This window comes from Oncorhynchus mykiss, chromosome 8 (genome assembly GCF_057628025.1).
Source record: "Oncorhynchus mykiss isolate SJ-2025 chromosome 8, ASM5762802v1, whole genome shotgun sequence".
NCBI lineage: Eukaryota > Metazoa > Chordata > Actinopteri > Salmoniformes > Salmonidae > Oncorhynchus > Oncorhynchus mykiss.
Window position 1 is genome coordinate 6,750,839 of NC_143029.1, and position 72,089 is coordinate 6,822,927.

Consider the following 72,089-nt stretch of genomic DNA (forward strand, 5'->3'; position numbering starts at 1 on the left):
TGGCTTTCAGGCCAAAGAGTTCAATCTTTGTTTCATCAGACCAGCAATTCTTGTTTCTCATGGTCTGAGAGTCCTTTAGGTGCCTTTTGGCAAACTCCAAACAGGCTGTCATGTGCATTCTACTGAGGAGTATCTTCTGTCTGGCCACTCTAACATAGGATGCTCTAAAGCCTAGTTGGTGAAGTGCAGCAGAGATGGTTGTCCTTCTGGAAGGTTCTCCCATCTCCACAGAGGAACTCCGGAGCTCTGTCAGAGTGACCATCGGGTTCTTGTTCACCTCCCTGACCAAGGCCCTTCTCCCCTGATTGCACAGTTTGTCTGGGCGGGCCAGCTCTAGGAAGAGTCTTGATGGTTCCACACTTCTTCCATTTAATAATTATGGAGGCTAATGTGTTCTTGAGGACCTTCAATGTGGTTTGGGGCAAAAGCTTTGCTGGATGGTTTGCCTCAAAGCTGCAGACATTTTTTGGTACCCTTCCCCAGAACTGTGCCATGACACAATCTTGTCTCTGAGCTCTACAGACAATTCCTTCAATCTCATAGTTTATTATTTGCTCTGACATGCACTGTCAACTGTGGGACCTTATATAGACAGGTAGTGCCTTTCCAAATCATGTCCAATCAAGTTGTGGAAACATCTCAAGGATGATCGAAGTGAACAGGATGCACCCGAGCTCAATTTTCGAGTCACATAGCAAAGGTTCTGAATACTTATGTAAATAAGGTTTTTCTGTCATTTTATTTGTAATACATTTGCAAAAAAAAAATCTGTTTTTGTTTTGACATTATTGGGTATTATGTGTATATGAATGAGAAAAACAAATTAATTAATACATTTTAGAATAAGGCAAATTGTGGAAAAAGGGAAGGGGTCTACTGATGTTTTATACTGATGTTTAGGCTAAACAGTAACGTAACATCCCAAACGCATTGTCATGACGTGGCCTTTTCTGGGTATAGATTATGGCTACCCCCTCTCTCCTACACCCAGGTTCTGTTATCTCACGTCGTACATTCCTGGCCGAGACTTTCTCCTACACCCAGGTTCTATTATCTCAGGTCGTACATTCCTGGCCGAGACTTTCTCCTACACCCAGGTTCTGTTATCTCAGGTCGTACATTCCTGGAGGAGACTCTCTTCTACACCCAGGTTCTGTTATCTCAGGTCGTACATTCCTGTCCGAGACTCTCTCCTACACCCAGGTTCTGTTATCTCAGGTCGTACATTCCTGTCCGAGACTCTCTCTTACACCCAGGTTCTGTTATCTCAGGTCGTACATTCCTGTCCGAGACTCTCTCCTACACCCAGGTTCTGTTATCTCAGGTCGTACATTCCTGGCCGAGACTCTCTCCTACACCCAGGTTCTGTTATCTCAGGTCGTACATTCCTGGCCGAGACTTTCTCCTACACCCAGGTTCTGTTATCTCAGGTCGTACATTCCTGGCCGAGACTTTCTCCTACACCCAGGTTCTGTTATCTCAGGTCGTACATTCCTGGAGGAGACTCTCTTCTACACCCAGGTTCTGTTATCTCAGGTCGTACATTCCTGTCCGAGACTCTCTCCTACACCCAGGTTCTGTTATCTCAGGTCGTACATTCCTGGCCGAGACTCTCTCCCCCTGGCCATGCAGAGAGAGAGAGAGAGACAGAGAGAACGAAGGATTTCACTTGGCGAACTCCTAAATCCACAAAATGGGAATATGAAATGAAATGTCCACTTGTGAGAAGGTGGGAGTGGTCCGCGGAAGCTTAAGGGACGGGTATGACGAGTGTGTTTCATTTGGTGACCTCAGAGAGGACAGGAATCACACATAACTATATCTCTGAATGTGTACATTTCTCAATTATGAGGTTTGCATTTTATATTCGTGAAATTATGTAATGTGATGTTAAACCTTTAATGTGAGAGCATTGCAGTTCCTTTATAGTTTAACTAAGTCATTGGCCACGCACCCGTGAGCACAGACATATTCAGGCGTCACAGACCCACCTTTTCTACTTTTACGAATAAAACCCCCTCCTGAGGAAATCCTCTTCAGACCCCACGCATACCTCTGTGTCAGCTGAGGTGGCACAGGTTTGAGTACCAAGACTGAGCAAACCCACAGCGTGAGCTGTGATTGCGAATAGTTATTGAATTCCTGACCATACCACATGGAGAATTGGCTACACGGCTGGAAAAGGTTCAACTCTGATATTATCGATCCCTACAGAATAAGAGCAAATCTTAGATACTAATTACTAGTCTGCAGCTAGAAATTATGTGAACCTCAGATGCTATTACTGACAACCACCGAAACATCTATACTATGAGAGCATTGCTGAATGGTACTCTGAAGTATTCATTCTAACCACAGAAAGACTGATTTTCAGGGAAGCAGAGAGAGAGATAATGATGAACTGGCTCTCTAACAGAAGTACTGACGACTCCAACAGAGATCACGACACACTGGGCGTGAATATATATATTGATTGCAATTATTCCCGAATGAGTGAGTGTTCATGTGCAAAGGATTAGCATTTCAATTAATATAATTATAGTAGTACTGTGTGTAGAGATCCCTCTGGTCTTTCCCGCTCAGTCCACACCCCCTTCCCAGTCCACACCCCCTTCCCAGTCCACACCCCCTTCCCAGTCCACACCCACTTCCCAGTCCACACCCACTTCCCAGTCCACACCCACTTCCCAGTCCACACCCCCTTTCCAGTCCACACCCCCTTCCCAGTCCACACCCCCTTCCCAGTCCACACCCCCTTCCCAGTCCACACTCCTTTCGCAGTCCACACCGCCTTCCCAGTCCACACCCCTTTCCCAGTCCACACCCACTTCCCAGTCCACACCCCCTTCCCAGTCCACACCCCTTTCGCAGTCCACACCCCTTTCGCAGTCCACACCCCCTTCCCAATCCACACCCCCTTCCCAGTCCACACCCCCTTCCCAGTCCACACCCACTTCCCTTTGTCCACCAAGCCGTCATATCGGTTTAGCCCACTAGGGAATCTTCCCTATCATTTGTTAGATACAGATCTACAGTTGTTTGTTTATGCGTTTCTGTGATTTATTAATTAGTTAGTTAGTAAATAAATGACTAAGCCAATTGACGTATGGATGATTCATAGTGAAGACTGGGTTTGTGCACATAACCAACGTTTGGAATGAGACTGACGTGAGGTAAATAATAATTCATTAATTAGAAGACTAATTGATCAGATATTAAACTATCTGAAGAGTTATATAAGGAAAATTATAACTTTGTAATCTGAATATTTTCCTTGGTGCTCCTGACTTCCTAGTTAATTACATTTACATGATTAGTTTAATCACGTAATAATAATAATTACAGAGAATTGATTTGATAAAATAACAGTCTTCACTTTTAACTACGCCAAAGACACGACAGCAGCGGAATGCGCCGTTCACGTTTGGAGAAAAGTGAAAAAACGTCTAATTCTACAGTGAGACTGAGACCTTCTTTCAGGCAGAGCTCCAGACACCCAAGGTAACCTTTCGCCATGTTGTTTCTGATAAAGGTGTTGTGATTACAACCAATAACTGTGCTTTCTGACACATCCGGGCTACATCTAAACCACAAATGGAACCCTATTTGCTGTATAGTGCGCTACATTTGACCAGGGCGCAGAGGGCTCTACCTAGAGGGCTCTACCCAGAGGGCTCTACCCAGAGGGCTCTACCCAGAGGGCTCTACCCAGAGGGCTCTGTCCAGAGGGCTCTACCCAAGGGCCTCTACCCAGAGGGCTCTGTCCAGAGGGCTCTGTCCAGAGGGCTCTGTCCAGAGGGCTCTACCCAGAAGACTCTACCCAGAGGGCTCTACCCAGAGGGCTCTACCCAGAGGGTTCTGTCCAGAGGGCTCTACCCAGGGGGCTCTATCCAGAGGGCTCTACCCAGAGGGCTCTACCCAAGGGCCTCTACCCAGAGGGCTCTACCCAGAGGGTTCTGTCCAGAGGGCTCTACCCAGGGGGCTCTATCCAGAGGGTTCTGTCCAGAGGGCTCTATCCAGGGGGCTCTATCCAGAGGGCTGTGGTCAAAAGATGTGCACTATGTAAGGAATAGGGTATAGCAGGGTCAAACACATTCACACCCTGTTCACTCCCCTAGCTGCTCCCTGCAAATATCTTCTCTGCACAACTCTCTCTCTCTCTCTCACTCCATATTCCAGAAGGAACAACCAACAGGTGTGTGTGTGTGTGTGTGTGTGTGTGTGTGTGTGTGTGTGTGTGTGTGTGTGTGTGTGTGTGTGTGTGTTTACAGTACATTTGTCAGCGTGGACGAGAGTGTTTTGTCAGACACAAGAGAACAGCAATGAATAGGCAGGTAATTGATTTACACACAGCTAGCACAAAACAACCTTCCCTAATGTAATGGCCTTATTACCTATAAAGAGAGAGTGTGAGAGAGAGAGAGAGAGAGATAGAGAGAGAGAGAGAGAGAGAACAATTATGAATGACTTTGTAACAGCTCCAAACAGTTGTACACAACAAGGAACACTGGTACCCTAATTTATAGAAAGACTCACTGGTACCCTAGTTTATAGAAAGACCCACTAGTATCCTACTTTACAGAAAGACTCACTGGTACACTAATTTATAGAAAGATCCACTGTTACACTAATTTATAGAAAGATCCACTGGTACACTAATTTATAGAAAGACCCACTGGTATCCTAGTTTATAGAAAGACCCACTGGTACCCTAGATTATAGAAAGACCCACTGGTAGCCTAGGAAGTGGGCTTGTTGATATAGCGGAGCCACAATAAATCAGACCACAGGAAGGGAAAGCATTGTTTGATTGGCCTCATCTGTTTAGAGTCTAGACTGTAGAGACAAGAAGGGGTTGATTGTCCTCATCTGTTCAGAGTCTCGACTGTAGAGGAAACAAGAGGTTGATTGCATTGGTTTCCTTTATGGGGAAAGACACATGGGGAAACTTTTTTTAAATCAATACCATAGCCCACAATATCTTGGACAATAGCCTACAATATCTTGGACAATAGCCTACAATATCTTGGACAATAGCCTACAATATCTTGGACAATAGCCCACAATATCTTGGACAATAGTCTACAATATCTTGGACATTGGCCTCGCTCATCCGTACAGAAAGCTATGTGCCTTTACGCATCATTTTCAGCACTTTATTGATAGCTTGAATATGCTTGAAGATTCACCAAATATAATATCGTAGATTAAACTGCCTTCTGAGTGGCGCAGCGGTCCAAGTCACTGAATCGCAGTGCTTGAGGCGTCACTACAGACCCGGGATTGATCCTAGGCTGTGTCGAAGTCGGCCGTGACTGTGAGACCCATGAGGTGACGCACAATTAGCCCATCGTCGTCCGGGTTAGTGGAGGGTTTGGTCGGCCGGGATTTCCTTGTCCCATCGCACTCTAGCGACTCCTTGTGGCGGGCCGAGCACCTGCAAGCTGGTGGTGGTCGTCAGATGTATGGTGTTTCCTCTGACGCAGTGCGGCTTGGCAGTGTCGTGTTTCAGAGGACGCATGGCTCTCAACCTTCACCTCTCCAGAGTCCTAGACCTGGATATTACGAAAGACAGGTAAAAAGTACAACAAAAAAATATATATATTTTTAAAAAATCGAAAACGATTTAATAGCAACATATTTTCATATCTTGATATAGTAAAATAGACTATTCACCACCTGCCGACTGTTCATTGGGCCATGTACTGTTCATTGTAAAGTAGTATGTGGACACCTGCTCGTCGATCATCTCATTCCAAATTCACGGTTATTAATATGGAGTTGGTCCCCCCCTTTGCTGCTATAACAGCCTCCACTCTTCTGGGAAGGCTTTTTGCTAGATGTTGGAACATTGCTGCTATAACAGCCTCCACAAATCTCCGTCCCAGTCTCAGGTCTTTTGCAGACTACATCAGGTTTTCTTCCAGAATGGTCCTGTATTTGGCTCCATCCATCTTCCCATCAATTTTAACCATATTCCCTGTCCCTGCTGAAGAAAAGCAGGCCCAAACCATGATGCTGCCACCACCATGTTTGACAGTGGGGATGGTGTGTTCAGCTGTGTTGCTTTTACGCCAAACATAACGTTTTGCATTGTTGCTAAAAAGTTCAATTTTGGTTTCATCTGACCAGAGCACCTTCTTCCAAATGTTTGTTGTGTCTCCCAGGTGTCTTGTGGTAAACTTTAAACAACACTTTTTATGGATATCTTTAAGAAATGGCTTTCTTCTTGCCACTCTTCCATAAAAGCCAGATTTGTGCAATATACGACTGATTGTTGTCCTATGGGCAAGGGCAAGTCCAGGCAAATTTCAGACGAAAAGTCATACTACAGTTTGTAGAAACATGTCAAACGAAGTATAGAATCAATCTTTAGGATGTTTTTATCATAAATCTTCAATAATGTTTCAACCGGAGAATTCCTTTGTCTGTAGAAATGCAATGGAACGCAGCTAACTCTCACGTGAACGCGCGTGATCAGCTCATGGCACTCTGCCAGACCCCTGACTCATTCAGCTCTCGTTCCCCCCTCGTTCACACTAGAAGCCTCAAACAACGTTCTAAAGACTGTTGACATCTAGTGGAAGCCTTAGGATGTGCAATATGACCCCATAGACACTGTATATTCGATAGGCAATGACTTGAAAAACTACAAACCTCAGATTTCCAACTTCCTGGTTGGATTTTCTCTCAGGGTTTTTGCCTGCCATATGAGTTCTGTTATACTCACAGACATCATTCAAACAGTTTTAGAAACTTCAGTGTGTTTTCTATCCAAATCTAGTAATATGTATATATTAGCAACTGGCCCGAGTAGCAGGTAGTTTACTCTGGACACCTTATTCATCCAAGCTACTCAATACTGCCCCAGCCATAAGAAGTTTAAAGAAAACCCTCTGAGTTCATTTAGATAGATAGCTCTGAAGCCACGAGGTCGAAAAGCTATTACACATATGTTTTCTCAATAACAGGTCAATAATATCAACGGCAGCACTGAAATATGACTGTACAGCTCCCACAATCTTCTTATTATCAATTTCTTTCAACCAATTACCAGTAATTTTTGTCAGTATTGAGTGACAGTACATGTTGAGTGCCCTTCTCTATAAGTATGCTGAACGTCTATTGTTAATTTGTTTACAGAGAAATAGCATTGTATTTGGTCGAAAAGTTTGTTGAGAGCTGGCAGTTCTTAGAGCCAGTAAAGGCCGTTTTACCATTTTTCTTGGGTACCGGAATTACTTTCGCTTCCCTCCAGGCCTGAGGACAAAGACTTTCCTCTAGGCTCAGATTAAAGACATGACAGACAGGAGTGGCTATAGGAGTCTGCTACCATCCTCTGTAGCTCTCCATCTAAGTTGTCAGTGCCAGGATGTTTATCATTATTGATCGATAACTTTTCAAAATTCTAACTTTCAATGCTTTTCTTTCATTATTTGTTTTTAATGCATGAGTACGATGGCTCACTGTTTGTTGTTGGCATTTCCTGCCTAAATTTGCCCACTTTGTCAGATTTGTTCATCCTTGGGAGCAATTTCCAAACGCCTGAAGGTTCATCTGCACAAACAATAAATACGCAGCCATCATACCGTTCAGGAAGGAGACGCGTTCTGTCTCCTACAGTCCTAGAGATTAACGTACATTGGTGCGTTAAGTGTAAATCAATCCCAGAACAACAGCAAAGGAAATTGTGAAGATGATAGAGGAAACAGGTACAAAATGATCTATATCCACAGTAAAACGAGTCCTATATTGACAACCTGAAAGACCGCTCAGCAAGGACGAAGTCACTGCTCCAAAACCTCCGTAAAAAAGACAGACTAAGGTTTGCAACTGCACATGGGGACAAAGATGGTACTTTTTGGAGAAATTTCCTCTGGTCTGATGAAAAAAAAAAAAACTGTTTGTCCATAATGACCTTTGTTGTGTTTGCAGGAAAAAGGGGGAGGCTTGCAAGCCGAAGAACACCATCCCAACCGTGAAGCACGGGGGTGGCAGCATCATGTTGTGTGGGTGCTTTGCTGCAGGAGGGACTGGTGCACTTCACAGAGGATATGACATCATTAGGATAGAAAATTATGTGGATATATTGAAGCAACATCTCAAGACATCAGTCAGGAAGTTAAAAGCTTGGCCGCAAATGGGTCTTCGAAATGGACAATGACCCCAAGCATACTTCCGAAGTTGTGGCAAAATGGCTTAAGGACAACAAAGTCAAGGTATTGGAGTGGCCATCACAAAGCCGTGACCTCAATCCTATAGAACATTTGTGGGCAGAACTGAAAAAGTGTGCGCGAGCACGGAGGCCTTTAATTAAACCTGACTCAGTTACACCAGCTCTGTCTGGAAGTATGGACCAAAATTCACCCAACTTATTGTGGGAGGCTACCCGAAACGTTTGACCCAAGTTAAACAATTTCAAGGCAATGCTACCAAATACTAATTGAGGGTATGTAAACGTCTGACCCACTGGGAATGTGATGAAAGCTGAAATAAATAAACCACCTCCTCTTGCGTCATTGTAGTATTTTCAATATCCCAAAATTTAGAACAAATTCAAGAAAGTGTATAGTATTATATAGACCCATTATTGCATGGAAATTCCTTCCATCTCATATTGATAAAATAAACAGCAAACCTGGTTTCAAAAAACAGATAAAGCAACACCTCACGGCACAACGCCTCTCCCCTATTTGACCTAGCAACAGCTAATGAGGATCCTAACAAAATACAACAAACATGGCTTCTGTTTTTCTGTGTAGCTGGACTGCTTTAACACAGAGCTTCAGGGGCAGCCTCAGGGGTTGGTGTGTGTGTGTGTGTGTGTGTGTGTGTGTGCGTGCGTGCGTGTACATGTGTGTGCGTGCACATATTGTGTGAGCGTGCATTTTCCTCAGCTTAGCAGGGAGAGTGATGGCAGTAATAGATGTGTAAATTGGGGTGATGTGGGGGTCAGGGCCACCATGTTAATGAAGGTTGGTGTGACTGTAGGCGAACAAGGTTTCCTTGCGAACTGCAGTTATCATGAATGTGATCTCCACTAAAATCAGGGAAATTGCCATTTTAAGGGACATTGTCGACAGTCCAGTGCCCTTGTCGACAACATGCCTTCGATTGAACCCCAACTGCATTGTAAGTGGGAGAAAATAAGACAACATGCCTTCGATTGAATCCCAACTGCATTGTAAGTGGGAGGAAATAAGACAACATGCCTTCGATTGAATCCCAACTGCATTGTAAGTGGGAGAAAATAAGACAACATTTAGAATAAAAGAGAACTGAGAAAACGGTTGCAAAATCTAGAAGCAAAACAATAGGACATCCTTTAAACCCCAAGGTTTGACTTTACATGACATGTGCTTTGACTGGAGAACATTAACATTGGGCTTCCTAGAACTCACGCCACTTCCTGGAAAAACACAAACATTGGAATTAGAATGGTTTAAAGACAGTGAGCATGTTGTTTGCAATTCCACAACCCATTTCCACCAACCTGCACATTACAGGTGACCTGGTGACTTCACTACAGCTATCTGTTATGTTCAACAGCTATCTGGCTATGACCTGTCCTGTTCTACAGCTATCTGGCTATGATCTGTCCTGTTCTACAGCTATCTGGCTATGATCTGACCTGTTCTACAGCTATCTGGCTATGATCTGTTATGTTCTACAGCTATCTGGCTAGGATCTGTTATGTTCTACAGCTATCTGGCTATGATATGTTATGTTCTACAGCTATCTGGCTAGGATCTGTTATGTTCTACAGCTATCTGGCTATGATCTGTTATGTTCTACAGCTACACTACATGGCCAAAAGCATGTGGACACCGGGTTATCGAACATCTCATTCCAAAATCATGGCCATTAATGTGGAGTAGGTCCCCCCTTTGCTGCTATAACAGCCTCCACTCTTCTGGGAAGGTTTTCCACTAAATGTTGGAACATTGCTGCAGGGACTTGCTGTCATTCAGCCACAAGAGCATTAGTGAGGTCGGACACTGATGTTGGCCTGGCTCGATTAGGCCTGGCTCGCAGTTGGCGTTCCAATTCATCCCAAAGGTGTTTGATGGGGTGAGGGCTCTCTGCAGGCCAGTCAAGTTATTCCACACCGATCTCGACCAAAAATGTCTGTATTGACCTTACTTTGTCCATGTGGGCATTGTCATACTTAAACAGGAAACGGCCTTCCCCAAACAGTTGCCACAAAGTTAGAAGCACAGAATCATCTAGAATGTCATTGTATGCTGTAGCATTAAGATTTCCCTTCACTGGAACTGAGGGACCTAACCCGAACCCTGAAAAACAACCACACACATTTATTCCTCCTCCACCAAACAATACAGTTGGCACTATACATTGGGGCAGGTAGCGTTCTCTTGGCATTTGCCAAACCCAGATTTATTGGGTTTTATTTATTCATCACACCAGAGAATGCGTTTCCACTGCTCCAGAGTCTAAAGCCAGCAAGCTTCACGCCACTCCAGTCGATGCTTGGCATTGAGCTGAGGCTTGTGTATGGCTGCTTCCTTTCACGAACAGTTCTTGTGCTGACGTTGCTTGCAGAGGCAGTTTGGAACTCGGTAGTGAGTGTTGCAACAGGGGACAAATTATTTTTACATGTTACTCGCTTCAGCACTTGGCACTGTGTGGCCTACGACTTTGTGGCTGAGCCGTTGTTGCTCCTATACAATTCCACTTCACAACAACAGCATTTACAGTAGACCAGTACAGTTCTAACAGGGCAGACATTTTACACAATTACTTTTTGGAAAGGTGGCATCCTATGACAGTGGCACGTTGAAAGTCACTGAGCTCTTCAGCAAGGCCATTCTACTGCCAACGTTTGTCTGTGGAGATTGCATGGCTGTGTGCTCAATTTCATTGGCCTGTCAGCAACAGGTTTGCCTGAAATAGCCGAATCCACGAATTTGAAGGGGTGTACACAGACTTTTGTATAGATATTGTATCTGGCTATGTTCTGATCTATTGTGCTCTACAGCTGTCTGGCTATGTTTTAAAATATACTTGAATTAAAAGTATAAAAATCCTTATACTAACCTTTCTATCGCAGGCGTTCCGCTAGCGGAACCCCTCACCAACAATCAGCTGAAAAGGCAGCGCGCAAAATTTAAAAAATATTTTTTAGAAATATGTAACTATCTCACATTAACAAGTCCATTACAGCAAAAAAAATATATAAACTTCTTGTTAATCTACCCATTGTGTCCGATTTCAAAAATGCTTTACAGCGAAAGCACAACATATGATTATGTTAGATCACTGCCAAGTCAAAAAAACACAGCCATTTTTTCAGCCAAAGAGAGGAGTCACAAAAAGCAGAAATAGAGATAAAATGAATCACTAACCTTTGATGATCTTCATCAGATGACACCCATAGGACATCATGTTACACAATACATGTATGTTTTGTTTCGATAATGTGCATATTTATATCCAAAAATCTCAGTTTACATTGATGCGTTAAGTGCAGTAATGTTTTGATTCCAAAACATCCAGTGATTTTGCAGAAATACTCATAATAAACATTGATAAATGATACAAGTGTTATTCACAGAATTAAAGTTAGACTTCTCCTTAATGCACCCGCTGTGTCAGATTTTTTAAAAACTTTACGGAAAAAGCATATTCTGAGATCGGCGCTCAGAGGCCAATCCAGCCAGAGAAATATCCGCCATTTTGGAGTCAACAGAAGTTAGAAATAACGCAATAAATATTCACTTACCTTTGATGCTCTTCATCAAAAGGCACTCCCAGGAATCCCAGTTTGACAATAAATACCTGATTTGTTCCATAAAGTCCATCATTTATGTCCAAATAGCCACTTGTTGTTAGCGTGTTCAGCCCAGTAATCCATCTTCATGAGCCGCGAGAACTTCGTCCAGACAAAAACTCAAAAAGTTCCGTTACAGGTCGTAGAAACAAGTCAAACGATGTATGGAATCAACCTTTAGGATGTTTTCAACATAAAACATCAATGTTCAACCGGATAATTTCATTGTCTGAAGAAAAGCACTGGAACGAGAGCATACTCTGTCGGGAGCGCGCGTCATGAGACCGAGGCTCTCTGCCAGACCACTCACTAAAATAATTCTTATGAGCACCTCCTTTATAGTAGATTCCTAAAACCAGTATCTAAAGACGGTGACATCTAGTGGAAGCCCTAGGAAGTGCAAGCACGTCCACATCTAACAGGGATTTCAATGGGCACTGTTTTGAAAATCGATTTCTCACTTCCGGTTTGGATTTCTTCTCAGGTTTTTGTCTGCCATATGAGTTCTGTTGTACTCACAGACATCATTCAAACAGTTTTAGAAACGTCAGAGTGTTTTCTATCCAATACTAATATTAACATGCATATATTAGCATCTGGGACAGAGTTCAGTTTGGGCACGCTATTCATCCAAAAGTGAAAATGCTGCCCTCTATCCCAAAAAAGTTAACAGGGACTGATTTAGACCTGGGACACCAATGAAGTATCATGTAGAGCAGAAAATAATCAGTATCCGGACTTAATGGGTTAGAGTTGAGAATCCCTGCTATATACATTATATATACAATATATATATTTATAGGGAATGTGGTGCGTTTTGAGACAGCCAATATGTATGATAATACCAGTGTACAGGTATACCCCAGCACTACACCAAGACAACATGGAGAGAAAATTGTGTTTCCCAAATGACACCGTATTCCCTACTTTTGACTAGAACCCATAGAGGATAAACGCGGACTGTACAAAACATTAGGAACACCTGGTCTTTCTGACTGTACAAAACATTAGGAACAGTGCCAGGCACACAAGTTTGAGTGTTTCAAGAACTGAAACACCGCTGGATTTTTCACGCTCAACATTTTCCAGCCAACTTGACACAACTATGGGCCGTCGTCCCTATGGAACTTTTGTAATCAATATTACAAAGGTGTTCTTAATATTCTGTACACTCAGTATATAGGGAATTGGGTGCCATTAAGGAGAAGTGTATCTGAAGTTCCATGTATAACACTTGTATTTTCATCAACATTTATGATGAGTATTTCTGTAAATTGTAAACTACTGAACATAACGCGTCAATGTATACGGAGATTTCTGGATATAAATATGAACTTTATCGAACAAAACATACATGTATTGTGTAACATGAAGTCCTATGAGTGTCATCTGATGAAGATCATCAAAGGTTAGTGATTAATTGTATCTCTATTTCTGATTTTTGTGACTCCTCTCTTTAGCTGGAAAAATAGCTGTGTTTTTTTTTGACTTGGCTCTGACCTAACATACTCATTTGTGGTGCTTTCGCCGTGAAGCCTATTTGAAATCTGACACTGTGGTGGGATTAACAAGAAGTGTATCTTTAAAATGGTGTGAAATACTTGTATGTTTGAGGAATTTAATTATGACATTTCTGTTGTTTGAATTTGGCGCCCTGCACTTTCACTGGCTGTTGTCATATCGATCCCATTAGCGGGGTCTCAGCCCAAAGAGGTTATTAATGCAACAGCTGTGTCAGATTTTTTTTTTTTATTACGGAAAAAGCAAACCATGCAATAATCTGAGTAAAGCGCTCAGAGACCAAAACAACCCAAACAGATATCCGCCATGTTGGAGTCAACAGAAGTCAGAAAAAAATATTCACTTAACTTTGATGATCTTCATCAGAATGCACTCCCAGGAATCCCACTTTCACAATAAATGTTTGATTGGAAGTATAGATTAGCCAAATTATTTCACCCGAGCATAACCTCAAAATGAAAGACTTACTAGCCAGTCCTACTCTATTGTTTATGAATTTGTTGTCATGGAGGACTGATTGGGCTCATTGATTTGAGTTGAAAAATATAAGCTGCGGTCATGGAATGGCCTGCTTTGAGCACTACTGAAAAGTGCGATTTACATGTGAAAAATAAATACCATAAAAAATAAATAAATGCTGAATTTGCTATAGGCCTATTGTCTATCTATCTATTACCTTTTTGTTGGTTACACTTTGATATCTTGATAATATGCAACTGATTAAAGAGCAAATCCACAGATGAAACAATAACAAAACCCTCACCCCGCCTCTGTTTTGGTAAAAAGCTGAGGAATGGGCCTAAGGAAATGTAACCACTCTCAGATTAATAGACAGAGCTATGGATGCAAGTACTGACCATCCATAATACAACAACGTTGTTTACGTTTACAATGTTTAGAAACATTGGAGAAAAACAAGCTTATACTTTTGGTTCTGATGGAGTGTGACAGTTGAACTAAACTCATGAGGCATTTACAAGTTATTTTCTTCAAGAATCAATGGATATATATATATATATATAATTTATAAGTCCAAAAATGGATGTAGCAGCTACAGATTGCAACTTTAAGTCTATCAGAAGTGTGACATTTTGAGCATGTGTCCATTAGGTTTATGGATTCTGCTTTTTTATCAGCATGAATTAGATTTAGCAAGAAAAGCCTCACTTTAATTCCATAGGCTGGGATCCACACTATGCAGCTGTTGCAAGAGCACATTTTTCTCCACTGGTTTCAAAAATAATGATTGATAGGCAGCTTAAAACTTCTTGAATTCAACCATTACTGCGTTCAAATACACATTTAGATTTGTGAACAGCATTCCACAACAACCAGAATACTTATGTCGCAAAAAACTAAATGAGAGAGCAGCAGTGAAATTCACATCAATGAGCTATGTAGATATCACTGTAGACTACACCACTGCTGTCATCCTTACCTCCAAGTGTTTATTAAAGTTGGATAATCTATGGATGCCGACATGGCTTGGACTGTGGCCTACAAAAACCTATTCCTGCTCTTTTCCCACGATCCATCAAACCCATTTGGTGTGTCATCATAGTGGTCTCTGATTGGTGGTCATCATTTCATGTGTCATCATAGTGGTCTCTGATTGGTGGTCATCATTTGGTGTGTCATCATAGTGGTCTCTGATTGGTGGTAATCATTTGGTGTGTCGTCATAGTGATCTCTGATTAGTGGTCATCATTTGGTGTGTCATCATAGTGGTCTCTGATTGGTGGTAATCATTTGGTGTGTCGTCATAGTGGTCTCTGATTGGTGGTCATCATTTGGTGTGTCATCATAGTGGTCTCTGATTGGTGGTCATCATTTGGTGTGTCATCATAGTGGTCTCTAACTTGTGGTCAGACTCGCTCAGGTGGAACAAACTTAAACTTTCAAATTTTTTCAAATATTTTTTTTAAAGCAAAACCTCCTTTCTGAATTTAAAAGTAATCCTTGAAGTAATCATCTAGTTTTTCAGAAGTATTTGTAATTATCGTTTTTTTGTATATATATATATATATATATATATATATATATATATATACCCTGCCGGTACACAGATACACAACTACACAACAGCACTACATTACAACAAGACAACATGGAGAACCAATATCTCCCGCTCAATTCTGCTGTCTGGTACACTAGTTAAAAGGTCCAACACGGAGAGTCAATGAATGTATCCTAGATAGTACCCTACAGTGTTCCCTACAAAGTGCACTAGTTTTCAGAATGAGGTCCGGGTCGAACCGTATAACCGCAGAGAAGAGAACATGAAGAACTCTGTGCCCTGATGTTGAGACTGTAGGATTCAAACACAATATATTGCAGCTCGAGGATTTCTGAATATCAAACTGTAGAAAAAAAAACAGAACAGACAATGAGTAAGTGTAAAAAACAACAACATTTTGCGATAGAAAGACAGAATCTGAAAAATAAATTGAACAAATGTCAAGTTCTTACAGATTCCCAAGGGGGTCCTACTGTTTTGTCTACTTTCTGTTGAGGCAAACACACATCTCCACGAAACAGAGCGTTATTGATTTCCTTAGAAGGTCTCTCCTTCATAAAGCCGTCTCTCTGTTTCTCTGTTCATTACTGCACTGTACTCTACAGTGTTTCAGTCGAAATGAAACAGGGAAATTGAGAGCTGGGGTGGAGAGATTGGGGCCTGGAGAGGGGTAGCCTGCTGGTTCCTGACATATTCAATATGATGCCATGTTTTTTTTGTGTATGTGTGTGAGTGTGTGAGTGTGTGTGAGTGTGTGTGAGAGAGAGAGAGAAAGAGAGAGAGCCTGCTGGTTCCTGACGTGTTAAATATTCTGCCAAGGGAGAGCAGTATGTTCATGGACAAATTAAGAGCAGGTTGTTTTGGTCCCCAAAGACGAGATGGTCCTGGCTGGCTGTGACTCACACTGCAGATATCCCAGGCTACAGACTGCATCCGACACTGCAGACATCCCACACTGCAGACATCCCAGAATGCAGACTAAATCCCAGACAACAGACTACATCCCAGACTACATCACAGACTACATCCCAGACTACAGACTACATCCGAGGCTACATCCCAGACTACAGACTGCATCCCAGACTGCAGACTACATCCCAGACTACAGGCTACATCCCAGACTACAGACTGCATCCCAGACTGCAGACTACATCCCAGACCACAGACTACATCCCGGGCTACATCCCAGACTACAGACTGCGTCCCAGACTACATTCCAGACTACAGACTGCATCCCAGACTGCAGACTACATCCCAGACTACAGACTACATCCCAGACTACAGACTGCATCCCAGACTGCAGACTACATCCCAGACTACAGACTACATCCCAGACTACATTCCAGACTACAAACTGCATCCCAGACTGCAGACTACATCCCAGACTACAGACTACATCCCAGACTACATTCCAGACTACAGACTGCATCCCAGACTACAGGCTACATCCCAGACTACAGACTACATCCCAGACTACAGACTGCATCCCAGACTGCAGACTACATCCCAGACCACAGACTACATCCCAGACTACATCCCAGACTACAGACTGCATCCCAGACTACATCCCAGACTACAGACTACATCCCAGACTACAGACTACATCCCAGACTACAGACTGCATCCCAGACTACATCCCTGACTACAGACTACATCCCAGACTACATACTACATCCCAGACTACATCCCAGACTGCAGACTACATCCCAGAATACAGACTACATCACAGACTACAGACTACATCCCAGACTACAGACTACATCCCAGAATACAGACTACATCACAGACTACAGACTACATCCAAGACTGCAGACTACATCCCAGACTACATCCCAGACTGCAGACTACATCCCAGAATACAGACTACATCACAGACTACAGACTACATCCAAGACTGCAGACTACATCCCAGACTACATCCCAGACTGCAGACTACATCCCAGAATACATCCCAGACTACAGACTACATCCCAGACTACAGACTATATCCCAGACTACATCCCAGACTGCAGACTACATCCCAGAATACAGACTACATCACAGACTACAGACTACATCCCAGACTACATCCCAGACTACATCCCAGACTACAGACTACATCCCAGACTACATCCCAGACTACAGACTGCATCCCAGACTACATCCCAGACTACAGACTACATCCCAGACTACAGACTACATCCCAGACTGCAGACTGCATCCCAGACTACTGTCAAGTTCTTACAGATTGCCAAGGGGGTCCTACTGTTTTGTCTACTTTCTGTCGAGGCCAACACATATCTCCACGAAACAGAGCGTTATTGATTTACTTAGAAGGTCTCTCCTTCATAAAGCCGTCTCTCTGTTTCTCTGTTCATTACTGCACTGTACTCTACAGTGTTTCAGCCGAAATGAAACAGGGACATTGAGAGCTGGGGTGGAGAGATTAGGGCCTGGAGAGGGGTAGCCTGCTGGTTCCTGACATCTACAATATGATGCCATGTTTTTTTGTGTATGTGTGTGTGAGTGTGTGTGAGTGTGTGTGTGTGAGAGAGAGAGAGAGAGAGAGAAAGAGAAAGAGCCCAGACTACACCCCAGACTACAGACTACATTCCAGACTGCATCCCAGACTACATCCCAGACTGCATCCCAGACTACAGACTACATCCCAGACTGCATCCCAGACTACAGACTGCATCCCAGACTACATCCCAGACTACATCCCAGACTACAGACTACATCCCAGACTACATCCCAGACTACAGACTACATCCCAGACTACATCCCAGACAACTGACTACATCCCAGACTGCATCCCAGACTACATCCCAGACTACAGACTACATCCCAGACTACATCCCAGACAACTGACTACATCCCAGACTACATTCCAGACTACATCCCAGACTACATCCCAGACTACATCCCAGACTACAGACTACATCCCAGACTACACCCCAGACTACAGACTACATCCCAGACTGCATCCCAGACTACATCCCAGACTGCATCCCAGACTACAGACTACATCCCAGACTGCATCCCAGACTACAGACTGCATCCAAGACTACATCCCAGACTACATCCCAGACTGCATCCCAGACTACAGACTACATCCCAGACTACATCCCAGGCAACTGACTACATCCCAGACTGCATCCCAGACTACATCCCAGACTACAGACTACATCCCAGACTACATCCCAGACAACTGACTACATCCCAGACTACATCTCAGACTACATCCCAGACTACAGACTACATCCCAGACTACATCCCAGACTACATCCCAGACTGCATCCCAGACTACAGACTACATCCCAGACTGCATCCCAGACTACAGACTGCATCCCAGACTACATCCCAGACTACATCCCAGACTACATACTACATCCCAGACTACATCCCAGACTACAGACTGCACCCAGACTACAGACTACATCCCAGTCTACATTCCAGACTACAGACTACATCCCAGACTACAGACTACATCCCAGACCTCAGACTACATCCCAGACTACATATACTTATTTTCCACCATAATTTGCAAATAAATTAATTAAAAAACCTAGAATGTGATTTTCTGGATTTTTTTTCTCATTTTGTCTGTCATAGTTGAAGTAAACCTATGATGAAAATTACAGGCCTCTCTCATCTTTTTAAGTGGGAGAACTTGCACAATTGGTGGCTTACTAAATTATTTTTTACCCCACTGTATGAACCATATTGATTGCATAATTGGCCTATGAGGATCCGTAGGGCCGTGATCATTGACAATTCACATTACACAATATGTTTGAAGCCTTTACGCTCCAAGCCGCGCTCCGCGGTAATAACTATAAACAATAACTGATGGCCCATCTCCGGATCGCAACAGATAGTTCGGATGAAAGGTAACAGAGTCGGTGGACTTACGTGGATTCATGGGCGCACAGAACTTCTGGATCAGATGGAGTTAAGGAAGAGAAAGCAGCGAGATCAGGCGATGGCAATTTCCTCCTTTTATGGAGTTGAGATCTGTCCGACATTTCCACCTGACCTAATTAAAGCGCCCCTGGCCCAGCTGAGTAAATGGCCATGAATTAAAGGATTATTCTACCAACTCCATGGGCCTTTTCTACAACTATTGACCAGAGCCCTATTCCTTATATAGTGGTACTACTATAGACCAGAGCCCTATTCCCTATATAGTGGTACTACTATAGACCAGAGCCCTATTCCCTATATAGTGGTACTACTATAGACCAGAGCCCTATTCCATATATAGTGGTACTACTATAGACCAGAGCCCTATTCCCTATATAGTGCACTACTATAGACCAGAGCCCTATTCCCTATATAGTGGTACTACTATAGACCAGAGCCCTATTCCCTATATAGTGCACTACTATAGACCAGAGCCGTATTCCCTATATAGTACACTACTATAGACCAGAGCCCTATTCCCTATATAGTGCACTACTATAGACCAGAGCCCTATTCCCTATATAGTGGTACTACTATAGACCAGAGTCCTATTGCCTATATAGTGCACTACTTTTCAGTCCTATTGGGTCCTGGTCAAAAGTAGTGCACTATATCTGAACTAGGGAACAACTCAGGACACCTGGTCAGACAAACTAACCCCCTGGACATCTCTAGCCCCAGACTGGTCTGACACAGGGGAGAACGACTGCTACCTCTCATTCTGGCCACCGAAGTTCAAGGCCAACCGTGTTACTGCAGGCAAAACGAAATCCCCTTCTATTTTTGTGAATGGAAAAACTGCAATATTCATGTTGAATCTTTGTGTAAATAAATAACATATTTTAAAACAATCAGGGTAATATTTATTGCTTCTAATTAACTAAATACATGTCCTTGTACCTATTCATTTATAAAATCAAGCACAGAAGTTGTCAGGATCATTTAATTTTCTAATGGCAGCCTGCAGTACCCCGGTCGGCCTTTCACTGGATTAACTCAATGAGAGGGGGCAGCACTGAGCTAACCTGCTCCTGGAGTAACTCCAAGTGCCCATGTTATGTCTAAAAGAGACGCTATCTTAAACGACTTAATTTGGTTTCAGTGTGCTATTGAGTTCATATAGGAATCGATGGTGTCAAGTGATCGATGGCTTTGTCCATTCATATATACAATCGTTGGTCTGGGAATAATATTTTTTTAACAAAACTTTGTTGTTTGCTACTCAGAAGAACAGTTTGTGACATCTTTTTTTTACATATTTCAGTTACATTTCCCAACAGTTTTAACTTATTGCTTCCATGTTATCACCATGGCAACAGGCTGCCATAGCGATGTTGACCAAAGGTGTTTAGCAATTCCTCAGCAATACCACTCCTCTCTTGCTCTGTCTCTCTCTGATGTTCTGCTTTCAAATGCTTCTCATGTCGTTTTTCCTCTCCCTCTCTCTGTCTCTGCCTATCTCACTCTCTCTCCTCCCCTCTCTATCTCTTTGTCTATCTGTCTTTCACCCCCCCCCCCTCTCGCTCTCTGCTGCCCCCCCCCAACCCCTCTCTCTCTCCAATAAGTGGTCTTCTCTCACGTACAGATGTTCTATCTCAATGATTTCTCCTTGCTGTCTGATCTTAATTACCTCCAAGTCCAATCAGAAGGCTTCATCTAATCTTCTCTGTGTTCATCATAGCGAGGTAGGAACCCCCCCATGGCTGCCCCCTGCTCTGCCTTACACACACACACACACACACACACACACACACACACACACACACACACACACACACACACACACATGGATGGACAAACGCACACTGAGAGGTAGGATCCCGTATGGTGCTGCATTGGTCCAAAAGACACAGATAAAATCACCTTAGTAAATACAATAATACTACTACTAATAATAACAATAATAATATCATATATGCCATTTAGCAGACGCTTTTATCAAAAGCAACTTCCAGTCATTTTATGTTATAATTCATGACAGGAAACTCATCTTAGATGCTGAGGGTGTTTTAGCATGTTGTTGAGGGTCGTTTTCATGTATTGGGGTGTCTTGGGGTGTCTTGGGGTGTCTTGGGGTGTCTTGGAGTGTCTTGGGGTGTCTTGGAGTGTCTTTGGTTGTCTTGGAGTGTCTTGGGGTGTCTTAGGGTGTCTTGGGGTGTCTTGGTGAGTATCTATCTGTAAGTGGTGAGTGTATCTATCTGTAAGTGGTGAGCGTATCTATCTGTAAGTGGTGAGTGTCTCTATCTGTAAGTGGTGAGTGTATCTAACTGTAAGTGGTGAGTGTCTCTATCTGTAAGTGGTGAGTGTATCTATCTGTAAGTGGTGAGTATCTATCTGTAAGTGGTGAGTGTATCTATCTGTAAGTGGTGAGTGTCTCTATCTGTAAGTGGTGAGTGTATCTAACTGTAAGTGGTGAGTGTATCTAACTGTAAGTGGTGAGTGTATCTATCTGTAAGTGGTGAGTGTATCTATCTGTAAGTGGTGAGCGTATCTATCTGTAAGTGGTGAGAGTATCTATCTGTAAGTGGTGAGCGTATCTATCTGTAAGTGATGAGCGTATCTATCTGTAAGTGGTGAGCGTATCTATCTGTAAGTGGTGAGCGTATCTATCTGTAAGTGGTGAGTGTATCTATCTGTAAGTGGTGAGTGTATCTATCTGTAAGTGGTGAGTGTATCTATATGTAAGTGGTGAGTGTATCTATCTGTAAGTGGTGAGTGTATCTATCTGTAAGTGGTGAGCGTATCTATCTGTAAGTGGTGAGCGTATCTATCTGTAAGTGGTGAGTGTATCTATCTGTAAGTGGTGAGTGTATCTAACTGTAAGTGGTGAGTGTATCTAACTGTAAGTGGTGAGTGTATCTATCTGTAAGTGGTGAGTGTATCTATCTGTAAGTGGTGAGAGTATCTATCTGTAATTGGTGAGTGTATCTATCTGTAAGTGGTGAGCGTATCTATCTGTAAGTGGTGAGCGTATCTATCTGTAAGTGGTGAGTGTATCTATCTGTAAGTGGTGAGTGTATCTAACTCTAAGTGGTGAGTGTATCTATCTGTAAGTGGTGAGTGTATCTATCTGTAAGTGGTGAGTGTATCTAACTGTAAGTGGTGAGTGTATCTATCTGTAAGTGGTGAGTGTATCTAACTGTAAGTGGTGAGTGTATCTATCTGTAAGTGGTGAGCGTATCTATCTGTAAGTGGTGAGCGTATCTATCTGTAAGTGGTGAGTGTATCTATCTGTAAGTGGTGAGTGTATCTAACTCTAAGTGGTGAGTGTATCTATCTGTAAGTGGTGAGTGTATCTATCTGTAAGTGGTGAGTGTATCTAACTGTAAGTGGTGAGTGTATCTATCTGTAAGTGGTGAGCGTATCTATCTGTAAGCGGTCCTGGATGGCTGGGAGCTTATCAGCTGTTGTCAGACTGATGAGTTGTGACATGCGTTGACGAAAAGAGGAGCAGCGTTGTGACCTAGCTTAGCAGCGTGACAAACACGAAGACAGACAAACACACACAGACACACACACAGACACACACATACAGACACACAGATACAGACACACACAGACACACACACACACATACACATAAGGGAGTGCTTAGAGTTGGTGTTAACGGCCTCAGCGCCGTTAGAGAGAGGGTGATCCTGATGGACGCTGAGCAGAGATGGTTTGTTAAAGCCAAGACCTTCTTGGTAGGTGGTAAAATAATTGTATGTGTTTCTTTGAAAGGTTTCTGACCCTGGTTGTTTGTTGTTTGTAAATTGAGTATGGTCAAAAACACACACACTTACCCTCCCCACCACCACCCCACACACACACTAGCCGTGTTCTGTAAGAGCTTTATTTTCCTGTATTCCCTAGAAGCTCTGTGACAGATTAGAAGGGATTTAGAAAATGTCGACTGAAGGATTTGCCACAGCAGGGCTATTATTTCCAAGGAGCTCTCTCTCTCTCCCCCTCTCTCACTCTCTCTCTCGCTCCTACTCTTTCTCTGTCTCCCTCTCTCTCTCTCTCTCTCTCCCCCTCTCTCACTCTCTCTCTCGCTCCTACTCTCTCTCTCTCTCTCTCTCCCCCCTCTCTCACTCTCTCTCTCTCGCGCCCACTCTCTCTCTCTCTCTCTCTCTCTCTCTCTCTCTCTCCCACTCTCTCACTATCTCACTCTCGCTCCCACTCTCTCTCTCTCTCTCTCTCTCTCTCTCTCGCTCCCACTCTCTCTCACTCTCTCTCTCCCCCTCTCTCACTATCTCTCTCTCGCTCCCCCCCTCTCTCTCTCTCTCTCTCTCTCTCTCTGTCTCTCTCTCCCTCTCTCTCCCCCTCTCTCACTCTCTCTCTCTCTCGCTCCCACTCTCACTCTCTCCCTCTCACTCTCTCTCTCTCGCTCCCACTCTCTCTCTCTCCCCCTCTCTCACTCTCTCTCTCGCTCCTACTCTTTCTCTGTCTCCCTCTCTCTCTCTCTCTCTCTCTCTCCCCCTCTCTCACTCTCTCTCTCGCTCCTACTCTCTCTCTCTCTCTCTCCCCCCTCTCTCACTCTCTCTCTCTCGCGCCCACTCTCTCTCTCTCTCTCTCTCTCTCTCTCGCTCCCACTCTCTCTCACTCTCTCTCTCCCCCTCTCTCACTATCTCTCTCTCGCTCCCCCTCTCTCTCTCTCTCTCTCTCTCTCTCTCTCTCTCTGTCTCTCTCTCCCTCTATCACTATCTCTCTCTCGCTCCCCCTCTCTCTCTCTCTCTCTCTCTCTCTCTCTCTGTCTCTCTCTCCCTCTCTCCCCCCTCTCTCACTCTCTCTCTCTCTCTCTCGCTCCCACTCTCACTCTCTCCCTCTCACACTCTCTCTCTCGCTCCCACTCTCTCTCTCTCTCACTCTCTCTCTCTCTCTCTCGCTCCCACTCTCTCTCTCTCTCTCGCTCCCACTCTCTCTCTCTCTCTCTCTCTCTCTCTCTCTCTCTCTCTCTCTGTATCTCTCTCTGACACCCACTCTCTCTCCCTCTCTCTCCCCCTCTCTCACTCTCTCTCTCTCGCTCCCACTCTCACTCTCTCTCTCTCTCGCTCCCACTCTCTCTCTCTCTCTCTCTCTCTCTCGCTCCCACTCTCTCTCTCTCTCTTTCTCTCTCCCCCTCTCTCTCTCTCTCCCACTCGCTTTTTCTTCAAAGCATCTGATTAAGACAAAATGGATGCAAAGTGTCATAAATTATTCAATTATTTTAGCAGTGGTATGAGACAGAGTATTTAGCTACAGAGATTCAGAGATGACCCCTCAGGGGTAGCAGGAACATGTTTAATATATTATAGATACTACAGTTAATATGAATCTTACTGCTATGGTAAATCTGTATCCCTTTTTCTCCTATTGTAACGCTATGTCGTTATATAAAAATACATATATATATATATATAATTTAACTGTTCTGACATCGAAAGACTTCACTCAAAGCGAGCGCGTTACGGCCTTCATCAGAGTGCTATATGATATGGCCCGTGTCACAGCTACATGTAGACGATATCTTAGAGGTGCCGATTGTGAAAAATAAGAAAGACGTTAAAATGAACACCACCGTCTTGTGGAAGCTTTTATGCAGCCATCCTTTCCATGTTTAATCTGTAACAAACAATGAACATCAATAGTCAACAGGAGAAATCAACCACTTCCTGTCGACTGGCAGTGGAACTTTGAGATGTTTTGAAAAGGGGTGAGTATTCTGTATAAGAAGACTCTTCTCTACAAAGTAAAATCTCTCTGCCTGTGTCCCAAATGGCACCCTATTTCCTACGTAGTGAACTACTGTTGAACAGAGCCCTGGTAAAAAAAAAGTAGTGCACTATATAGGAAATATTGTGCCATTTGGGACACAACCCCTCTCTGTTAGAGACTCTCACACTTTAGATTGCTGAGCCTGTCTGCATGACTGAGGGAGAGAGAGAGAGACCCGAGAGAGAGGGGGAGAGAGAGAGAGACCAGAGAGAGGGGGAGAGAGAGAGAGACCAGAGAGAGGGAGAGAGACCAGAGAGAGAGGGAGAGAGAGAGAGAGAGACCAGAGAGAGGGGAGAGAGAGAGACCAGAGAGAGAGGGAGAGAGACCAGAGAGAGGGGGAGAGAGCGAGAGAGACCAGAGAGAGAGGGGGGAGAGAGAGAGACCAGAGAGAGAGAGGGGGAGAGAGAGTCCAGAGAGAGAGGGGGGAGAGAGAGACCAGAGAGAGAGGGGGAGAGAGAGACCAGAGAGCGAGGGAGAGAGACCAGAGACCAGAGAGAGGGGGGAGAGAGAGAGAGGGGGAGAGAGAGAGACCAGAGAGAGAGGGAGAGAGACAAGAGACCAGAGAGAGGGGGAGGGGGAGAGAGAGAGAGAGACCAGAGAGAGAGGGGGAGAGAGAGAGAGACCAGAGAGAGAGGGAGAGAGACAAGAGACCAGAGAGAGGGGGAGAGAGAGAGAGACCAGAGAGAGAAGGGGGAGAGAGAGAGACCAGAGAGAGAGGGGGAGAGAGAGAGACCAGAGACCAGAGAGAGGGGGAGAGAGAGAGAGACCAGAGAGAGAGGGGGAGAGAGAGAGAGACCAGAGAGAGAGGGAGAGAGACAAGAGACCAGAGAGAGGGGGAGAGAGAGAGAGAGACCAGAAATTGGGGGAGAGAGAGAGACCAGAGACTAGGGGAGAGAGTGAGAGACCAGAGACTGGGGGAGAGAGAGAGACCAGAGACTCGGGGAGAGAGAGAGAGACCAGAGACTGGGGGAGAGAGAGAGACCAGAGACTGGGGGAGAGAGAGAGAGACAGAGAGAGAAGGGGGAGAGAGAGAGACCAGAGAGAGAGGGGGAGAGAGAGAGAGACCAGAAACTGGGGGAGAGAGAGAGACCAGAGACTGGGGGAGAGAGAGAGAGAGAGACCAGAGACTGGGGGAGAGAGAGAGACCAGAGACTGGGGGAGAGAGAGAGACCAGAGACTGGGGGAGAGAGAGAGACCAGAGACTGGGGGAGACAGAGAGAGACCAGAGAGAGAGGGGGGAGAGAGAGAGAGACCAGAGAGAGAGAGGGGGAGAGAGAGAGTCCAGAGAGAGAGGGGGAGAGAGAGAGACCAGAGAGAGAGGGGGAGAGAGAGACCAGAGAGCAAGGGAGAGAGACCAGAGATCAGAGAAAGGGGGGGGGGAGACCAGAGAGAGAGGGGGAGAGAGAGAGACCAGAGAGAGAGGGAGAGAGACAGGAGACCAGAGAGAGGGGGAGAGAGAGAGAGAGACCAGAGAGAGAGGGGGGAGAGAGAGAGAGACCAGAGAGAGAGGGGGGAGAGAGAGACCAGAGACCAGAGAGAGGGGAGAGAGAGAGACCAGAGAGAGAGGGGGAGAGAGAGAGAGACCAGAGAGAGAGGGGGAGAGAGAGAGAGACCAGAGACTGGGGGAGAGAGAGAGACCAGAGACTGGGGGAGAGAGAGAGAGACCAGAGACTGGTGGAGAGAGAGAGAGACCAGAGACTGGGGGAGAGACAGAGAGACCAGAGACTGGGGGAGAGAGAGAGACCAGAGACTGGGGGAGAGAGAGAGAGACCAGAGAGAGAGGGGGGAGAGAGAGAGACCAGAGAGAGAGAGGGGGAGAGAGAGAGACCAGAGACTGGGGGAGAGAGAGAGACCAGAGACTGGGGGAGAGAGAGAGAGACCAGAGACTGGGGGAGAGAGAGAGACCAGAGACTGGGGGAGAGAGAGAGAGTGCGAGAGAAAAAGAAAGAGAAAGAAAAAGAACATTAGACAGAGAGAGAGAGAGAGAATTGGGAGGAAAAACGACATGAGAACTATTTGAAAGCAGAACGCCAGAGCTCAGTAAAAAAAAAACAGATGTCAGGTTGAACTTTACAGTTATAAATATATCTCTGAGCTCAGTACAGAGTGGAGAAGCCTCTCTCAGCTCCAATTATGTGAACAGGAGAGTAGGCTACACACACACACACACAGAGATACACACACATACACACGCACACAGACACACACACATATGGAGGCGTCTAGATATTGAGGCTTGGTTCAGACAGACCTTGGCACCTGCTGTGCAGTGTGAATATGTGTGGGTCTGTAGGTCTACAGGTGTAGGATCTTAATTTGATCACTCTGTTGCAAACTTCGTGATTCACAAACATGCAATAAAAACCCGCACCAAACACGTTATATTACAGCCAGGTCAGCCGTGAAAAAAAGTCCATCCATGTCCATCCATGTCTGGGGACGTCGGGAGAGGACATGGAAACCAGCCACTAGGGGCAGCAGTGAGTGCAGTTACCTTGAAGTAGGCTTGGGTTTAGCTAGGATGTTGTGGACTGGGATGGTGGATTGGGGTAAGCTGAGAGCTATGGCTCCGAGGGTTGTGTGTTAATTCCAGTAGTAGTAGACATGTTTTAAATGTTCTTGTTTGCATGTATATCCACCTATTACGCCTACACTAATATCCCCACACACACTCCCACTAACATCCCCACACACACTCCCACTAATATCCCCACACACACACTCACACTAAAACTAACACACCCACACACACCCCCACCCACACTCCCACTAACATCCCCACACACACTCCCACTGTTATTATTATTTTACTGTTATTACTATAAATACTATTATTTGTACGATTATTATTACTATTACTGTTATTACTACTACTTTTAGTATTATTATTATAATTATTACTATTATTATTAGTATTACTATATTTAATACTTTTACTATTATAACTATTAGTATCACTATAAATTTGTACTATTTTTATTACTATTAACATTATAAAAAAATATTATGTTTTGTATTATTACTACTACTAATATTATTATTAATAGTATCATTACCATTATCACTATTATTATTTTTACTATTAATATTATTATTATTGCTACTACTTTCACAGTAGCATCCACAATGGCCAAAACTAAATTCAACTAATGAGCTAAATAAATGTTTAAAAACTAGGAATAAAATCGGATAAAAAAAAAAGTAAGATCCCAAACAAATATCACAACCTAATTTACAGAACTTCTCCTCCTGCTTCTCTCTTTTGATGGTTATTGTGTGGGTGGACACATCAAAGTGTACCTCTTATTGTTAAAGGTGGCAAAGCGGTCAACAACACTACTGTGGCTTAGTGCCCCAAGCACTTCACCCTCAATGGACATGGCTGCAAGACTTGCAAGCCTTTTCTGACCCGCTGTCTTACGCAACCAGGAGTGCAAGCTGGCACAGTGCACTAAAGGACCTTTCACAGGAGCAGCTGCTCACAGGAACTGTGAAGGCAACGTGAATGATTTCCTTCAGAGAAGGAAAAACTTCATCATCCAGGAGGTTATGCACAGCAAGCCATCCAGCCTCTCTTTTCCGGGCAAGAAAGTTTCTGGCCACCAACATCTCTTGTGTTTTAACATCAATACTGTAGTGCTTGGCAAACTCAGTTAATTAAGCATGATGTATCTAGGAAGATGTTTGAGTTGGTTCTGCATGCCTGTCTGCCTTTGAGCAGACCTGCATCTACAGTCGAGAATCGCTGGTTTTACAAACCATCCTGTCCAAGCAGGGGAGCAACAACTCTGTTTTCATTGTTTGGGAACATGACAATTCTGTGTCTCAACCCAAGGAGGTCTCCACTACAAAATCTCCCATTTTCCTTTGTTTGAGCTTTCTTGTGACATCTGCCTCTGGAATATTGTGAATTTCCCAGAGTGCTTTGGTTCTGTCATAAAGTTATGTGGTAAATGCATCTGTGTGTTTGCCTATCAGTGTGTCACATACAGCTTGTTTGCTGAAACAAGCTTCTGCCAGGTCTACAGTCTCTTTCTGGAGGAACTTGTGTCGTCCCTCAGTTACAGAAAGAAGAGACTGAAATATCAGTAGCAAATACAGAGAACTGATGAAGCTTTGCTCTCAGTCAACAATAGCAGTCAACAATAGACAGTCAACAATAGCAGTTAAATGTCCAGGACTGCATTTATGGACCGCAGCTGGCATGCCCAGCGAGTGTTTGAGAGCTGTACAAGTTCAGCTGATGCTATTCCAAGTTTGGACTGAGCTTCTTTGAATTTGTGGTGGTTAACTAGGGATGTACTGAAAAAACAAATGCACATTCTCCAAGAAACTGAAAAACTCAGCAGCCTCCGGAATCGCCCTGCAAGAATGACACAACACCAAATGAAGCTCATGAGCAAAGCAATGTACATCAATTGCTTCCGGATGCAACACTCTGAAATGTGCTTGTACACCTCCTTTGGACCCACTCATGACAGCTGCACCATCATAGGTCTGTGGAACGCACATTAGGCCTGCTACCTCCATCATAGGTCTGTGCACGTTAGGCCTGCAACCTCCATCATAGGTCTGTGCACGTTAGGCCTGCTACCTCCATCATAGGTCTGTGCACATTAGGCCTGCTACCTCCATCATAGGTCTGTGCACGTTAGGCTTGTACCTCCATCATAGTTCAACACACGTTAGGCCTGCTACCTCCATCATAGGTCAACACACATTAGGCCTGCTACCTCCATCATAGGTCTGTGTACGTTAGACCTGCTACCTCCATCATAGGTCTGTGCACGTTAGGCCTGCTACCTCCATCATAGGTCAACACACTTTAGGCCTGCTACCCCCATCATAGGTCTGTGCACGTTAGACCTGCTACCTCCATCATAGGTCTGTGCACGTTAGGCCTGCTACCTCCATCATAGGTCAACACACGTTAGGCCTGCTACCTCCATCATAGGTCAACACACGTTAGGCCTGCTACCTCCATCATAGGTCAACACACGTTAGGCCTGCTACCTCCATCATAGGTCAACACACGTTAGGCCTGCTACCTCCATCATAGGTCTGTTCATGTTAGGCCTGCTACCTCCATCATAGGTCTGTGCACGTTAGACCTGCTACCTCTCTCATAGGTCAACACACTTTAGGCCTGCTACCTCTCTCATAGGTCAACACACTTTAGGCCTGCTACCTCCATCATAGGTCAATAACACGTTAGGCCTGCTACCTCCATCATAGGTCTGTGCACGTTAGGCCTGCAACCTCCATCATAGGTCTGTGCACGTTAGGCCTGCTACCTCCATCATAGGTTTGTGCACGTTAGGCCTGCTACCTCCATCATAGGTCAACACACGTTAGGCCTGCTACCTCCATCATAGGTCAACGCACGTTAGGCCTGCTACCTCCATCATAGGCTTGTGCACGTTAGGCCTGCTACCTCCATCATAGGTTTGTGCACGTTAGGCCTGCTACCTCCATCATAGGTCAACACACGTTAGGCCTGCTACCTCCATCATAGGTCTGTTCATGTTAGGCCTGCTACCTCCATCATAGGTTTGTGCACGTTAGGCCTGCTACCTCCATCATAGGTCAACACACGTTAGGCCTGCTACCTCCATCATAGGTCAACGCACGTTAGGCCTGCTACCCCCATCATAGGTCTGTGCACGTTAGGCCTGGTACCTCCATCATAGGTCAACACACGTTAGGCCTGCTACCTCCATCATAGGTCAACACACGTTAGGCCTGCTACCCCCATCATAGGTATGTGCACGTTAGGCCTGCTACCTCCATCATAGGTCTGCGCACGTTAGGCCTGCTACCTCTCTCATAGGTCAACACACGTTAGGCCTGCTACCTCCATCATAGGTCAACACACGTTAGGCCTGCTACCTCCATCATAGGTCTGAGCACATTAGGCCTGCTACCTCCATCATAGGTCTGTGCACTTTAGGCCTGCTACCTCCATCATAGGTCTGCGCACGTTAGGCCTGCTACCTCCATCATAGGTCTGCGCACGTTAGGCCTGCTACCTCCATCATAGGTCTGTGCACGTTAGGCCTGCTACCTCCATCATAGGTCTGCGCACGTTAGGCCTGCTACCTCCATCATAGGTCTGTGCACGTTAGACCTGCTACCTCCATCATAGGTCTGTTCATGTTAGGCCTGCTACCTCCATCATAGTTCAACACACGTTAGGCCTGCTACCTCCATCATAGGTCTGTGCACATTAGACCTGCTACCTCTCTCATAGGTCAACACACTTTAGGCCTGCTACCTCTCTCATAGGTCAACACACTTTAGGCCTGCTACCTCCATCATAGGTCAACACACGTTAGGCCTGCTACCCCCATCATAGGTCTGTGCACGTTAGGCCTGCCTGCCCTCTCATTTGGAGCTGCTGTTACAACTCATTTGCTATCGATTGGGCATCAAATGACTTGATTTCTGCTAGTGCTAGTAAACGCTCCTTAACTGTTCCCTCTGTCACATATCTAACACACAGAGCCAACTGTTCAGACTGCCCATCCCTGACCTCATCCGCCATAATGGCGTCCATAAACTCTTGAGCACAGCATTCGATCACGTCATTCTGAGATTCTGGAGAGAGAGACGTCGTATTTGATGGAGCATTGTACCTTTGCAGGAAAGGGTCAAACTCCTTCAAAAGCTCCATGCATTCAAAAAAGTTCCCTCCATTTGTGCTTTCACGAGATTCATCATTGGCACGGAAAGAGAGTCCCTGTCTTCCTAACATTGAGGTGACCGCAACAATTCTCCTCAGATACTCCATTCTCCCTGCAATATCACGAGCATGGGCAGATGTTTAAAATCTGAGCAATGTTGCCATGACTGCTAGTTGCCTGGTAGCTTTGCGTTGACACAACACTGTCTCTGTGTGTTCGTGCCATTTCATGTTTACCGAAGATAAACAAAGATTTTTTTTTCCATTTTTGCAGCCATTACTGACTAAATAATACAATTGAATGTTTTTGCCAAAACCTCTAGATGGAAAGCAGAAAGCTGTGTTTCTGTGGACAGGGTACTCTACCCAATTGTCTTTCTCAAACCAGCAGTGCTGAAATGGCCTTTTCTGTGTGACCAAACTTTTGTGTGGGTAGCTATTCAGCTTCACTTGTCCAGTGTCTTTGTCACCTAAATTGCTCTAATTTCTGGAAGGAGTTGCTGCAGTGGCTTGATTACTTTCTCTCTCAGGATCTGTTTGTTGTTCCTCTCTGTCTGGATCTGTTTGTTGTCTCTCTCTCTCTGGATCTGTTTGATGTCTCTCTCTCTCTGGATCTGTTTGTTGTCCCTCTCTCTATCTGGATCTGTTTGTTGTCTCTCTCTCTGGATCTGTTTGTTGTCCCTCTCTCTCTGGATCTGTTTGTTGTTCCTCTCTGTCTGGATCTGTTTGTTATTCCTCTCTCTCTGGATCTGTTTGTCTCTCTCTCTCTGGATCTGTTTGTTATTCCTCTCTCTCTGGATCTGTTTGTTGTCTCTCTCTGGATCTGTTTGTTGTCTCTCTCTCTCTGTATCTGTTTGTTGTCCCTGTTTCTCTGGATCTGTTTGTTGTTCCTCTCTGTCTGGATCTGTTTGTTGTCCCTCTCTCTCTCTCTCTGGATCTGTTTGTTGTTCCTCTCTGTCTGGATCTGTTTGTTGTCTCTCTCTCTCTCTGGATCTGTTTGTTGTCTCTCTCTCTCTGGATCTGTTTGTTGTCTCTCTCTCTCTGGATCTGTTTGTTGTCTCTCTCTCTCTCTGGATCTGTTTGTTGTCTCTCTCTCTGGATCTGTTTGTTGTCTCTCTCTCTCTCTGAATCTGTTTGTCTCTCTCTCTCTCTGGATCTGTTTGTTATTCATCTCTCTCTGGATCTGTTTGTTGTCTCTCTCTCTGGATCTGTTTGTTGTCCCTCTCTCTCTGGATCTGTTTGTTGTCTCTCTCTCTCTGTATCTGTTTGTTGTCCCTGTTTCTCTGGATCTGTTTGTTGTTCCTCTCTGTCTGGATCTGTTTGTTATTCCTCTCTCTCTGGATCTGTTTGTCTCTCTCTCTCTGGATCTGTTTGTTATTCCTCTCTCTCTGGATCTGTTTGTCTCTCTCTCTCTGGATCTGTTTGTTGTCTCTCTCTCTCTGTATCTGTTTGTTGTCCCTGTTTCTCTGGATCTGTTTGTTGTTCCTCTCTGTCTGGATCTGTTTGTTGTCCCTCTCTCTCTCTCTGGATCTGTTTGTTGTTCCTCTCTGTCTGGATCTGTTTGTTGTCCCTCTCTCTCTGGATCTGTTTGTTGTCTCTCTCTCTCTGGATCTGTTTGTTGTTCCTCTCTGTCTGGATCTGTTTGTTGTCTCTCTCTCTCTCTGGATCTGTTTGTTGTCTCTCTCTCTCTGGATCTGTTTGTTGTCTCTCTCTCTCTGGATCTGTTTGTTGTCTCTCTCTCTCTCTGGATCTGTTTGATGTCTCTCTCTCTGGATCTGTTTGTTGTCTCTCTCTCTCTCTGAATCTGTTTGTCTCTCTCTCTCTCTGGATCTGTTTGTTATTCATCTCTCTCTGGATCTGTTTGTTGTCTCTCTCTCTCTGGATCTGGTTGTTGTCCCTCTCTCTCTGGATCTGTTTGTTGTCTCTCTCTCTCTGTATCTGTTTGTTGTCCCTGTTTCTCTGGATCTGTTTGTTGTTCCTCTCTGTCTGGATCTGTTTGTTGTCCCTCTCTCTCTCTCTGGATCTGTTTGTTGTTCCTCTCTGTCTGGATCTGTTTGTTGTCTCTCTCGCTCTCTGGATCTGTTTGTTGTCCCTCCTTCTCTGGATCTGTTTGTTGTTTCTCTCTCTCTGGATCTGTTTGTTGTCTCTCTCTCTCTCTGGATCTGTTTGTTGTCTCTCTCTCTGGATCTGTTTGTTGTCTCTCTCTCTCTCTGGATCTGTTTGTTGTCTCTCTCTCTCTCTCTGGATCTGTTTGTCTCTCTCTCTCTCTGGATCTGTTTGTTATTCATCTCTCTCTGGATCTGTTTGTTGTCTCTCTCTCTCTGGATCTGTTTGTTGTCCCTCTCTCTCTGGATCTGTTTGTTGTCTCTCTCTCTCTGTATCTGTTTGTTGTCCCTGTTTCTCTGGATCTGTTTGTTGTTCCTCTCTGTCTGGATCTGTTTGTTGTCCCTCTCTCTCTCTCTGGATATGTTTGTTGTTCCTCTCTGTCTGGATCTGTTTGTTGTCTCTCTCTCTCTGGATCTGTTTGTTGTCCCTCTCTGTCTGGATCTGTTTGTTGTCCATCTCTTTCTGGATCTGTTTGTTGTCCCTGTTTCTCTGGATCTGTTTGTTGTCCCTCTCTCTCTGGATCTGTTTGTTGTCTCTCTCTGGATCTGTTTGTTGTCTCTCTCTCTGGATCTGTTTGTTGTCCCTCTCTCTCTGGATCTGTTTGTTGTCCCTCTCTGGATCTGTTTGTTGTTCCTCTCTGTCTGGATCTGTTTGTTGTCTCTCTCTGGATCTGTTTGTTGTCTCTCTCTCTGGATCTGTTTGTTGTCCCTCTCTGTCTGGATATGTTTGTTGTCCCTCTCTCTCTGTCTGGATCTGTTTGTTGTCTCTCTCTGGATCTGTTTGTTGTCTCTCTCTGGATCTGTTTGTTGTCTCTCTCTGGATCTGTTTGTTGTCTCTCTCTCTCTGGATCTGTTTGTTGTCTCTCTCTGGATCTGTTTGTTGTCTCTCTCTGGATCTGTTTGTTGTCTCTCTCTCTGGATCTGTTTGTTGTCCCTCTCTCTCTGGATCTGTTTGTTGTCTCTCTCTGGATCTGTTTGTTGTCCCTCTCTGGATCTGTATGTTGTCCCTCTCTGGATCTGTTTGTTGTCCCTCTCTCTCTCTCTCTGGATCTGTTTGTTTTCCCTCTCTCTCTCTCTGGATCTGTTTGTTGTTCCTCTCTGTCTGGATCTGTTTGTTGTTCCTCTCTGTCTGGATCTTTTTGTTGTCCCTCTCTCTCTGGATTTGTTTGTTGTCCCTCTCTCTCTGGATCTGTTTGTTGTCCCTCTCTCTCTGGATCTGTTTGTTGTCTCTCTCTGGATCTGTTTGTTGTCCCTCACTCTCTGGATCTGTTTGTTGTCCCTCTCTGGATCTGTTTGTTGTTCCTCTCTGTCTGGATCTGTTTGTTGTCCTTCTCTGTCTGGATCTGTTTGTTGTCCCTCTCTCTCTGTCTGTATCTGTTTGTTGTCTCTCTCTGGATCTGTTTGTTGTCTCTCTCTGGATCTGTTTGTTGTCTCTCTCTCTCTGGATCTGTTTGTTGTCTCTCTCTGGATCTGTTTGTTGTCTCTCTCTGGATCTGTTTGTTGTCTCTCTCTCTGGATCTGTTTGTTGTCTCTCTCTGGATCTGTTTGTTGTCCCTCTCTGGATCTGTTTGTTGTCCCTCTCTCTCTGGATCTGTTTGTTGTCTCTCTCTGGATCTGTTTGTTGTCCCTCTCTGGATCTGTTTGTTGTCCCTCTCTCTCTCTCTCTGGATCTGTTTGTTGTCCCTCTCTCTCTGGATCGGTTTGTTGTCTCTCTCTCTCTGGATCTGTTTGTTGTCCCTCTCTCTCTGGATCTGTTTGTTGTCCCTCTCTCTCTGGATCGGTTTGTTGTCTCTCTCTCTCTAGATCTGTTTGTTGTCTCTCTCTCTGGATCTGTTTGATGTCTCTCTCTCTGGATCGGTTTATTGTCCCTCTCTCTCTGGATCTGTTTGTTGTCTCTCTCTCTGGATCTGTTTGATGTCTCTCTCTCTGGATCTGTTTATTGTCCCTCTCTCTCTGGATCTGTTTGTTGTCCCTCTCTCTCTGGATCTGTTTGTTGTTCCTCTCTGTCTGGATCTGTTAATTGTCCCTCTCTCTCTGGATCTGTTTGTTGTCTCTCTCTCTCTGGATCTGTTTGTTGTCTCTCCCTCTCTGGATCTGTTTGTTGTCTCTCTCTCTCTGGATCTGTTTGTTGTCCCTCTCTGTCTGGATCTGTTTGTTGTCTCTCTCTCTGGATCTGTTTGTTGTCTCTCTCTCTCTGGATCTGTTTGTTGTCCCTCTCTGTCTGGATCTGTTTGTTGTCTCTCTCTCTCTGGATCTGTTTGTTGTCTCTCTCTGTCTGGATCTGTTTGTTGTCCCTCTCTGTCTGGATCTGTTTGTTGTCTCTCTCTCTCTCTCTCTCTGGATCTGTTTGTTGTCCCTCTCTCTCTCTCTCTGGATCTGTTTTTTGTCCCTCTCTCTCTGGATCTGTTTGTTCCCTATTTCTCTGGGCATGATTGCTGTCTCTCACTTATACAGCTCGTATGTTGATCTCTGCCTTGCATAGAAGTCTCTCTTTCTGCATGACCCTTTAAGATATCATGAACATAATTTATTTTTGCCTAACAGAAGTAAGACATATGCTGTCATATGCTGTACAACTTTAACTGAAAGCTTAAACATCTACTTGCTTTAAAAAAAAAATCACTAACCCTGATCAGACATGCTCCCTCAGCCCTGTTAGCCTCCAGCTTCTTTCCCTCATTCTTGTCTGCTGTGTTTTGTCATGTATTGTTATTAAACTCATATTTACGATAACTCAAGGCTTAATAGTCGGTTTAAGTTTTAATTTGTTTGTTTGAACTGTTAAAATCTTAATTTCCGAATTGGCCTTCGTCAGAGCTGCTGGCACGGCCTCTCTTGAATAATTTCCGTATATCCATGTAACGAAATGTCGATAGCTAGCCTACAGTTGAGACATTAACGATAATTCAATGACATTGTGATCAACACTATGTCACCTTTTCTACTGAATGAAAGCAATTAAGTATGAAAAGATAGCATGCATGATGTTCATGATGTTACATCATCATCATCATGTTACATCATTATCATGTTACATCATCATCATGTTACATCATCATCATGTTACATCATCATCATCATGTTACTTCATCATCATGTTACATCATCCTCATGTTACATCGTCATCATGTTACATCATCTGTCTCATTTATAGCCTGGCACAGATAGCAAAACTAGCAAAACTACATTAAATACAACAGATATCATCGCTGCATACCATATGTCGAATTTAAAAGACACGGTTACCTTTAGCTAGCTCGCAACGTCTGTTACACTGTAACTTAAAGGCAGCCTCACGTAAAAACCTATTGGTTAACAAAGCTTTGATTATGACCAAAGTCTATAGTAGTGAAAACTCTCTCTCTCTCTGTTCTAACTTACCACACATTCACATCGTAGCCTATCTGCATGACTCCATCCTGTCTGAACCTTTTCCTCTCAGTTTACTGTTAGCTAGCAGTCTCAAGCCACAGCAGTAGCTAACATTAACCAAAATGTTAGCTACAAGTAGACCGAACTGTCACTAGCGCATGCAACAGCCTCTACAGCAGCAGCCAACTCTAGGTCCTAGTGCCCGCCCGGTATGAAGCTTAAGATGCGATGGAACGGTTGACGGAAAAAATAAATCACAGAAAAAATATATTGACTGATATATATATTGATTTATTTAGGGGGGGAGTTAATGAATATTTTAGGGGGGCTAAAGCCTGTTGGGTTCCCCTGTGTCAATCCACTTAATATTTGTACAATTATTACTATTATTATTATTATTATTATTACTATTATTATTATTATTATTACTATTACTATTCAAATTGTTATTTGTACTATGATTATTAATATTATTATCACTATTACTTTTATTATCTGCACTGTTATTATTACTATAAATATACTATTACTATTAATACTAATATTATTACTACTAGTATTATTATGATTACTGTTATTACTACTATTATTACTTTTATTATTACTATTAATATTGTCATTTGTACTCTTATTATTACTACTATTATTACTATTACAATTGATATTAATATGGTTATTTGCACTGTTTTTATTGCTACTATTATTACTACTATTATTGTTATTACTATTATTACTACTACTATTACCACCATTGTTATTACTATTATTACTCATTTTGTTATTACTAGTGTTTCTACTAGTATTATTCTTGTTACTACTAGTAGTATTACTATTGTTTCTACTGGTAGTATTACTTTTGTTACTATTAGTATTATTACTATTGTTACTACACGTAGTATTACTATTGTTACTACTGGTAGTATTACTATTATTGCTATTAGTATTATTACTATTGTTACTACTAGTAGTATTACTATTGTTACTATTAGTAGTATTACTATTGTTACTTTTAGTAGTATTACTATTGTTACTTTTAGTAGTATTACTATTGTTACTACAAGTAGTATCACTATTGTTACTACTAGTATTATCACTATTGTTCCACCCTCCTTTCGGAAAATCTGACCACGACTCCATTTTGTTGATCCCTGCCTACAGACAGAAACTAAAACAAGAAGCTCCCGCGCTGAGGTCTGTTCAACGCTGGTCCAACCAATCTGATTCCACACTCCAAGACTGCTTCCATCACGTGGACTGGGAAATGTTTCGTATTGCGTCAGACAACAACATTGACGAATACGCTGATTCGGTGAGCAAGTTCATTAGAACGTGCGTTGAAGATGTTGTTCCCATAGCAACGATTAAAACATTCCCAAACCAGAAACCGTGGATTGATGGCAGCATTCGCGTGAAACTGAAAGCCCGAACCACTGCTTTTAATCAGGGCAAGGTGACCGGAAACATGACCGAATACAGTGTAACTATTCACTCCACAAGGCAATCAAACAAGCTAAGCGTCAGTATAGAGACAAATTAGAATCTCAATTCAATGGCTCAGACACAAGCGGTATGTGGCAGGGTCTAGAGTCAATCACGGATTACAAAAAGAAAACCAGCCCCGTCACGGAAACAGGATGTCTTGCTCCCAGGCAGACTAAATAACTTTTTTGCCCGCTTTGAGGACAATACAGAGCCACTGACACGGCCCGCAACTAAAACATGCGGACTCTCCTTCACTGCAGCCGACGTGAGGAAAACATTTAAATGTGTCAACCTTCGCAAGGCTGCAGGCCCAGACGGCATCCCCAGCCGCGCCCTCAGAGCATGAGTAGACCAGCTGGCTGGTGTGTTTACGGACATATTCAATCAATCCCTATCCCAGTCTGTTGTTCCCACATGCTTCAAGAGGTCCACCATTGTTCCTGTTCCCAAGAAAGCTAAGGTAACTGAGCTAAACGACTACCGCCTCGTAGCACTCACTTCCGTCATCATGAAGTGCTTTGAGAGACTAGTCAAGGACCATATCACCTCCACCCTACCTGACACCCTAGACCCACTCCAATTTGCTTACCGCCCAAATAGGTCCACAGACGATGCAATCTCAACCACACTGCACACTGCCCTAACCCATCTGGACAAGAGGAATACCTATGTGAGAATGCTGTTCATCGACTACAGCTCGGCATTCAACACCATAGTACCCTCCAAGCTCGTCATCAAGCTCGAGACCCTGGGTCTCGACCCTGCCCTGTGCAACTGGGTACTGGACTTCCTGATGGGCCGCCCCCAGGTGGTGAGGGTAGGCAACAACATTTCCACCCCGCTGATCCTCAACACTGGGGCCCCACAAGGGTGCGTTCTGAACCTTCTCCTGTACTCCCTGTTCACCCACGACTGCGTGGCCACGCACGCCTCCAACTCAATAATCAAGTTTGCGGACGACACAACAGTGGTAGGCTTGATTACCAACAACGACGAGATGGCCTACAGGGAGGAGGTGAGGGCCCTCGGAGTGTGGTGTCAGGAAAATAACCTCACACTCAACGTCAACAAAACTAAGGAGATTATTGTGGACTTCAGGAAACAGCAGAGGGAACACCCCCCTATCCACATCGATGGAACAGTAGTGGAGAGGGTAGTAAGTTTTAAGTTCCTCGGCATACACATCACAGACAAACTGAATTGGTCCACCCACACAGACAGCATCGTGAAGAAGGCGCCTCTTCAACCTCAGGAGGCTGAAGCGATAATTTTGAGACTATCACAGTGCAGGTGCATTTATACGGAGACTTGATTACACACAGGTGGATTGTATTTATCATCATTAGTCATTTAGGTCAACATTGGATCATTCAGAGATCCTCACTGAACTTCTGGAGAGAGTTTGCTGCACTGAAAGTAAAGGGGCTGAATAATTTTGCACGCCCAATTTTTCAGTTTTTGATTTGTTAAAAAAGTTTGAAATATCCAATAAATGTCGTTCCACTTCATGATTGTGTCCCACTTGTTGTTGATTCTTCACAAAAAAATACAGTTTTATATCTTTATGTTTGAAGCCTGAAATGTGGCAAAAGGTCTAATGCAAACAGGGTTACAATAATTAATCCCGCACAAAGAACCAGGCGGGCCGGCTGACTAATAAAGCCTCACTAATTGTAACCAACTCAAAACAGGTGTACTCAATAAACACATAAGGAGGGGGAGAAAAGAATCAGTGGCAGCTAGTAGGACAGCGACGGCGACCGCCGAGCGCCACCCGAACGGGAAGGGGAGCCACCTTCGGTCGGAGTCGTGACAATATCGTTATTTCTGACTTTTGAGTCACGCCTGGAAGATTGAAATATGATTTTCATGTGTTTGTTTGATGGGTTGCTGTCCTCAGATGGTTTGCTTTCGCCGTTTAGCCTTTTTGAAATCTGAATGTTCATCTTGAAACCCATGTATAAAAACTTGTATGATTACGAATGATCCTTTATTTTTGTTTTTGAATTTGGCGCGCTGCTATTTCACTGGGTGTGTACAAATCAATCCCGTTAACGGCAGTGGCTCGGGTGGTTGTTGTCCTTGATGAGGCGCTGTTGCTATAGCGCCTTCTTCACCACGCTGTCTTTGTGGGTGGACCATTTCAGTTTGTCCGTGATGTGTATGCAGAGGAACTTAATGTAAAACGTTCCACCTTCTCCACTACTGTCCCGTCGATGTGGATGGGGAAGTTAGCATAGCTGCTCAGAAGCCAGATCCCCCTAGGGCGCTCTGCAAATGTTTGCAGGCAAATTAAGAATTAATTGAAAAGAGTTAGCATTCAAAAACACTCTCAGAACCAATTACGGGCGCTGTCTCAGATACGAATCCCAGAAGGGGGAACAGGGGATTGCAGGCCCCGACGCACTTCTATTTATAGATGCGTGCGACTCTCAAAGTGCTCCCTGCAGAGAGGCCTCAGTGACATATTATGGACAGGTTTCAAAGAAAGAGCCCCCTCCAAATGACCTGTTATAACGCAGCTCTGCACAGATCATGTGAGTTACAGAGGATTCAATAATCCGCTGTTGGAAAGATATCGAAGCGTTTCAAACAACCGAACACACACACACACCCTGTATACCCACACACACTCTGTATACACACACACCCTGTAAACACACACACACTTTGTATACACACACACACCCTGTAAACACACACACACTCGGTATACACACACACCCTGTATACCCACACACACCCTGTATACTCACACACACACTGTATACACACAAATCAGGTACACAAACACACACACACACACAGACCCTGTATACAAATCAAATCAAATCCAATCATATGTATTTATATAGCCCTTCTTACATCAGCTGATATCTCAAAGTGCTGTACAGAAACCCAGCCTAAAACCCCAAACAGCAAGCAATGCAGGTGTAGAAGCACGGTGGCTAGGAAAAACTCCCTAGAAAGGCCAAAACCTAGGAAGAAACCTAGAGAGGAACCAGGCAATGAGGGGTGCCCAGTCCTCTTCTGGCTATGCCGGGTGGAGATTATTACAGAACATGGGAGCGAGAGAGAGAGAAAGAGAGTAAGAAAGAGAGGGAGAAAGAAAGAGAGAGAGAAAGAAAGAAAGAAAGAAAGAAAGAAAGAAAGAAAGAAGAAAGAAAGAAAGAAAGAGAGAATTAGAGAGAGTATACTTAAATTCACAGAGGACACCAGATAATACAGGAGAAGTACTCCAGATATAACAGACTGACCCTAACACATAAACTACTGCAGCATAAATACTGGAGGCTGAGACAGGAGGGGTCAGACACTGTGGCCCCATCCGATGAGACCCCCTGTCAGGGCCAAACAGGCAGGATATAACCCCACCCACTTTGCCAAAGCACAGCCCCCACACCACTAGAGGGAAACCTTCAACCACCAACTTACCATCCTGAGACAAGGCCGAGTATAGCCCACGAAGATCTCCCCCATAAGCACAAACCCGAGGGAGGCGCCAACCCAGACAGGAACCTTGAGGAACACCGAAATTTACAGTTGATTTGTCAGAGGACAAACCATTCACAGAGACAAACTGATATCTTTCCGACAGATAAGATCTAAACCAGGCCAGAACTTGTCCGTGTAGACCAATTTGGGTTTCCAATCTCTCCAGAAGAATGTGGTGATAGATGGTATCAAAAGCAGAACTAAGGTCTAGGATCATGAGGACAGATGCAGAGCCTCGGTCTGAAGCCATTAAAAGGTAAATTACCACCTTCACAAGTGCAGTCTCAGTGCTATGATGGGGTCTAAAACCAGACTTAAGCATTTCGTATGCATTGTTTGTCTTCAGGAAGGCAGTGAGTTGTTGCGCAACAGCTTTTTCAAAAAAATTTGAGAGGAATGTAAGATTCGTTATAGGCCGATAGTTTTATAAATATTTTCTGGGTCAAGGTTTGGCTCAAGAGAGGCTTTATTACTGCCACTTTTAGTGAGTTTGGTACACATCCGGTGGATAGAGAGCCGTTTATTATGTTCAACATAGGAGGGCCAAGCACAGGAAGCAGCTCTTTCAGTAGTTTAGTTGGAATAGGGTCCAGTATGCAGCTTGAAGTTTTAGAGGCCATGATTATTTTCATCATTGTGTCAAGAGATATAGTACTAAAACACTTACGTGGCTCTCTTGATCCTAGGTCCTGGCAGAGTTGTGCAGACTCAGGACAACTGAGCTTTGGAGGAATACGCAGATTTAAAGAGGAGTCTGGATAATGCTGGGCCAATAGGACTCCCAATCATGGCCGGTTGCGATACAGCCTGGATACGAACCAGGGTGTCTGTAGTGACGCCTCTAGAACTGAGATGCCTTAGACCGCTACGCCACTCGGGAGCCCAATATATCCATCCCGTGGTCCTGGGGTCAGGGTGACCCAGGCCCTGTGTGTGGGGGGCTCCCCTTTCTGTGCTCTGCGCTCGCGGGTCAGAGTGACCCAGGCCTTGTGTGTGGAGGGCTGGCGCTCTTGCGCTGGCGGGTCAGAGCGACCCTGTCAGCCACTGGCGAGGCGTGTGGCGTGGAGCGTAGTAGAGTGTCTGCGAGTGTGGCGAGGCTGTGCTCTGGGCTCCCCGCTCTGCGCCCTGCGCTCTGGGCTCACCGCTGCAAGCCGCTACACAGGTCCGGACGTGCCTCGCCGTGTGCTAGAGAGCAGCCGAGTGTTAGAGTCGCGCTCTTGCGCTCCTGAGTCAGAGCGACCCTGCCAGCCACTGGCGAGGCGTGTGGCGTCGAGCGTAGTAGAGTGTCTGCGAGTGTGGCGGGGCTGTGCCCTGCCAGCCGCTACACAGGTCCGGACGTGCCCCGGTGTGTGCTAGAGTGACAGCCGAGTGTTCTCGTTGCGCTCGTGGCTCAGAGCGACCCTGCCAGCCGCTGCACAGGTCCGGACGTGCTCCGTCGTCGTGTGCTAGAGAGCAGCTGAGTGTTCTCGTTGCTCGGCTGGGGTGGGTCGACTGCACACGGCTACACAGGAGCGCGCAAGCGAGCCTCGAGCATTTTCGGGTCTCGGTCTCCCGCAGTAAGCCGGCCCGGCCGGCCCTACGTAGAGAGGATTCTAATATTGTCAGCGGCACCCACCCGCACACACCCGCACACACCCGCACACACACACACACAAAGTGACCGGCGCCCCACCCACCCGTGCCAAGTGCACTCTTGCCCGCAGCTCAGCGGACCCGATCAGTGGAGCCGAGCGGCCATGGCCGCGCGTTTTACGGCCGCGCAGGTTCTAGAACAGATCTTGTCCAGCGTGGACCAAGAAGACTACTCGGATTGCCAGGAGGAGGAGGAAGAGGAGGAAGAGGTTTCGGAAGACGAAGACGGGGAGGAATACAACCCCGAGCGCCGCGAGGTCGACGATGCCTCTTCTCCCTCTTCTGAGGGAGAGCAGCCCGAGGAAGAGCCGCCCGAGGACGAGCACGAGGACGAGCGCGAGGACCGCGGCGAGGAAGAGATCTCCTCGGCCCCGGACCAACGGGAGGCGCCGTTGCTGTCGAAAAACGGCAAAATCGAGTGGTCCCCCGTGGCCTACGGCCGCCGCCGCGGGGCCCTCGCCATCTGCCACGTCGGGCCGGACCAGACTCCGGGCCCCACGGCCTATGCCGCGACACAGGCCCGCGACATCGCGTCCGCCTTCCACCTGTTTGTCACACCGGCGATAGAAAGGATAATTGTGGAAATGACGAACCTGCACGGGGCCAAAAAATACGGCGACGGCTGGCAACCCATGGACGCCACGGACCTGCGCGCCTACGAAGGGCTGCTGATCCTAGCGGGCGTCTACAGGTCCCGGGGCGAGGCCGCGGCCAGCCTGTGGGACGCCGAGAGCGGCAGGACCGTGTTCCGAGCCACCATGCCGCTCAAGGTCTTTCACAGGTATTCGAGGCTGCTGCGATTCGACGACCACCAGTCGAGACCCGCCAGACTCGCCACGGACAAACTCGCGGCTGCCGGCCGCGACCTGTGGGAGGCGCGGCTGCCGGCCCTCTACAACCCGGGGCCCGACGTGACGGTGGACGAGCAACTGGTCCCGTTCAGAGGTACTGTGCTTGTGATTGCGCTTGCGCTTGCTTTGTGTGTGTGTGTGTGTGTGTGTGCGCGCCTTCTGAGAGAGAGAGGCGGTGCTGCCGTAGCAGCGGCACAAGCGGCGGCTGTAGCAGCGCTGGCAGCATGTGTAACACAAAAGTTGGCCCTTGTGTCTTGTCCCCTTTCCAAAAGGCCGCTGTCCTTTTCGTCAGTACATCCCCAGCAAGCCGGCCAAATACGGCATCAAGTCGTGGGTGGCCTGCGACGCCAAGTCCAGCTACGCTTGGAAGATGCAAGTGTACACCGGCAAGGCGGCCGGCGGAGGCCCCGAGAAGAACCAGGGGATGCGCGTCGTCCTCGATCTGACAACGGGCCTGAGCGGTCGCAACGTCACCTGCGACAACTTCTTCACCTCCTACGACCTGGGCCAGCGGCTCCATGGTGGGCACGGTGAGAAAGAACAAGGCCGAGCTCCCGCCCGCGCTGCTCCAGTCCAGGGGTAGACAGGTCCTGTCCTCCAGGTTCGCCTTCACGCCCACCGCCACTCTGGTGTCCTACCTGGCAAAGAGAAACAAGAACGTGCTACTCTTGAGCACGCTGCACACAGAGGGCCACGTCAGCGATCGCCGCGACAGGAAGCCGGCCCTCATCCTAGACTACAACTGCAACAAGGGCGGCGTGGACAACCTAGACAAGGTGGTGGGCACCTACAGCTGCAGACGGATGATTGCCCGCTGGCCCCTGGTCGTCTTCCACAACATCCTCGACGTGTCCTCCTACAACGCCTTTGTCATATGGCGAGAGATCAAGCCCGACTGGATGCCTGGCAAGCGGAACAAGCGCAGGGTGTTCCTCGAGCAGCTGGGAAAGGCACTCGTGAAGCCGCTGATCCAAAGAAGGCAGCATCTGCCCCGCACCGAAGCGGCGTCAGCCCTTGTCAAAGTCCTACAGAGTGCTACGGCGGCGGCGGCGGCGGTAGCGGCGCCTCGTGATCAACAGCGCCAGGGCCCCGCCTCTGACACGGCCGCTGCCGTAAGAGGAAGAGGTGTCAGCTCTGCCCACCCAAGAAGGACTCCAAGACACACACGGTGTGCTGCAGGTGTAAGAAATAAATCTGCAAAGGCTGTTCACACGCCTACTGTCACACTTGCGCATATTGGGCCTTTAGCCAAGACGGGACAGGGTGACCCGGAGGACAAGGGGACTAGACACAATACCAGGACAACGGGAGGGATATACAGTACCAGTCAAAAGGTTTGACACACCTACTCATTTAAAGGTTTTTCTTAATTTGTACTATTTTCTACATTGTAGGATAAGATTTAGATTTTAGATTCTTCAAAGGAGCCACCCTTTGAATTGATGACAGCTTTGGACACTCGTGGCATTCTCTCAACCAGCTTCACCTGACGATTACGGCCAGAAACAAAGACCTTTCTTCTGAAACTCATCAGTCTATTCTTGTTCTGAGAAATGAAGGCTATTCCATGCGAGAAATTGCCAAGAAACTAAACGCTGTGTACTACTCTCTTCACAGAACAGTGCAAACTGGCCCTAACCAGAATGGGACGGAGGAGGAGTGGGAGGCCCCGGTGCACAACTGAGCCAGAAGACAAGTACATTAGAGTGTCTAGTTTGAGAAACAGACGCCTCACAAGTCCCCAACTTGCTGCTTCATTAAATAGTACCCGCAAAACACCAGTCTCAACGTATGTCACGTTCTGACCTCTATTTCCGTTGTTTTGTATTTATTTAGTATGGTCAGGGCGTGAGTTGGGTGGGCAGTCTATGTTTGTTTTTCTATGTTTTGGGGCATTTCTATGTTTTCGGCCTAGTATGGTTCTCAATCAGAGGCAGGTGTCATTAGTTGTCTCTGATTGAGAATCATACTTAGGTAGCCTGGGTTGCACTGTTTGTTTGTGGGTGATTGTCTATGTTGATGGCTTGTTTCAGCACAGTCCATATGATTAGCTTCACGGTTGTTATTTTGTTTACTGGTTTTGTATAGTGTTCAGTGTTCACTACTTTCTTTATTAAAGTTTGACCATGGACACTTACCACGCCGCGTATTGGTCCTCAGATCCATCTCGCCTCTCCTCTTCAGATGAAGAGGAGGATGGCCGTGACAACGTAAATTAAGAAACCATTTTGAGCTGGTAATTGAACTAACAAATGCTGATGCTCCAGATACTCAACTAGTCTAAAGAAGGCCAGTTTTATTGCTTCTTTAATCAGAACAACAGTTTTCAGCTGTGCGAACATAATTGCAAAAGAGTTTTCTAATGATCAATTAGCCTTTTAAAATTATAAACTTAAATTAGCTAACACAATTTGCCATTGGAACACAGGAGTGATGGTTGCTGATAATGGGCCTCTGTACGCCTATGTAGAAATTCCATTTAAAAAATCTGCCGTTTCCTGCTACAATAGTCATTTACAACATTAACAATGTCTACACTGTATTTCCGATCAATTTGATGTTATTTTAATGGACAATTTTTACTTGACTTTTCTTAACAAAAAAAACAAGGACTAAGCGATCCCAAACTTTTGAACAGTAGAGCATATGTTTGTGTAATGAGATGTGTAGACATTATGGACAGTATAGATATAGGATAGAACATGTAGTCCATCTGAAGAATACATAGGATACTGTGTGTTGGGTATGAGGGGAGGGGCTGTGTCCGTGTGTGTGTGTGTGTGTGTGTGTGTGTGTGTGTGTGTGTGTGTGTGCGTGTGTGCATGCGTGCGTGCGTGCGTGCGTGCGTGCGTGTGTGTGTGTGTGTACGTGCTCCAATACTCACCATCGTAATACATATTCATTGCCAATACTTCTCCTGCTAAATGGTTCCTGTATACTACTGCTAGCCGTCAGCCTGTCAGAGCCAGCGAGAGAAAAGATTGAAAATGATTTATGTGGCATTTGTTTTGCTTTGCCTGTAAATCAGGAGGAACAAGGAAACACATTTATGTTTCTTAGTGGATGAAGTGAGAGATGGAGGGAGAGAAGGGGAGAGAAAGGAACGAAGAAGAAGAGTGAATGCTTTTCTTTCACTCCCTTTGTCCTTCAGGAGAATATGAGTAGGTTGATTTATTGGTTTGCTGTTGTAGTTTCTTGAGAAAGGGAGAGAGAGAGCGAGAGAAAGAGAGAGATAGAGGGAGAGAAAGAGAGAGGGAGAGAAGGAGAGAGAGAGTAAGGGGGAGAAGGCACAAGAGAGAGAGAGAGAGAAAGGGGTAGAGAGAGGGAGAGAGCAAGAGAGAGAGAGGGAGAGAGAGTGTAAGGGGGAGAAAGTGCAAGAGAGACAGAGAGAGAGAGAGAGAAAGGGGGAGAGAGAGAGAGAGGATAAGGTAGAGAAGGTGCAAGAGAGAGAGAGAGAGAGAGGGGGAGAGAGAGGGAGAGAGAGAGAGGATAAGGTAGAGAAGGTGTGTGAGAGAGAGAGAGACAGAGAGAGAGAGAGAGAGATAGAGAGAGAGAGAGAGAGAGTACACAGCTAGTTCATTTGGTTTCTTTGGAAGTTTTAGGAAAGTACGTTTTTGGTTTCCCATTACTTCTGGCAAGAAAGTTGTAAGTTACCTAACCAGTAAACCTGAGAATATGGAGTAAAAATGTTGCCTGTTCTGGGAACGTTTAAAAAAAAAAATTGAATGAGAAAAAAAAGAAGAAACGCAGACACTACTCTTGCTAGTATCACTTCTTCACCCACATCCGCGGAGGACGGATAAAAGCTCTGACGATGACCATGAGGTCAATACTGATACTAGCTGCCCCCTATACTGACACCATGATACTCACTGCCCACTACTGGTAAGTACTGACACCTTGATACTCACTGCCCACTACTGGTATGTACTGACACCTTGATACTAACTGCCCACTACTGGTAAGTACTGACACCTTGATACTCACTGCCCACTACTGGTATGTACTGACACCTTGATACTCACTGCCCCCTATTGGTATGTACTGACACCTTGATACTCACTGCCCACTACTGGTATGTACTGACACCTTGATACTCACTGCCCCCTATTGGTATGTACTGACACCTTGATATTCACTGCCCCCTACTGGTATGTACTGACACCTTGATACTCACTGCCCCCTATTGGTATGTACTGACACCTTGATACTCACTGCCCACTACTGGTATGTACTGACACCTTGATACTCACTGCCCCCTATTGGTATGTACTGACACCTTGATATTCACTGCCCCCTACTGGTATGTACTGACACCTTGATACTCACTGCCCCCTATTGGTATGTACTGACACCTTGATACTCACTGCCCACTACTGGTATGTACTGCCACCTTGATACTCACTGCCCCCTATTGGTATGTACTGACACCTTGATATTCACTGCCCCATATACTGACACCTTGATATTCACTGCCCACTACTGGTATATACTGACACCTTGATACTCACTGCCCCCTATTGGTATGTACTGACACCTTGATATTCACTGCCCCCTACTGGTATGTACTGACACCTTGATACTCACTGCCCCCTATTGGTATGTACTGACACCTTGATACTCACTGCCCACTACTGGTATGTACTGCCACCTTGATACTCACTGCCCCCTATTGGTATGTACTGACACCTTGATATTCACTGCCCCATATACTGACACCTTGATATTCACTGCCCACTACTGGTATATACTGACACCTTGATACTCACTGCCCCCTAATGGTATGTACTGACACCTTGATACGCACTGCCCCCTATACTGACACCTTGATACTAACTGCCCCCTACTGGTATGTACTGACACCTTGATACTCACTGCCCCCTATACTGACACCTTGATACTGACTGCCCCCTACTGGTATGTACTGACACCTTGATACTCACTGCCCCCTATACTGACACCTTGATACTGACTGCCCCCTACTGGTATGTACTGACACCTTGATACTCACTGCCCCCTATACTGACACCTTGATACTGACTGCCCCCTACTGGTATGTACTGACACCTTGATACTCACTGCCCCTAAACTGACACCTTGATACTGACTGCCCCCTATACTGACACCTTGATACTCACTTCCCCCTATACTGACACCTTGATTCTGACTGCCCCCTACTGGTATGTACTGACACCTTGATACTCACTGCCCCCTACTGGTGTGTACTGGCACTTTGATACTAACTGCCCCCTACTGGTATGTACTGACACCTTGATACTAACTGCCCCATATACTGACACCTTGATTCTGACTGCCCCCTACTGGTATGTACTGACACCTTGGTACTCACTGCCCCCTACTGGTATGTACTGACACCTTGATAATAACTGCCCCCTATGGTTACACCTTGATACTCACTGCCCCCTATACTGACACCTTGATACTAACTGCCCCCTAACGGTATGTACTGACACCTTGATACTAACTGCCCCCTATACTGACACCTTGATGCTCACTGCCCCCTAATGGTATGTACTGACACCTTGATACTATCTGCCCCCTATAGTGACACCTTGATACTCACTGCCCCCTACTGGTATGTACTGACACCATGATACTAACTGCCCCCTATACTGACACCTTGATTCTCACTGCCCCCTATACTGACACCTTGATACTCACTGCCCCTAATGGTATGTACTGACACCTTGATACTAACTGCCCACTACTGGTATGTACTGACACCTTGATACTCACTGCCCACTACTGGTATGTACTGACACCTTGATACTCACTGCCCCCTATTGGTATGTACTGACACCTTGATATTCACTGCCCCCTATATTGACACCTTGATATTCACTGCCCACTACTGGTATATACTGACACCTTGATACTCACTGCCCACTACTGGTATGTACTGACACCTTGATACTCACTGCCCCCTATACTGACACCTTGATACTCACTGCCCCCTAATGGTATGTACTGACACCTTGATACGCACTGCCCCCTATACTGACACCTTGATACTAACTGCCCCCTACTGGTATGTACTGACACCTTGATACTAACTGCCCCATATACTGACACCATGATACTAACTGCCCACTACTGGTATGTACTGACACCTTGATACTCACTGCCCCCTACTGGTATGTACTGACACCTTGATTCTCACTGCCCCCTAATGGTATGTACTGACACCTTGATACTAACTGCCGACTACTGGTATGTACTGACACCTTGATACTAGCTGCCCCCTATACTGACACCATGATACTCACTGCCCACTACTGGTATTTACTGACACCTTGATACTCACTGCCCACTACTGGTATGTACTGACACCTTGATGCTCACTGCCCCCTATTGGTATGTACTGACACCTTGATATTCACTGCCCCATATACTGACACCTTGATATTCACTGCCCACTACTGGTATATACTGACACCTTGAAACTCACTGCCCCCTATACTGACACCTTGATACTGACTGCCCCCTACTGGTATGTACTGACACCTTGATACTCACTGCCCCCTATACTGACACCTTGATACTGACTGCCCCCTACTGGTATGTACTGACACCTTGATACTCACTGCCCCCTATACTGACACCTTGATACTGACTGCCCCCTACTGGTATGTACTGACACCTTGATACTCACTGCCCCTAAACTGACACCTTGATACTGACTGCCCCCTATACTGACACCTTGATTCTGACTGCCCCCTACTGGTATGTACTGACACCTTGATACTCACTGCCCCCTACTGTTGTGTACTGACACTTTGATACTAACTGCCCCCTACTGGTATGTACTGACACCTTGATACTAACTGCCCCATATACTGACACCTTGATTCTGACTGCCCCCTACTGATATGTACTGACACCTTGGTACTCACTGCCCCCTACTGGTATGTACTGACACCTTGATAATAACTGCCCCCTATGGTTACACCTTGATACTCACTGCCCCCTATACTGACACCTTGATACTAACTGCCCCCTAACGGTATGTACTGACACCTTGATACTAACTGCCCCCTATACTGACACCTTGATACTCACTGCCCCCTAATGGTATGTACTGACACCTTGATACTATCTGCCCCCTATAGTGACACCTTGATACTCACTGCCCCCTACTGGTATGTACTGACACCTTGATACTAACTGCCCTCTATACTGACACCTTGATTCTCACTGCCCCCTATACTGACACCTTGATACTCACTGCCCCTACTGGTATGTACTGACACCTTGATACTCACTTCCCCCTACACTGACACCTTGATACTCACTGCCCCCTACTGGTATGTACTGACACCTTGATACTCTACGGCAGTCTCAGAGCCATGCTCCATACCACGGTTTGCAACTGCACATGAGGACAAAGATAATTATTTTGGGATAAAATGTCCTGGCTATAATGTTTGGCCATAATGATCATCGTTATGTTTGGAGGAAAAAATGAGGAGGCTTGCAAGCCGAAGAACACCGTCCCAACCATGAAGCACGGGGGTGGCAGCATCATGTTGTGGGGGTGCTTTGCTGCAGGAGGGACTGGTGCACTTCACAAAATACATGGCATCATGAGGGAGGAAAATTATGTGGATATCTTGAAGCAACATCTCAAGACATCAGTCAGGAAGTTCAATTTTGGTCGCAAATGGGTCTTCCAAATGGGCAATGACCCCAAGCAAACTTGCAAAGTTGTGGCAAAATGGCTAGAGGACAACAATGTCAAGGTATTGGAGTGGCCATCACAAAGCCTTCACCTCAATCCCATTGAAAAATTGTGGGAAGAACTGAAAAAGCTTGTGCGAGCAAGCAAAACGTTTGACCCAAGTTAAACATTTTAAAGGCAATGCTACCAAATACTAATTGAGTGTTTGTAAACTTCTGACCCACTGGGAATGTGATGAAAGAAATAAAAGCTGAAATAAATCATTCTCTCTACTATTATTCTGACATTTCACATTCCTAAAATAAAGTGGTGATCTTAACTGACCTAAGACAGGGAATTTTTACTAGGATTAAATGTCAGGAATTGTGAAAGACTGAGTTTAAATGTATTTGGCTAAGGTGCATGTAAACCTTCGACTTCAACTGTGTGTGTGTGTGTGTGTGTGTGTGTGTGTGTGTGTGTGTGCGTGTGCGTGTGCGTGTGTGTGTGTGTGTGTGTGTGTGTGTGTGTGTGTGTGTGTGTGTGTGTGCGTGTGCGTGTGTGTGTGCGTGTGTGTGGTGCGTGCGTGTGTGTGTGATACACTCGTCTCTTCAGTAGGAGGTCGGACCCTGTAATTACATTCACAGAGAAAAGGTTGGCGAGAGCCACTGATTACCAGACAGAAATAAACCTGCACACACACCCACATCCTGTCAATCTCTTCCCTCCTTCCTGCTTACCCACATCCTATCAATCTCTTCCCTCCTTACTGCTAACACACATCCTATCAATCTCATGCTTCCTTCCCATCCTCCTTCTCCTCCCTTTCTCACCTAGGCTGTAGTTACACACACCTCACAAAGTCATCCTCTTTCTCCTCCCTTTCTCCCCTAGGCTGTTGTTACACACACCTCACAAAGTCATCCTCCTTCTCCTCCCTTTCTCACCTAGGCTGTAGTTACACACACCTCACAAAGTCATCCTCCTTCTCCTCCCTTTCTCACCTAGGCTGTAGTTACACACACCTCACAAAGTCATCCTTCTCCTCCCTTTCTCACCTAGGCTGTAGTTACACACACCTCACAACGTCATCCTCCTTCTCCTCCCTTTCTCACCTAGGCTGTAGTTACACACACCTCACAAAGTCATCCTCCTTCTCCTCCCTTTCTCACCTAGGCTGTAGTTACACACACCTCACAAAGTCATCCTCCTGCTCCCTTTCTCACCTAGGCTGTAGTTACACACACCTCACAAAGTCATCCTCCTTCTGCTCCCTCTCGTCCAACCTCTAACTATTTGTTGTTCTCTCCTTTCTCTCCTCCTCCTCATCCCTCTTTCCCTTGAGACGGCGAGGGTCTGACATTTCCACTCAACAGTGGTGGGAGCTCCTACCTGACATTTTGCTGTCCAAAGCGAAATCCCTCGTCCCCTTTCTCCCATCTCTTCAACCCACTCCTTCTTCTCCTCTCCCTTCTCTCCCTTCGCTCTTTCCACTAAGACTCATTAAAGCAAGCCATTTAAGACACTGGGTTTAGTAACCTTTTACATCTCTCCATCCCTCCTCTCTCTCCTCCACCACAGACAGTAATGACCTGCCTCTCCTCTCCTCTCCTCTCCTCTCCTCTCCTCTCCTCTCCTCTCCTCTCCTCTCCTCTCCTCTCCTCTCCTCTCCCCTCCTCCCCTCTCTTCCCCTTTCATCTCTACTCCTTTCCTCTCCTCCCCTCTCCTCTCTTCTCCTCTCCTCCCTCTTCTCCTTTCCTCTCCTCACCTCCCCTCTCCTCCCCTCTCCCCCCCTTTCCTCTCCTGTCTTCTCCTCTCCTCCCTCTCTTCTCCTTTCCTCCCCTCCCCTCTCCTCCCCTTTCCTCTCCTCCCCTCTCTTCTCTTCTCCTCTCCTCTTCTCTCCTCCCTCTTCTCCTTTCCTCTCCTCGCCTCCCCTCTCCCCCCCTTTCCTCTCCAGTCTTCTCCTCTCCTCCCTCTCTTCTCCTTTCCTCACCTCCCCTCTCCTCCCCTTTCCTCTCCTCTCCTCTCCTCCCTCTCTTCTCCTTTCCTTTCCAATCTGCTTGATTGGCCCTTGTCTTCTGATGAGTCAATCAGCTGTCTGACAAGGCTACCCACCCCCTCTGCCCCCCAAATCGGATACAATAACAGAAAAGGTCAAGTTCAGAAAACAGCAGGAAACCAAGCAACCCTGTAGGTTGTAAACATAGAAAATGTTGCTATGTGTTATTATGGAACATTTGCTAAAAATATCCCGAACTGTGGAAATCATGTTTTTCATTCTATTTGAAAATATTTGGATGAAAACAGTTCACAGTAGGTTGACTCAAGTACAGTATGCTAAAATGACTCGAGTACAGTACGCTAAATGACTCGAGCACAGTATGCTAAAATGACTCGAATACAGTATGCTAAAATGACTCAAGTACAGTATGCTAAAATGACTTGAGTACAGTATGCTAAAATGACTCAAGTACAGTATGCTAAAATTACTCGAGTACAGTGTGCTAAAATGACTTGAGTACAGTATGCTAAAATGACTTGAGTACAGTATGCTAAAATGACTCATGTACAGTATGCTAAAATGACTCGAGTACAGTATGCTAAAATGACTCGAGTACAGTATGCTAAAATGACTCGAGTACAGTATGCTAAAATGACTCAAGTACAGTATGCTAAAATGACTCGAGTACAGTATGCTAAAATGACTCGAGTACAGTATGCTAAATGACTCGTACAGTATGCTAAAATTCTTGCCAGGAAGCTAATCCTGAAGATGGATGCTGTACCATCATTAACAGTGGGTCTTGCCCCAGAGCTGACCATAATGTAAGAGTGTGATGAGTCTGACACTGTGACTCTTTTGACTTTGTGAACGGTATATTTTTCTTAACAAACCTGATAGTCACTAAATGGCTTTTTAGTTTTTCTGTCCTTTATGTTGAGTCAGACAACTGACAGCACACAGCCGACACAAAGGAACGCTGTCCACAAAAGGAGTTGTGGTGTGTATGGGGTTTGTAAATTTAAACCCTGAAAATATTTTTCTGCTATTCCATTGTGTGGGTTGTTGTCTTACAGTTGATTTAGCGTGTGTCGTTGGGGCTAATCTCTTTCCATCTCCTTTTGTCTTTCCACGATTATCAAGCTGTAATGATTCAACATCTACTCTGTCTGCACAGCTTCGCAGGCAAACACCACAGCAGGAATGCTGTCATACAAAATCTGCTTTCCCAAAGCAAAGAAGGGGGGGGGATACGCTGTGAAGACAGACCCAACAAAACTGTAAGTCACAGTTCTTCATGTGTTATTAATTAAATCAATTGAACATTTCAGGCACACAAAAATTAAAAATACAAATATTGAAAAGTTTCATAAAAAGTACACAACCAAAAACACCAGAAAACATTTTAAAAACACCAGAAAACATTTAAAAAACACACCAGAGAACATAAAACAAACATTGTAGAATGAGTCGATCACTCCATCAACGAATTACTAGCGTCATAACTCAGAAGAGTAAATAAAAACATTTCCCTTTTCAAAAACATTACAGAATACATAGAAAGGCTCCTGGATCTCCTCTTCAACGAGCCTAGTGGGTGACTGAAGCCTCTTCAACAAGGTCCACCTTGATCCATCGCCGTATGTAGGGAAACTTTTATTTATAAAGCCCTTTTTACATCATCAGATGTCACAAAGTGCTGTACAGAAACCCAGCCTAAAACCCCAAACAGCAAGCAATGTAGATGGTAGAAGGACAGTGTCTAGGAAAAACCTAGTGGGTGATGAAGCCTAGAGGGTCACTGAAGCCTGCTTGTACATGGGTCCCCCTCCTCTCCCTTCCCCATCAATCTCTGTAGTTGTTTGCATTTCCTGAAGCCTAATTCATTTGCTTTTACATTGTATGATATCACCTTGTGTTACTTTATATAGTTTTATTCAAGTGTTCGGACGGGAAATGTCGTACGAATCACTGGGGTCTTACACACTGTAGGGTGCCTGTGTGTTAGGCTTATGGCTCTCACCATTATCTCTCACCTTTATGTTGATCAATATTTTGGCTATGTTGGCCTATTGTAAATCATCAAATAAAATGTCTTATTATACAATTCTGAACATATTGTCATTTATCATGCCAATGCAGAGGCACCAATACATTGTCCGGCACTGGTATTGTAGGCTGTTTTCATGTACATTCCCTTATGTCTGAGCTTCTAAAATGACTCCGGCTTTACTAATTATTGTCAAGAAGTGTATCAGTGAAGTGTATTCTGTAATTAGTTACACATCAATAGAAATTCAGTCATGTATTGCTGCTGTTTTGTCTGATATCCAACCGTCCATGACGAGCTCTGTTGACCACGAGAGCATTTTTGCAGAGAAAAAAGGAGTTGAGGCATACTATTTAGACTCGGAATGATATGGCCTATTGTTTACCCTGTTAACTGGAAAAACATCCACAAGGGGGTTTCAAAGAGCTGTCAGTCAAGGCTACTTCATGAATATAAGCTCCCCGCCCAACCAGTCTGTTCTTTCAGGCTTCCTGATAGTTAGAAATGAGAGAAAATGTAACATGTCTTCAAATCTGAGCATTTTGATCATTCAAAGACTATTGTTTTACTTGGGAAACGGAATCACTGATCACCGAGGGACCTTTTACGCTCTAAGAACAAATTGTTTTAAGATGTTCATACGTTGGGTCATTTAGCTATTTGATTTGGAATTTTAGGACCCCTGTAGGTACAAAATAATATATACTGAACAAAAAATATAAACGCAACATGTAACAATTTCTAAGATTTTACTGAGTTACAGTTTATATAAGGAAATCAATCAATTTCCATACATACATACATTCAATTAGGCCCTAATGTATGGATTTCACATGATGGGGAACACAGATAGTAATGTATGGATTTCACATGATGGGGAACACATATAGTAATGTATGGATTTCACATGACGGGGAACACAGATAATAATGTATGGATTTCACATGACGGGGAACACAGATAGTAATGTATGGATTTCGAATGACGGGGAACACAGATAGTAATGTATGGATTTCACATGACTGGGAACACAGATAGTAATGTATGGATTTCACATGATGGGGAACACAGATAGTAATGTATGCATTTCACATGACGGGGAACACAGATAATGATGTATGGATTTCACATGACGGGGAACACAGATAGTAATGTATGGATTTCACATGACTGGGAACACAGAGAGTAATGTATGGATTTCACATGACGGGGAACACAGATAATGATGTATGGATTTCACATGACGGGGAACACAGATAGTAATGTATGGATTTCACATGACGGGGAACACAGATAATGATGTATGGATTTCACATGACGGGGAACACAGATAGTAATGTATGGATTTCACATGACTGGGAACACAGAGAGTAATGTATGGATTTCACATGACGGGGAACACAGATAATGATGTATGGATTTCACATGACGGGGAACACAGATAGTAATGTATGGATTTCACATGACTGGGAACACAGAGAGTAATGTATGGATTTCACATGACGGGGAACACAGATAGTAATGTATGGATTTCACATGATGGGGAACACAGATAATAATGAATGGAATTCACATGACGGGGAACACAGATAGTAATGTATGGATTTCAAATGAGGGGGAACAAAGATAGTAATGTATGGATTTCACATGACGGGGAACACAGATAGTAATGTATGGATTTCACATGACGGGGAACACAGATAGTAATGTATGGATTTCACATGACGGGGAACACAGATAGTAATGTATGGATTTCACATGACGGGGAACACAGATAGTAATGTATGGATTTCACATGACGGGGAACACAGATAGTAATGTATGGATTTCACATGATGGGGAACACAGATAGTAATGTATGCATTTCACATGACGGGGAACACAGATAATGATGTATGGATTTCACATGACGGGGAACACAGATAGTAATGTATGGATTTCACATGACTGGGAACACAGAGAGTAATGTATGGATTTCACATGACGGGGAACACAGATAATGATGTATGGATTTCACATGACGGGGAACACAGATAGTAATGTATGGATTTCACATGACGGGGAACACAGATAATGATGTATGGATTTCACATGACGGGGAACACAGATAGTAATGTATGGATTTCACATGACTGGGAACACAGAGAGTAATGTATGGATTTCACATGACGGGGAACACAGATAATGATGTATGGATTTCACATGACGGGGAACACAGATAGTAATGTATGGATTTCACATGACTGGGAACACAGAGAGTAATGTATGGATTTCACATGACGGGGAACACAGATAGTAATGTATGGATTTCACATGATGGGGAACACAGATAATAATGAATGGAATTCACATGACGGGGAACACAGATAGTAATGTATGGATTTCAAATGAGGGGGAACAAAGATAGTAATGTATGGATTTCACATGACGGGGAACACAGATAGTAATGTATGGATTTCACATGACGGGGAACACAGATAGTAATGTATGGATTTCACATGATGGGGAACACAGATAATGATGTATGGATTTCACATGACGGGGAACACAGATAATAATGTATGGATTTCACATGACGGGAAACACAGATAATAATGTATGGATTTCACATGACGGGGAACACAGATTATGTATGGATTTCACATGACACGGAACACAGATAATGTATGGATTTCACATGACGGGGAACACAGATAATAATGTACGGATTTCACATGACGGGGAACACAGATAATGTATGGATTTCACATGACGGGGAACACAGATAATGATGTATGTATTTCGCATGACGGGGAACACAGATAATTATGTATGGATTTCACATGACGGAACGACATTTATTGGATATTTCAAACTTTTTTAAGTATCTCGGACCTGCCTGGTGTGTTCCTTGTTCTTCATGATGCTCTCTGCGCTTTTAACAGACCTCTGAGACTATCACAGTGCAGGTGCATTTATACGGAGACTTGATTACACACAGGTGGATTGTATTTATCATCATTAGTCATTTAGGTCAACATTGGATCATTCAGAGATCCTCACTGAACTTCTGGAGAGAGTTTGCTGCACTGAAAGTAAAGGGGCTGAATAATTTTGCACGCCCAATTTTCCAGTTTTTGATTTGTTAAAAAAGTTTGAAATATCCAATAAATGTCGTTCCACTTCATGATTGTGTCCCACTTGTTGTTGATTCTTCACAAAAAAATACAGTTTTATATCTTTATGTTTGAAGCCTGAAATGTGGCAAAAGGTCGCAAAGTTCAAGGGGGCCGAATACTTTCGCAAGGCACTGTATGTATGTGTATATATATATATATATATATATATATATACATATATATATATATATATATATATATATGTATATATGTATATATGTATGTATGTATATATATATATATATATATATATATATATATATATATATATATATATATATATATATATATATATATATATATATATATATATATATATATGTGCCCTCCCTGGTGCAGACTGACCAGCACTCCCTGGTGCAGACTGACCAGCCCTCCTTGGTGCAGACTGACCAGCCCTCCTTGGTGCAGACCGACCAGCCATCCCTGGTGCAGACCGACCAGCCCTCCCTGGTGCAGACCGACCAGCCATCCCTGGTGCAGACCGACCAGCCATCCCTGGTGCAGACCGACCAGCCCTGGGAAAGAGGAAGCCATTAATGTTCCTGTGTGTACTGTGGAACAACTCCAATAGGAAACTACAGTAGGAAACCCTTAGAGAATATTCAACACAGTCAAAGTACAACACTCAACTCACCGTCTGGTTCTCTTAATAACCCAGGTCTCTTCCTGTTGGTCATCCTATACAGATCATGCGTTTGTGTCCAAGCATGTCAATATCTGCATCTTTGGCCTTCTATTCAATCCGTATCGCCGGAAGTTCAGCGTTACAGCGTGATTTAAATGTAATTAAAAGCAATGTTTCCGCGTCAGCGCTGCAGATGGAATAGAGCCCTACGTAAACTATGGCGCTGGGGGCATTTGAATACAGTAGTGTACAGGGTAGTGTTTTCATTGCTTCCCATGACCCTGTTTCCATCCTTGTGGAATACAGTACCCATCACTATACTGTAGCAGCCAGCCTGGGTAGTACACCTGTAGATCATTAGGCATGCCTTAATGGGTGCCCGAAGGCCTAGTTTCCTTGGAAAGTTAAAATTCAAATGAATGGCACCAACAGATGTGGCAGCTCTGCTTTTATCTCCGAGGCAACTTGGCAGTATTTTTATTTTTTGTGTTTTATTTCTTACAATATTAGCCCAGAATGTTTTTGTTGTGTTATTACATAAAGTCGGGAAATAACTTTTAGATATCCGAGTGGCGGTAAATCACCAGTATTACGACCAGGAATACGACTTTCTTGAATTGGATTCTTCGTTCGTACCCCCCAGGACAATTGAACTTATCCCAGAGTATTTTCCACGTCTTCACCTGCGGAGAAGAGGTATTCCTAGTGGACTTCTAGTCCGACTCAGGAGGCGGGCACACCATCCACCACTTCCGAGTATATAACTCGCTAATTAATGTTCAGTCTCTGGACAATAAAGTCAACGAGCTCAGGGCGAGGATCTCCTTCCAGAGAGACATCAGAGACTGTTAAATACTCTGTTTTACGGAATCAGGACTCCCTCTGGATATACTGTCCATCCATACAGACAGCTAGGATCTCAGTTCATCAGGCAGACAGGAATAAAGTCGTCTCTCCGGGAAGAAGAAAGGTGCTTTATGATTAACTACTCATGGTGTGATTGTGATAACGTACAGAAATGTAACTCCTTTTGTTCACCCGACCAAGAACACCTCACAATAAAATGCCATAGTCATAGGTCATAGTCACAGCCATGTATATTCCCCCTCAAGCCGATACCACGATGGCCGTCAAGGAACTACACTCGATTTTATGCAAACTGGAAACCACATATCCTGAGGCCGCATTTATTGTAGCTGGGGATTTTAACAAAGCAAATTTGAGAAAAACGCTACCCAAGTTCTATCAACACATTGACTACAGTACCCGATTAGGGAAAACACTGGATCACTGCTACTCGCCTTTTCGAGATGCCTACAAGGCCCTCCGCCGCCCTCCCTCCAGTGGAATTTAACGGCTCAGACATGAGACGTATGTGGCAGGGTCTACAGACAATCAAGGTTTACAAGGGAAAACCAGCCACGTCATGAACACCAATGTCTTTCTCCCAGACAAGCTAAACACCTTCCTCGCCCACTTTGAGGATAACACAGTGACACCGTCCCGGCCCGCTCCCAAGGACTGTGGGCTCTCATTCTCCATGGCCAACATTTAAGCGTGTTAACCCTCGCAAGGCTGCCGGCCAAGATGGCATCCCTAGCCGTGTCCTCAGAGCAGACCAGCTGGAGTGTTTATCCCTGTCTGCTGTGCCCACGTGCTTCAAGATGTGTACAGGAACAATGGTGAACAAGAAAGCAAAGGTGACTTAACTAAATGACTATCACCCCGTAGCACACACTTCTGTCATCATGAAGTGCAATTGCGCCTCTTCAACCTCAGGAGGCTGACAAAATTCAGCTTAGCTCCTAAGACCCTCAAAAACTTTTACAGATGCAAAATTGAGACAATCCTGTTGGGCTGTATCACCGCCTGGTACGTCAACCGCCCTCCGGGACACCTACACCACCCGATGTCACAGCAAGGCCAAAAAGATCATCAAGGATATCAACCAGCCGAGCCACGGCCTGTTCACCCAGCTTTCATCTAGAAGGCAAGGTGTCACGTTCTGACCTCTATTTCTGTTGTTTTGTATTTATTTAGTATGGTCAGGGCGTGAGTTGGGTGGGCAGTCTATGTTTGTTTTTCTATGTTTTGGGGCATTTCTATGTTTTCGGCCTAGTATGGTTCTCAATCAGAGGCAGGTGTCATTAGTTGTCTCTGATTGAGAATCATACTTAGGTAGCCTGGGTTTCACTGTGTGTTTGTGGGTGATTGTTCCTGTCACTGTGTTTGTTGTCACAGGATAGGACTCTTTTGCGTTTTCACATTTCTTGTTTTTGTTAGTTTGTTCATGTGTAGTGATTTATTAAAACATGAATAACCACCACGCTGCGCTTTGGTCCGCTTCTCTTCCTCCTACAGACGAACGCCCTTACAGAATCACCCACCACAACAGGACCAAGCAGCGTGTCAACAGGCAGGAGCAGCAGGAGAAGCAACAGCGGCAGCAGGAGATACGTAGTAAGGAATTCTGGACATGGGAGGAAATCCTCGACGGGAGAGGACCCTGGGCTAAGCCAGGAGAATATTGCCGCCCCAAGGCCGAGCTGGAGGCAGCAAAAGCAGAGAGGCGGCATTATGAGGAACTAGCACGGCAGAGCGGATGGAAGCCCGAGAGTCACCCCCCAAAATTTCTTGGGGGGGGGCACAGGGGGAGTGTGGCAGAGTCAGGAGTCAGACCTGAGCCAACTCCCCCCGTTTATCGTGAGGAGCCAAGGAGGAGCTCAGAACCAGAGCTGGTGTTGGAGGTGAGCGAAGCAGAGACTGTGAAGGAGTTAATGGGGAAATTGGAGGAGAGTGATATGAGGGACTTGCTGGTTTGGTGCATGAGGCACGACATTCGCCCGACGGAGCGTGTCAGGGATTTAATGGCACCGGGGTCAGCTCTCCATACTCATCCTGAGGTGCGTGCGAGGGGTCTGGTGAAGACTGTGCCAGCCTCACGCACCAGGCCTCCTGTGCATCTCCCTAGCCTTGCACGTCCTGTGCCATCTCAGCACTACAGTGCTCCTAGCAGTGCTAACTGTGGCGGGCGTGGTGCTGGTCAGGCACCGTGTTATGCAGTTGTGCGCACGGTGTCCCCAGTACGCGTGCTTAGCCCGGTGCGCTACATCCCAGCTCCCCGCATCTGCCGGGCTAGGGTGAAGATCCAGCCAGGGCGGTTGGTGCCAGCCCTGCTCTCAAGATCTCCAGTACGCCTTCACGGCCCGGTCTATCCGTCACCACCTCCACGCACCAGCCCTCCGGTGGCAGCCCCCCGTACCAGGCTGTCTCTCCGGCCCATCCTTACAGGGGCTTCCTCCTCTCCAGCGCTGCCGGAGCCTCCCACCTGTCCGGCGCCTCTGCCGGAGCCTCTCGCCTGTCCGGCGCCGCTGCCGGAGCCTCCCGCCTGTCCGGCGCCGCTGCCGGAGCCTCCCGCCTGTCCGGCGCCTCTGCCGGAGCCTCCCGCCTGTCCGGCGCCGCTGCCGGAGCCTCCCGCCTGTCCGGCGCCTCTGCCGGAGCCTCCCGCCTGTCCGGCGCCTCTGACGGAGCCTCCCGTCTGTCCGGCGCCTCTGCCGGAGCCTCCCGTCTGTCCGGCGCCTCTGCCGGAGCCTCCCGCCTGTCCGGCGCCGCTGCCGGAGCCTCCCGCCTGTCCGGCGCCGCTGCCGGAGCCTCCCGCCTGTCCGGCGCCGCTGCCGGAGTCTCCCGCCTCTCCGGCGCTACCAGGGCCTTCCTCTTCTCCAGCGTTGCCGGAGCTTCCCGTCTGCCCAGCGCCAGCTGAGCTTCCCGTCTGCCCAGCGCCAGCTGAGCTTCCCGTCTGCCCAGCGCCAGCTGAGCTTCCCGTCTGCCCAGCGCCAGCTGAGCTTCCCGTCTGCCCAGCGGCGCCAGCGACGTCCGTCTGCCCAGCGCCGCCAGCGCCGCCCGTCTGCCCAGCGCCGCCAGCGCCGCCCGTCTGCCCAGCGCCGCCAGCGCCGCCCGTCTGCCAGGAGCCGCCAGTGCCGCCCGTCTGCCAGGGGCCGCCAGTGCCGCCCGTCAGCCAGGGGCCGCCAGTGCCGCCCGTCAGCCAGGGGCCGCCAGTGCCGCCCGTCAGCCAGGGGCCGCCAGTGCCGCCCGTCAGCCAGGGGCCGCCAGTGCCGCCAGTCAGCCAGGGGCCGCCAGTGCCGCCAGTCAGCCAGGGGCCGCCAGTAAGCCAGGGGCCGCCAGTGCCGTCAGTCAGCCAGGGGCCGCCCGAGCAGCTGCCCCTCTGTCCAGAGCAGCTGTCGCCCCTCTGTCCCAAGCTGCTGCCGCCCCTCTGTCCCGAGCAGCTGTCCCTCTGTCCCGAGCAGCTGCCCCTCTGTCCCGAGCAGCTGCCGCCCCTCTGTCCCGAGCTGCTATCGCCCCTCTGTCCCGAGCAGCTGCCCCTCTGTCCCGAGCAGTTGTCCCTCTGTCCCGAGCAGCTGCTTCACCTCTGTCCCGAGCTGCCCCTCTGTCCCGAGCAGCCCCTCTGTCCAGTGGGGTCATTGAGAGGGGTGGCCATGGTGAGTAAGCCAGGGAGGCGGACAATAAGGCGGACTAAGACAATGGTAAAGTGGGGTCCGCGTCCCGCGCCAGAGCCGCCCCCGCGGACAGACGCCCACCCAGACCCTCCCCTATAGGTCAAGGTTTTGCGGCCGGAGTCCGCACCTTTGGGGGGGGGGGGTACTGTCACGTTCTGACCTCTATTTCTGTTGTTTTGTATTTATTTAGTATGGTCAGGGCGTGAGTTGGGTGGGCAGTCTATGTTTGTTTTTCTATGTTTTGGGGCATTTCTATGTTTTCGGCCTAGTATGGTTCTCAATCAGAGGCAGGTGTCATTAGTTGTCTCTGATTGAGAATCATACTTAGGTAGCCTGGGTTTCACTGTGTGTTTGTGGGTGATTGTTCCTGTCACTGTGTTTGTTGTCACAGGATAGGACTGTTTTGCGTTTTCACATTTCTTGTTTTTGTTAGTTTGTTCATGTGTAGTGATTTATTAAAACATGAATAACCACCACGCTGCGCTTTGGTCCGCTTCTCTTCCTCCTACAGACGAACGCCCTTACACAAGGTCAGTACAGGTGCATCAAAGCTGGGACCGAGAGACCGAAAATCAGCTTCTATCTCAAGGCCATCAGACTGTTAAATAGCCGTTACTAGCCTGCCACCAACCCAGTTACTCAACCCTGCACTTTAGAGGCTGCTGCCCTATATACATAGACATGGAATCACTGGTCACTTTAATAATGGAACACTAGTCACTTTAATAATGTTTACATAGTGCTTTACTCATCTCATATGTATATACTGTATTCTATTCTACTGTATTTTAGTCAATGCCACTCTGACATTGCTCATCCTAATATTTATATATTTCTTAGTTCCATTATTTTACTTTTAGATTTGTGTAAGTTTGTGAATTGTTTTATACTACTGCACTGTTGGAGCCGGGAACACAAACATTTCACTACACCCGCAATAACATCTGCTAAATATGTGTATGTGACCAATAACATCTGATAAATATGTGTATGTGACCAATAACATCTACTAAATATGTGTATGTGACCAATAACATCTGATAAATATGTGTATGTGACCAATAACATCTACTAAATATGTGTATGTGACCAATAACATCTGATAAATATGTGTATGTGACCAATAACATCTACTAACCATGTGTATGTGACCAATAACATCTACTAACCATGTGTATGTGACCAATAACATCTGCTAAATATGTGTATGTGACCAATAACATCTACTAAATATGTGTATGTGACCAATAACATCTACTAAATATGTGTATGTGACCAATAACATCTGCTAAATATGTGTATGTGACCAATAACATCTACTAACCATGTGTATGTGACCAATAACATCTACTAAACATGTGTATGTGACCAATAACATCTACTAAATATGTGTATGTGACCAATAACATCTACTAACCATGTGTATGTGACCAATAACATCTACTAACCATGTGTATGTGACCAATAACATCTGATAACCATGTGTATGTGACCAATAACATCTGTTAAATATGTGTATGTGACCAATAACATCTGATAACCATGTGTATGTGACCAATAACATCTGCTAAATATGTGTATGTGACCAATAACATCTACTAACCATGTGTATGTGACCAATAACATCTACTAACCATGTGTATGTGACCAATAACATCTGCTAAATATGTGTATGTGACCAATAACATCTGCTAAATATGTGTATGTGACCAATAACATCTGCTAAATATGTGTATGTGACCAATAACATCTGATAACCATGTGTATGTGACCAATAACATCTGCTAAATATGTGTATGTGACCAATAACATCTACTAACCATGTGTATGTGACCAATAACATCTACTAACCATGTGTATGTGACCAATAACATCTGCTAAATATGTGTATGTGACCAATAACATCTGCTAAATATGTGTATGTGACCAATAACATCTACTAAATATGTGTATGTGACCAATAACATCTGCTAAATATGTGTATGTGACCAATAACATCTGCTAAATATGTGTATGTGACCAATAACATCTACTAACCATGTGTATGTGACCAATAACATCTACTAAATATGTGTATGTGACCAATAACATCTACTAAATATGTGTATGTGACCAATAACATCTACTAAACATGTGTATGTGACCAATAACATCTGATAACCATGTGTATGTGACCAATAACATCTGCTAAATATGTGTATGTGACCAATAACATCTGATAACCATGTGTATGTGACCAATAACATCTGTTAAATATGTGTATGTGACCAATAACATCTGATAACCATGTGTATGTGACCAATAACATCTGTTAAATATGTGTATGTGACCAATAACATCTACTAAATATGTGTATGTGACCAATAACATCTGATAACCATGTGTATGTGACCAATAACATCTACTAAATATGTGTATGTGACCAATAACATCTGATAACCATGTGTATGTGACCAATACCATCTACTAACCATGTGTATGTGACCAATAACATCTGCTAAATATGTGTATGTGACCAATAACATCTACTAAACATGTGTATGTGACCAATAACATCTACTAAATATGTGTATGTGACCAATAACATCTACTAAACATGTGTATGTGACCAATAACATCTGTTAAATATGTGTATGTGACCAATAACATCTACTAAATATGTGTATGTGACCAATACAATTGTATTTGATTTGACTGGCGTGACTATTTTGTCTGAACGCCAAGCATCATATAACAGACAGAGAGTTGGAGCTGACCGTGTCTGAATGTAACAGACTAGACTGTCTGAACACCCAGAGGATGACTGGGAGACCAGGGAAGGACATAGCAGCTGTCGAGGAGTCCAAAAAGGAGATGTTCTAGTGTTCCATAGGGGGGGGGGGGGCAGCGTAGCCTAGTGGTTAGAGTGTTGGACTAGCAAGCTGACAAGGTACAAATCTGTCGTTCTGCCCCTGAACAAGGCAGTTAACCCACTGTTCCTAGACCGTCATTGAAAATAAGAATTTGTGCATAACTGACTTGCCTAGTTAAATGAAGGTAAAATACATTTTTAAAAAGAGAGAGTTTGGCAAGGGACAAGCCAACTGAGAGAACTGTGCAGTGGTAATGATGCACTTTACTTCCTCACGGGATTCCTTGTTTTTTTGGGGTTTTTTCATACTGCTTTGATGTTTATGAATCTTTATTGAAAACAAATGAAGGTCGCCCAGATGTAGCACTTAAAAAGTCATGTTTCTCATCGGTCAGATTCAGCTAGTGACCACAGGGTGGCAGTATAGGTCCAGTTTTCAAGTTTCAAGTTTTAATGTCACGTGGGCAAGTACAGTGAAATGCCATTCTTGCCAGCTCTTACCCCAACAATACAGTAATCACAATAACATTATATTACTTGGAAAAAAGACACACGAGAAATATGAGTAAGAAATACGAAATGCACAATAATGGAATACGTAAACATCCTATATACAGGAAACATTTTTGGGGATACTGGATAATGGAGGTAGATATGTTTAGGGGTAAGGTGACTATATTCAGGGTCAGTTCAGTACCATATTAACAATGTACAGGGATACTGGAGTGATGGAGGGAGATATGTATAGGGGTAAGGAGACAGGGATACTGGAGTGATGGAGGTAGATATGTATAGAGGGAAGGTGACAGGGAAACTGGAGTGATGGAGGTAGATATGTATAGAGGGAAGGTGACAGGGATACTGGAGTGATGGAGGTAGATATGTATAGAGGGAAGGTGACAGGGATACTGGAGTAATGGAGGTAGATATGTATAGAGGGAAGGTGACAGGGATACTGAGTGATGGAGGTAGATATGTATAGAGGGAAGGTGACAGGGATACTGGAGTGATGGAGGTAGATATGTATAGAGGGAAGGTGACAGGGATACTGGAGTGATGGAGGTAGATATGTATAGAGGGAAGGTGACTATATACAGGGTCAGTACCATATTAACAATGTACAGGGATACTGGAGTGATGGAGGTAGATATGTATAGAGGGAAGGTGACAGGGATACTGGAGTGATGGAGGTAGATATGTATAGAGGGAAGGTGACAGGGATACTGGAGTGATGGAGGTAGATATGTATAGAGGGAAGGTGACAGGGATACTGGAGTGATGGAGGTAGATATGTATAGAGGGAAGGTGACAGGGATACTGAGTGATGGAGGTAGATATGTATAGAGGGAAGGTGACAGGGATACTGGAGTGATGGAGGTAGATATGTATAGAGGGAAGGTGACAGGGATACTGGAGTGATGGAGGTAGATATGTATAGAGGGAAGGTGACAGGGATACTGGAGTGATGGAGGTAGATATGTATAGAGGGAAGGTGACAGGGATACTGGAGTGATGGAGGTAGATATGTATAGAGGGAAGGTGACAGGGATACTGGAGTGATGGAGGTAGATATGTATAGAGGGAAGGTGACAGGGATACTGGAGTGATGGAGGTAGATATGTATAGAGGGAAGGTGACAGGGATACTGGAGTGGTGGAGGTAGATATGTATAGAGGGAAGGTGACAGGGATACTGGAGTCATGGAGGTAGATATGTATAGAGGGAAGGTGACAGGGATACTGGAGTGATGGAGGTAGATATGTATAGAGGGAAGGTGACAGGGATACTGGAGTGATGGAGGTAGATATGTATAGAGGGAAGGTGACAGGGATACTGGAGTGATGGAGGTAGATATGTATAGAGGGAAGGTGACAGGGATACTGGAGTGATGGAGGTAGATATGTATAGAGGGAAGGTGACAGGGATACTGGAGTGATGGAGGTAGATATGTATAGAGGGAAGGTGACAGGGATACTGGAGTGATGGAGGTAGATATGTATAGAGGGAAGGTGACAGGGATACTGGAGTGATGGAGGTAGATATGTATAGAGGGAAGGTGACAGGGATACTGGAGTGATGGAGGTAGATATGTATAGAGGGAAGGTGACAGGGATACTGGAGTGATGGAGGTAGATATGTATAGAGGGAAGGTGACAGGGATACTGGAGTAATGGAGGTAGATATGTATAGAGGGAAGGTGACAGGGATACTGGAGTGATGGAGGTAGATATGTATAGAGGGAAGGTGACAACAAGATAAACAGAGTAGCAGCATCTTGTGCACATACATTTATAGTGACTCTACACACCCTCCACACACCCTATACACACCCTCCACACACCCTATACACACCCTCCACACACCCTATACACACCCTCTACACACCCTCTACACACCCTCTACACACCCTCTACACACCCTCTACACACCCTATACACACCCTATACACACCCTCCACACACCCTCTACACACCCTCTACACACCCTCTACACACCCTCTACACACCCTCTACACACCCTCTACACACCCTATACACACCCTCTACACACCCTCCACACACCCTCTACACACCCTCTACACACCCTCTACACACCCTCTACACACCCTCTACACACCCTATACACACCCTCTACACACCCTCCACACACCCTATACACACCCTCCACATACCCTATACACACCCTCTACACACCCTCCACACACCCTATACACACCCTCCACACACCCTCTACACACCCTCTACACACCCTCCACACACCCTATACACACCCTCCACACACCCTATACACACCCTCTACACACCCTCTACACACCCTCCACATACCCTATACACACCCTCCACACACCCTATACACACCCTCCACATACCCTATACACACCCTCCACACACCCTCTACACACCCTCTACACACCCACTCGGAGTGTAGTCACTATAAATGTATGTGCATATGATGTGTGAGTGAGTAGATGATCTGTGTGTGATGTGTGTGTGTGTGTGTGTATGTTGAAATGTGTGTTTGTGTGTGTGTGTTGAAGTGTGTGTGTGTGTGTGTGTGTGTGTGTGTGTGTGTGTGTGTGTGTGTGTGTGTGTTGAAGTGTGTGTGTGTGTGTGTGTGTTGAAGTGTGTGTGTGTGTTGAAGTGTGTGTGTGTGTGTGTGTGTGTGTGTGTGTGTGTGTGTGTGTGTGTGTGTGTGTGTGTGTGTGTGTGTGTGTGTGTGTGTGTGTGTGTGTGTGTTAAAGTGTGAGTGTGTGTGAAAAAAAAATGGAGAGATGTATTACCTACCTCACTTGCTTTGGCTGTTAACATGTTTCCCATGCCAATCAAGCCCATTGAATTGAATTGAATTGAGAGAACTGGGGATGAAGAGACAATGGAGAGAGAGAGAGCTGGAGAGACAAACGGAGAGAGAGAGAGAGAGAGAGAGAGAGAGAGAGAGAGAGAGAGAGAGAGACAGAGAGAGAGAGAGAGAGACAGAGAGAGACAGAGACAGAGTGAGAGAGACAGAGAGAGACAGAGAGAGAGAGAGAGAGAGAGACAGAGGTCATAATCAGATGAGCTCCTGCATTTTTCAGCATCTTCTTAATTTAAAAAAAATGGATTCAGAGTTAGATAAACTTCGATTTTTTTTGTCAGGAACATATACATGATGCTACCCTCTACAACATAACACTCCAACAAAAAACCTACAACCTGATTTTGGACAAAATTACTGAATCACCTGGAAGGTTTACAGCTACCAAAGATTATTATTCCAACACGATACAGCAAAATGCTCTGGAAAACAACAGAAACCTGAAAACACCATCCAACCTAGAACTGAGTGAGCCATGTTTAGTCTGAAGCTATATTTTATTTCTCGAAGCCAAGAAGAAAAATACATTGCATTGCTTTATAAAGACTAAATGCCAAATTAAGGCTGCCAAGCTTGATACCACTTCAATTTGCACTGACCTATCAAGTGAGTGGTGTCGTGTCTTTGGCTATGCTGGATGAAGTGATATGACATGCTATTCTATAAAATCCTTTCTCCGTAATTAATATTACCTGATTGAGCTAATCATGTAAATGCAATTAACTAGAGAGTCAGGGCACCACAAAATAATATTTATAGAGTTGTTATCTTCTGAATAAACTCTTAAAGACCTAGTAATATTTTACATCAATAGCAGTCAATATTAATCGTCACCTCAATTCAGTCTCATCTGAAAGTTGTAAATTATTCACGAACCCTGGCTAACAAGTTGAATCAGCAATACAAAATTGGGTTTAATTATTTATTTACTAAATAGCTAACTAATCAAACAGAATTACATATACACAGAATTAATTATACCTTGATTACAAATTATGTCATAAAGGAAAACGTCCCTAGCGGGCGGAACAGATATGTCAGCTGGTTACACAAAAGAAAAGGGCTGGGTTTGGGTGAAAGAGTGGGAAGACTGAGGAACAAAGGGCAAAGCTGTGCTGTCGTAAATACAGTATCTTATGCATTATATATTACCGCCCATTTGGAAAAGGAAAATGCAATAAATATTTACTCTGAGCTGTGCTTCGGTAGGTTGGTGGTAGAT

The 72,089-nt window shown here is 45.2% G+C and overlaps 1 pseudogene; it reads left to right on the forward strand.

The window, feature by feature from the left end:
• Positions 1–19,160: 19,160 nt before the first annotated feature.
• On the forward strand, positions 19,161–45,899 carry LOC149981379 (uncharacterized; annotated as a pseudogene).
• Positions 45,900–72,089: the final 26,190 nt, after the last annotated feature.